Source organism: Lolium perenne, chromosome 6 (genome assembly GCF_019359855.2).
Source record: "Lolium perenne isolate Kyuss_39 chromosome 6, Kyuss_2.0, whole genome shotgun sequence".
NCBI lineage: Eukaryota > Viridiplantae > Streptophyta > Magnoliopsida > Poales > Poaceae > Lolium > Lolium perenne.
Window position 1 is genome coordinate 213,742,308 of NC_067249.2, and position 72,089 is coordinate 213,814,396.

Here is a 72,089-nt window from a genome sequence, read left to right on the forward strand (position 1 = left end):
TTAAGCCCTCATTACCGACGAGGACCAAGAAATCATCCAGCAACCCTGCATTACTCAAAAAGTTATAACATGGAAAAGATGAAGCGTTAGGGACTCCATTGTCCTCTTCGGCTTCGAAGCTCGGTGCGATGACATCCTCATTATAGGATCGTCTGAATCGAGTGGCGGTCCTTGAGGGCCTCCCCGTGCTTGTCGTCTCTCTTTCAAACACTTCTCCAAAGTTATAGTTATCCATCTTCCTTTTCTGAAATTTTTCAACAAACATTATAAAATTTGATTTGGTGACATATAATTGAGGGAAACTACCATAGGAACTTGCTAGAGTACTAATCATGCATCAAAACTAATTTTTACAACTTAGAACAAGCATGCAAGCTCACTAAACATGTTACCTACAGCAGCAAAATATTCAAGATATACTCAACCAAACAAAATTCTATTTGGATAATCGGAGGAGTCACATACCGGAGAGCAAATGTGCCAAATTTCAGACAGAAATCTGGGCTGAGAAAAGAGATCGAGAAATCCCGAGTTCTTGAGCAAAAACGCGAGTGAGAGAAAGCTGGTTCGAGTTTTTTCGGGAGAGAGAGTGAGATGGGAGAAAGAGATGGATAAGTGGGGCAAGGAGGGGCCCACACAACAGGGTGGCGTGCCCCCCTTGCTGGCCGCGCCGGCTAGTGGGGTGCAGCCCTGGGGTGCCCCACTGGTCATCCCCAGGTGCTCCCAGATGCCTCTTCGAAAAATAAGACCAACGGTATAATTTTTGTAAATTTTTGAAAACTTTGAAAAATGCACATTTCTGGGTGTTAAATTTATTATTACTGGGCAGAAAAAAATTCAAATCTCTAATTGACTAAAGAACTTTGCAAACAAAAAGTGCTACAGCAAGTAGAACAAGTGGATGAAGAAAGAGATGTTGTTTAGTTCCTCCATGCATATAAAATGAATTTGTTAACAAGGTTGATCAGGTCTTGCCACCAAATAAATTTTACATAGCATAAGAAGAAATTAACCTCAAATCAATCATGTTACCTTGAATTGTATTGATATGGATCCAATCATAATATTTTGATATCCTTCTTTAGGCTCATATATAGGACAATCAATAGTTCCCACTTTGATAGTTCTCACATTAGAAATTGTATTAACTCCACATACTTTATCAATCCTCTTGGGGAAATAAACAGTATGCTCCTTGTCATCAACATTGAAAGTAACTTTTCCTTTATTGCAATCAATAACAGCACCTGCGGTGTTAACAAAAGATCTCCCAAGAATAATAGACATATTATCATCTTCAGGCATTTCCAACACAACAAAATCAGTTAATATCAAGCAGTTATTAGTAACTTGAACAGAAACATCCTCACATATACCAACAGGAATAGCAGTTGATTTATCAGCCATTTGCAAAGATATATCAGTTGGTATCAACTTATCCAAATAAAGTCTCTTGTAAAGAGAAAAAGGCATAACACTAACACCTGCTCCCAAATCACATAGAGCAGTTCTAACATAATTATTCTTGATGGAACAAGGAATAGTCTGTATACCTGGGCCGCCCAACTTCTTTGGAACTTTGCCATTGAAAGAGTAATTAGCAAGCATAGTGGAAATCTCCTCATTAGGAATTTTCCTTTTATTAGAGACAATATCTTTCATATACTTTGAATAAGGAGGCAATTTAATAGCATCAGTCAAAGGGATTTGCAAGAACAAAGGTTTCATCCAATCACAAAATTTATTATAGTGTTCTTCTTCCTTTGATTTTCGTTTCTTAGCAGGAAAAGGCATTTGCTTTTGAACCCAAGGTTCTCTTTCATTACCATGTTTCTTAGCAATAAAATCTTCTTTAGTGTACCTTTTATTTTTCGCATGCTTTTCAAGCTCATCTTCAATCTCTTCTTTATCAGAAGCATCATTCTTATCATTATCTTTATCATGTTCATTACCACTTTCAGTTTCAGCATCAGAAATAGAAATACTATTAGGATCATTAACAGGTTCAGAGGATTCTACAACATTTTTATGTTTCTTCTTCTTTTTCTTAGAAGGAGCACTAGGTTCAATTCGTTGAGAATCTTGTTCAACTCTTTTGGGATGCCCCTCAGGATATAGAGGATCCTGAGTAGAAACACCGCCTCTAGTTGTTACTTCATAAGCATGTCTTTCTTTAGAACTATTTTTTAACAAGTCATTTTGCATTTTAGTGAGTTGATCAATTTGAGTTTGAACCATATGAAAATGTTTAACAAGCATCTTAACATCATTGGAGGTTCTCTCCACAATATCATGCAAATTACTAATAGCTTGAGAATTTTCCATTAAATGATTCTCTACTCTCATATTAAAATTTTCTTGCTTAACAATATAATTATCAAACTCATCTAAGCATTGAGCAGGAGGTTTCGAATACGGAATATCTTCCCTAGTAAAGCGTTGAAGAGAGTTTACCTCAATCATGGATGAAGGGGGAGTAATCTTGCATAAATCTTCTATGGGAGGTAAATTCTTCACATCTTCAGATTTCATACCTTTCTCCTTAAGAGATTTCTTGGCTTCCCTCATATCTTCATCATTTAATTTAATCAAAACCCTCTTCTTCAATATCGGCGTCGGAGTTGGTTCAGGTGTAGTCCACTCATCATGATTCCGGCCTATTCTAGCCAATAATTCTTCAGCTTCGTCTGGAGTTCTTTTCCTGAAAACACAACCAGCACAACTATCCAAATATGCTCTAGATTCAATGGTTAGTCCACTATAAAATATATCAAGTAAATCATGCTTTTCCAATTCATGTCCAGGTCGAGCTCTGATAAGAGAGCAAAATCTTGCCCAAGCTTCAGGCAATTTCTCTCCATCTCCCTGGTCAAAGCTATAAATTTTCTGCAAAGCAACATGTTGAGCACTAGCAGGAAAGTATTTCCGAAAGAAAACATCAAGCAAGCCACTTGGGCTATCAATAGAATTAGGAGGCAAACTATCATATCAAGTTTTAGCATCACCCTTTAATGAGAAAGGAAAAAATTTAGCAACAAAATAAGTACGCATCTTGATATCATCAGAAAACAAGCTACTCAAAGTAGAAAGTTCATTCATGTGTTCTACAGCACTTTCTTTTTCAGTATCACAAAAAGGTGTTTTCTCAACAATAGATATATGAGATAGATCAAGAGAAAAATCATAATCCTTATCCTTAATGTTTATAGGAGATGTGGCAAATTTCGGATCAGGAGACAGTTTATATCTAACAGTATGTTGTGCAAGAAACTTTTTAATTTTACTTGCATCAGTAGTAGCATAGCATTTATCAATAAAATCATCATCAAGTTCCACATAATCTTCATCAGGATCATCAGTAGAGTATTCAACAGATTCAGGTGAATTAACAGGTGTAGCAGCATTTTCTTTAGGAGTTTCCGTATTTTCAATTTGTCTAGACCTAGCAATTGTAGCATCTAGAAAAGATCCCAATGAACCAATATCATCAAGCACAGCAGAAGCATCATCAAAAGTATAAGAATTTTCAGATTGAGCAGAAGTACCAGCATGTGAAGCTTGTGGTGGTGAAACAAGTTGACTTATCACAGATGGTGAATCAAGAGCAGCAGAGGTACTCAGAGTTGTACCTTTTCTTGTAGTAGATGGTAATATGGCGACTTTAGGATCGCGAGATTTACCCATGATGGAGAATTTGCAGCGAGCAATATCAATCCAAGTGAACTTCCAAATAAAGCTATGCTCCCCGGCAACGGCGCCAGAAAATAGTCTTGATGACCCACAAGTATAGGGGATCGCAACAGTCTTCGAGGGAAGTAAAACCCAATTTATTGATTCGACACAAGGGGAGCCAAAGAATACTTGAAAGCCTTAACAGCGGAGTTGTCAATTCAGCTGCACCTGGAAACAGACTTGCTCGCAAGAGTTTATCAGTAGTAACAGTTTTATAGCAGTAGCAGTAGTGAAATAACAGCAGCAGAGTAACAAAGACAGCAGTAGTGATTATAGTAAACAGCAGGATTAAAATACTGTAGGCACAGGGATGGATGGACGGGCGTTGCATGGATGAGAGAAACTCATGTAACAATCAAAGCAGGGCATTTGCAAATAGTAATAAAACGGTGTCCAAGTACTAATCAATCCATAGGCATGTGCTCCATATTTAGTCGTACGTGCTCGCAATGAGAAACTTGCACAACATCTTTTGTCCTACCAGCCGGTGGCAGCCGGGCCTCTAGGGAATCTACTGGAAATTAAGGTACTCCTTTTAATAGAGCACTGGAGCAAAGCATTAACACTCCGTGAACACATGTGATCCTCATATCACCGCCTTCCCCTTCGGTTGTCCCAATTTCTGTCACTTTGGGGCCTCGGGTTCCGGTCAACAATACGTGTATACAACTTGCAAGTAAGATCATAAAACAATGAATATCATCATGAAACAATAACATGTTCAGATCTGAGATCATGGCACTCGGGCCCTAGTGACAAGCATTAATCATAACAAGTTGCAACAATATCATAAAAATACCAATTACGGACACTAGGCACTATACCCTAACAATCTTATGCTATTACATGACCAATCTCATCCAATCCCTACCATCCCCTTCAGCCTACAGCGGGGGAATTACTCACACATGGATGGGGGAAACATGGCTGGTCGATGGAGAGGTGTCGGTGGTGATGATGGCGATGATCTCCTCCAATTCCCTGTCCCGGCGGAGTGCCATAACGGAGTTTCTGGTCCCGAGACAGAGTTTCACGATGGTGGCGGCGTACTGGATGTCTTCTGGCGATTTCGACTTCTCTCCGTGTATTTTTAGATCGAAACCCTTAAATAGTCCAGAGGGGGGCGTCAGAGGCTGGCCGAGGCGGCCTCACCATTTGGCGGCGCGCCCCCCTCCTAGGCCGCGCCGGCCCATGGTGTGGGGGCCGTGGGCCCCCCTGGCCTGCCCTTCTGGCTCCGTGAATCTTCTGGGAAAATAAGCCCTTTGACATTAATTCCGGGGATTTACCTGAAAGTTGAATTTCTGCACAAAAACGAGACACCAGAGCAATTCTGCTGAAAACAGCGTTAGTCCGTGTTAGTTGTATCCAAAATACACAAATTAGAGGCAAAACCCGTTCAAAAAAAAATTTAGAGGCAAAACAATAGCAAAAGTGTTCGGGAAAGTAGATACGTTTTGGACGTATCAAGCCTCAACCGTCATCCTCTTGCCACGCATCCCCTGACCAAATGGGGCTCGGATGCATTTTCTTACGCCCGCAAATGCTCTATTAACCATATCTATCACTGCAACTTCCATCGAGTCGCAGTTGGAGAAATCCACCTCACCAAATTCATCACATACGACTTCCCCATAGAACACTACCAAATATTCCATCGTATCTACCGTCGAACCAGATTTTTAAAATAATATTGGTAACATCCTACCTTAAATCGTATTCATGTTTTAATAATTTCATTACATCAGATATTTAAACATGCCATTATGATTTTTTTTAAATAATTACTCATTTATTTTTAACAAAAAAACAACACACTAATTCTTAAAAAATACTTCAAAAATATTATAAGACCACATATCATAAGACATCATATATATACCTCAATTTGCAGATAGATGTTCTTCCAAAAATAATTTACGCGCCGGAATATTCCAAGTAATAATACCAATCAGCAACAACACAAACGCTCCACTTCTATACCAATAGTCTGAGAGCAGGTGTCTTCTCGAATCCACCTAAAATATACATTCAAAAATCTAGTTATAACATGTGGGTTTTGTCAACATAATTAATAAAATCCACCTAACATACAAGGTCATCACTTAATAAAATCCACCTAAGGTGTGCAATCATTTTTTCAATAAATTAGACCATTTGCTCATATGTTAAAAGTTCACTCGTACATGCAATAATACTAAATACACTACAACATGCTGCTCAGATGTTAAAAATCTCACTTCACTCTACAAATCTCACTTCACTCTACATGCTAACCTAATATTACTTGCCTAATTACAGAGTAAGATACACTACACTACACCAAAATTAGAAAGTGAAAACAACATGCATGCACCTAAAGAGAGAAGAGAGAGTCAGCTCACCTTGATGTACTAATCAAAAAGCATGCATGCACTTAACCATCAGCAAGCATGCAGCTATATCGATGATCACTCATGGATTGAATTATGCTTCTCTTCTGCTTCTAGTCAGCTCACGAGAGGAGAGAGTACCTGCGCTCGTCTGAGAAGAGAGATTGCTGCTTTAAATCATGAAGAGACACAAGCTGTGAGGAGTGAGCAGCTGTTGCTTTAAAGCATGCAGAGACAAAAGCTCTTTCGGTGGTCTAGTTCCTGTATCAGCGGCGGACGTTGTTTCATGTCTCACAATCACACTGTACAAAATACTATTGATAGCAGTTCACACCAAATGCCTGCGAATCTGGTGAGTTACACCCATACACTGTAATCCAGCAGCTCCATTCACGCGCCAAAGCCAAAAACATAGGGAATCATCACACGCCAAAGCCAAATTCGTGGAAATCAATCACGCGCACAACGAGGCGCATGCCTGCTGCGTTTGTCGGCCAGGCAGCGACCTGCCGCCACCGCCGGTGGAGGCAAGCTCCACGTCAGCGTGCCGCCCCCTACCACGGCGGCAGGGCCCACCACACGACGTCGATGTTAACGGCGGTGGAACGGCGCCCGCTGCTCCTGAACGTGCTGCCACACGCCACGGCGGCAGCGCGTGCCGCCACAGCCGGCGGCAGCACCCTCCACGTGTTGGCTTGCGAGCGTGCCGCCACATCACGTTTGCTAATTTCACTGGGGCAGGTGGTCCTTTTTGACAAAATATCGCGTGCGGGAGGTGGTTCCACTCGGCAAAGTCTTGGCAGGAATTTTTCCTCACGCGGGTGAATGTAGTCAAGAATATTTCTTTGTTGAGTGTACGTTAGAAAACATTCGGCAAAAGATAGATTCTGTGTCACAGGGCCGTCAGCTCCGCGGACGAAGCCACATGTCCTCGTGGATGTGTCGAGTCAATTTTCTTGCCGAGTATATTTGACTCTGTTTGCCGAGTGTGATTTTTGTATTTTGGTGAGTACTTTTCTTTGCAGAGTGTATTTTTAGAATTTTGCTGACTACGTTTTCTTTGCCAAGTGCCTTGGTAAAATTTGCCGTGTGGCCAAATTTTTGATGTTTTTTTTTGTTGAAAACACACTAGTAAAGTCGTCGTTTGAAACACAAGTTAATTGAGCTGATAGATTTTTGGAGGAGTTCCGTAACGGCTCGGGCTTTCCTTTCCTTGTATCCAGGGCTGTTAGTTAATCTCCAGCTCCAGCGCACTCGTGGGAGGTTCAATAGAAGGGTTCCAAACAATTTGGGGACGGAGATCCTGGGGCAGGGTTTTGGCGAAATCTTCGGAAGGGTTTTTGGTCGTTCGGGGTGATGAGCCGAGAAACACGGGGTGAGCTGGGAGGGCGTTGGATAAAGATCGCTCTTGGATAAATAAACTGTTCCACAGAACGTTCCTGATCTGTTATAATCTTCGGAAGGCGTTGGAGTAGATTAGATACAGTAGATTAGAATCCAAATCCAAACACGGGCGGATAAGTCTAATTACCCCTCGGCCAAGCCATGAACCCTCCCGCGGGAGCCTTTATAAGCAAAGCCCTCCCCTCGCATCTCCACATCGATCCACCCAGCGTCTCTTCCATCTTCCTAGCTTGATTCCTATATTCCAGTCGCGTTTCGTTTAGTTCCGTTCACCTAGCTAGTTTCGATGGCTCCCCTCGGTGACGGAGTTTCCCCGGCAGCTGTTGCCGCCCCTGGCCTTGTTGTCTCCTTCGGCGAGATGCTGATCGATTTCGTGCCGAATGTGGCCGGCGTCTCGCTCGCCGAGTCCGGTGGATTCGTCAAGGCGCCCGGCGGCGCGCCCGCCAACGTCGCATGCGCTGTCTCCAAGCTCGGCGGCTCCTCCGCCTTCGTCGGCAAGGTAACTAAAGCACTCAGCGCCACACTTCTATGATTCTCGGTCCCGTTGGTAGATGTTTTTGAGGCCGTATAATTGTTGTTGAGCGCGTTGGATCAGGTGTTTCTTAGGCTCGGATATGCTTTGTTCTATGTTCGGATCTGAATATCTGATCATGGATGTGTCGGGTAGCGTGATCGTTTCGGCGTTACCGTCCATCAGATCGTCGAGTTTTTTCCTTTCACTAGAATCAAATAGCAATAGTTAACCTTAATTGGATTTCTCCATCATCGTCATTTGTTAACTGTGTAATGTCGTGGCATCGACCGAGATTGTCTGTCTGAATTTCATATCGATCGATGATGCATGTTTTTTCTACAGTTTGGCGACGACGAGTTTGGTCACATGCTGGTGGGGATCCTGAAGCAGAACGGCGTCAACGCGGAGGGCTGCCTGTTCGACCAGGACGCCCGCACTGCCCTTGCCTTCGTCACCCTCAAGTCCAACGGCGAGCGCGAGTTTATGTTCTACCGCAACCCGTCGGCCGACATGCTCCTCACAGAGGCTGAGCTCAACCTCGACTTGATCCGCCGCGCTCGCATCTTCCACTACGGATCCATCTCGCTCATCACCGAACCCTGCCGCTCGGCACACGTCGCCGCCATGCGCGCCGCAAAGGCTGGTGGCATCCTCTGCTCGTACGACCCCAACGTGCGCCTCCCGCTGTGGCCCTCGGCTCAGGCCGCCCGCGACGGCATCATGAGCATCTGGAAGGAGGCCGACTTCATCAAGGTGAGCGACGACGAGGTGGCCTTCCTCACCCAGGGAGATGCCAACGACGAGAAGAACGTCCTTTCCCTGTGGTTCGAGGGCCTCAAGCTGCTCGTCGTCACGGACGGCGAGAAGGGATGCAGGTACTTCACCAAGGATTTCAAGGGATCTTTGCCCGGCTATGCTGTCAATACCGTCGACACCACTGGCGCAGGGGACGCCTTCGTTGGATCGCTCCTCGACAACGTCGCGAAGGACGACTCCATCTTCTACGTAAGCATACTATAAATCACCAGCTGGTCAATTTCATCATGAAATAAATGTTTCTAATCGATGTATTCATTCTCTTTTGATCAGAACGAGGAGAAGCTTAGGGAGGTGCTGCAGTTCTCGAACGCGTGCGGGGCCATCTGCACCACGCAGAAGGGAGCCATCCCGGCGCTCCCCACAACCGCCGCCGCCCTGGAGCTCATCAGCAAGGGCAGCAACTAGAGCGAGCGCCAGCCGTTGTCGCATCAGGCCTCCAGCCAGGATTGAATTTAGTGGGATTTAGCTGCATTTTATTTAGGGATTGTTAGTGCGTGCGTTGGGTTTATTTGGATTTGTGTGACTGAACCGATGTGTGATTGATTATTTTTAGCATGGAGAATTCCATATCATAGATGATAATTTATAGCTGTGGAAGCCCAGCGCACAAATTAATATGCCTTCTTCAGTATGTCTCTGTGATCTTTGCTCTTATTTTCATGCTGCATGCTGAATTGCTGATAAACCACTTGATCAGCTTGAATTGTGAAATCTTATTCCCAGAGCATATTCAATATCATCCTGAAGGAGTTCAAAAAGAAAAATCATCCTGAACAAAATTAAGGCGCGCTCAAACTACTTTGTTGGGCACAGTACGCTCATGAGAAAAGAAGCTCAAATGTCAAATCTCACGGCCTTGCTCGTAGTTCAGCTTATCTGAACCATGGTTGTCACCTCTTGTTGTTACAATTGCCAGACTCTCTATGTATCCCAATATTTTTAAACAATCAATAAAGTGGCGGCGGGTTCCTGAAAAAAAAATCGGCACAAACCAGCTACTCCTGATGCACATGCATCATGGTACACAAAATTTTGCTACTATTTGTGAGCTCAATGAGGGGTAGTGCATCAGGTTAGGCAGAAAAACGTGCATCAGGAGGCAGAAAAATAAGTAGCGAAGGCTCCAAGCTTAGTCGTGCATCAGCGAAATATTCTCTCCAGCTCACGGAAAACTGTAGAATAACACTATCTAAAACAACACTAATGAACTTGATTTGCATGCACAACAGTACCTCTCTCCATGATTCAAATGTGTTTCTCTGTCATTCCACATAAGGTTTTAGAAAACGCACCGAAGTTTTTTTAGGCGACCATTTTTATTCAAAGGCCACGCCATTTGAAATTTTTATTTGAATTTGACTATAGTAAGTAGACAAAAGGGTGCGTCCTTTCTATGATTCTATTGCATCTCCATCGATCTGCGAAAGGTGAACTCTGAAACCAGTGGATGAACACATAAACAATCTCAAATGGACATAGGGTTTTGGGACGCGATCCTTTTATTCAACAGAAAGAAACTTGGACTGAATCCTACGGCATGATCCACTTTCATCGTGCCATCCAAGATCGAGATCACCACCCGGTCTGAAACTAGACGCACCTCCACGTGAACAATGCACGTGTCAGGTTCAGTTTATTCAAACACAAAATGGTAACAGGGCAAGCACAGATTCAGTAAAAAAAACTGTCGTGCCAACAGACTCATAAACTTACGAAATAAAGTAGGATGGCGACGAGCTTGACTACCTTTCAATGAAGGGAAACCATGCATGATTTAAATTAGATGCTGCTAAATCCATCCGAAACGAGCTGCCTGAAGTTGATGGGCGCGGCGAATCCCCAGTCCACCGGGGCGTCGAAGATGAGGGCGGCGCCCTTGTGGGCGGCGGCGTCAGTACTGTGCGCCAAGTCCCAGTACAGATGGTCGGTACGGTTGTTGCAGACGGCGCCGCCGGGGTGGCACCATGGATTCACGCCCAGCCTTCCATCGCCGCAGCACGCGCTGGCCACTTCGCTGAACCCGGCGGCCTCGGGGTCCGCCGTGAAGTTGGTGATCATATTGTAGGAGTTCCCCACGGAGTAGGTAATCCCGGGCCGCTCGGGGTCGGCTGCGAAGTTCTTCATCACCACGCTCAGCCAGTTGTTGTTGAAATTCCTGGAGAGGTTGTTGGCGAACTCCATGCACGCGCCGGTGTCCGACCTGTTGCGCAACGCCGGGACGCAACCGATGGGCGGCACGTTGACGATCCCAAAGCGGCGGGCGCCGTGGTCGTAGAGGGTGTTGAGGTGTTTCCTGTAGTTGGTGGCGAGCTGGATGTAGAACAGCAGCACAGGCGACTTGAGGAATTCGAACATGTCGTTGCCGCCGGAGCTGATGAGGAAGAGGGACTCGGACACCCGCCTCTCGATTTCGTCTACGGAGCCCTGGTCGCCGGCGTGCTCAATCATCTTTGACTTGGTGGCCGCGAAGAACCCCACCTGCTGGGCCAGTGGCATGCTCTTGTTCAACCCCTGATCCATGCAAACATGAAAAACAAATTAGTAACAAGGATCGGACAAATTATAGATGGACAAAAAACATGCAGTACTCACGGTTTTGTCGAGAATGCCGGAATCACCGGAACCGTAGTTAACCCCTCCGAAGCCTCTGAGGATCTCGTCGCTCATTTCTGGTGCCAGCGACAGGTACGCCGGCGGGCTCATGTTGAAACCCATCAGCCTCGCTGCACCATTTCAGTTTTGCATCATGGGGTTAGCTAGTTTTCCTCTGAACAAATGAAATGAAATGAAAAAAATGCATGCGCCGATGCGCGCACGGGCACCGCACAGATGGCGTCCGCGACGTTGTAGCCGTTGCTGGCCCTCCCGGTGGGCCTGAGCTCGTGCGGCAAGTCCATGCCGTAGGGGAGCGGCAGCGGGTACAGGAGGTTCCCCGGCAGGTACTGGTTGTTCCCGACGTCCACCGTCGAGTCGCCGAACACGTACACCGCCGGCACCAGGGTCTCCGCCGCTGCCGGTGTGACAAACAACCCGCCGCCGCACATAACAAGCACCGCAACCACCAGTGCCATCAGGCCCTTGTCACTTGCCACTCCCACCCCCGCCATGCGCGCGATGCCTACTCCACTAAGCGGAATGGTAGCAGGGCAATCTACCTGTGAGTTGTTGGAGCAAAGCGAGGCCTCTCCTGCCTATTTATACACGATACGATATCTATACCCGCACGTGGTATCAAATCGGTATTAATAAGTAGGACGCGGCTAATTCTCGGTTAATCTAGAATTAGCTTAATTCCAGGTCACCTGATTTCCATGTAATTTGCGTGTAACTGAGGCAAAAGATATGTAATTATACATATATGTACAATTACACATCCATGTGTAATTCTTGTATGTACGAATCACGATACAAATCTAACGGTTATCGAGTTCATCTGGAACTAGCTTAATTCTCAGTCAACCTGGAATTAGCAAAAGGGTAATAAGTACTACTCCTAATTTGAGGTGATATCGAACCCGTGCATCAGCTAGCTATAAAGATTAAAATAATATAGTATTGCCTAATTTGAGGTGATATAGAAGGAGAGAGAAGATGAGTGAGCTCTCCTGCAGCAGTCATCGCACGTGGTGTGAAAGTGATCTTGGTAATATAATTTATAGCTCACTACTGTACATTTTAGCTTTAGATTGACTACAAATAAAATAGCAGTGAGCTTATAGCCAACAGTTGACTCTACTATTAAACTTACTCCGAAGCGATCAGTCCAGAAATAGCTAGAACCCTGCATCATGGAGATGTATGATGTATCACACCATAATCTTACTTATAGCTTATTTTATGGTTTTTAGCGCAAAATATATTTTAGACTAAAAATCACAAAATGAATTTGAAGTGAAATTTTTGTGCGATCCCACCCCCACAGAACACCTTATTGCCTTATCTCTTATCGTTTGAGTTCTTTAACCTTATAGGTAAGAGCATCTCCACTCGCCCTCCCCTAAGATCTAGACCTTTGAGAGTGCCGGCGCTCAAATTTTTGCCTAGACGCGGCCTTTAAAATTGTTTTTTAGCCGACGCGGCCTAACTTTGCATCTGGCACCCCAGGTCTAACCCAGTGGAGCCTAGCGGGGGCGCTGATGCGCCGCATGTTGGCGGAAAAGACGTGGGAAGAAGCCGCAGGAAACGTCTGCATCGTCTTCCTCATCGCCTTCCGCACCCGTCAAAGGCGTGTCGGTGTTAATGCGACTCCTCATCTTCAGCCGCCTGCTCGTCTTTAGCGGCGGTCAAAGGTTGATCGCCTTCCACGTCGAGTCGTGTTGGTGTTAATGCACCTGCTCATCTTCAGCGCCGCCTGCTCGTTTTCAGCAGCGGCGTTGATGCCCGCCAATGGACTTCCTCGGCGGTATATAAACCGCCGTGCACCTCCCTTGCCGCGCATTCCACCTCGCCTCTCCTCCTCCAAACCTCCAAACCTCCACCGCATCGTCATCCACGAGCACCTAGCCGCCATGGACCACCAAGACCGAGAGAGGGCAGGCACCGCCGCCAACGGCTTCGGCCGACGGTCCCTCCACGTCAACGAGGTGCGTGCCCTCTGGGACGCTCGCTATCCCGTCCCGCCGGACATACGCTGTCCAGCGGGGGGGCTCAACAGCGGCGGCCTGCCGGTCCCCCTCCCCCGTGCCGACAGGGACCGAGCGGACGATCGCCATCTACAATCATTTCATGGACCACCTCACCACGGAGGAGCGGAACGACCCCCAGTGGTCGCCGGACAACGACGACGCCTGGGACGTCTTCTTCGTCCGGCAGCGCGCGGAACGCTCGCCGCCTACGACAGAAACGGCAACCCGTCGCCCAACTACAATATCAGGGGACAACAACGCTGGTGGAGCGCGCCAGGGAGGAGCCTCACGTGGGTCCTCCACTACATCGTTGACGGGAACAACCCACCGCTGCAGATGCCACCACGGCACCTGAAGCTGGGCAACGGCGGCGCACCGATCGTCCACCTCGTCCTCGCGCTCCTCCTCCTCCTCCTCCTCGTGCGGGTCCTCGGGGCGTGGGTCTCGTCGGGGTACTCTCCCTACAATACACTGATACGTCCATTTTACATCACTATTTTATATCAAAATTTACTGTTATTCATTGATATATTTCATATTTAGAGATGATACTTATGTTATTTCACCTATTTTGCATGTTTCATGATTATTGGAGAATTACTCACCGGAGTCAGGATTCTGCTGGAAAAAGCACCGTCAGGATGCAATATTTCTGAAGATCAACAATTGACGGAAAATACACCGAAAGTCTTATTTCTCCAGAAGAAGGAGCCAGCCAAAAGGAGGGGCCGAGGAGGGCCGCCATGGGCCCCCCCATAGGCCGGCGCGGGCTCCACCCTGGCCGCGCCGCCTTGTGGGGAGGGGGCCCACAGCCCCCCTCGGCCGTCTCTCCATCGCGTACTTCATCTACCCGAAAACTTAAGGTGCTGGGAGGCATCGCGAATAGACACAGCCGCCTTTGCGGGGCGGAAAACACCAGAGAGAAAAGAGCTCTCCGGCAGGCTGAAATCCGCCGGGGAAATTCCCTCCCGGAGGGGGAAATCGTCGCCATCGTCACCGTCATCGAGCTGGACTTCATTGGGATCATCATCATCATCATCTTCGCCACCGTCACCGTCATCTCCACCGCTGCACCTCGTCTCCACTGTAACATCTAGGGTTGAATCTTGATTATTTCATAGGGGAAACTCTCCCGGTATTGATTACTCCTTGTTATTGATGCTATTGAGTGAAACCGTTGAATTAAGGTTTATGTTCAGATTGTTATCCATCATCATATCACCTCTGATCATGTTCCATATGATTTCTTGTGAGTAGTTCGTTTAGTTCTTGAGGACATTGGTGAAGTCTAAATGTTAGTAGTGAACTATGTTGAGTAATATTTAATGGTTTGATATTTAAGTTATGGTGTTATTCTTCTAGTGGTGTCATGTGAACGTCGACTACATGATACTTCACCTTCATGGGCCTAGGGGAATGCATCTTGTATTCGTTTGCTAATTGTGGGGTTGCCGGAGTGACAGCAACTTGAACCCCCGTTGGTATATCGATGCAGGAGGGATAACAGGATCTCGGAGTTTAAGGCTGTGGTTAGATTTATCTTAATTACTTTCTTGTATTTGCGGATGCTTGCAAGGGGTTTAATCACAAGTATGTATTAGTCCTAGGAAGGGTGGTGCATTAGCATAGGTTCACCCACACAACACTTATCAAAACAATGAAGATTAATCAACTATATGAAGCGAAAGTACTAGACTAAATTCCCGTGTGTCCTCAAGAACGTTTGGTCATCATAAGTAAACAAACCGGCTTGTCATTTGTGCTAAAACGGATTGGACCACTCGCTGCAATTATTAATCTCGCATTTTATTTACTTGTATTTTATTTATCTGCTATATCAAAACCCCCTGAATACTTGTCTGTGAGCATTTACAGTGAATCCTTCATCGAAACTGCTTGTCAACACCTTCTGCTCCTTGTTGGGTTCGACACTCTTATTTATCGAAAGTACTACAATACACCCCCTATACTTGTGGGTCATCAAGCCTATTTTCAGGCGCCGTTGCCGGGGAGTGAAGCGCTATTGGTAAGTGGAATTGGTAAGGGAAACTTTTACTGTACGTGCTGATTTTATTTCTGTCTGCTGCTATAATTCATTATGGAGAGATCTTCTCTTGATTTCCTATCTGGAAAATCTACTACTACTGCAAAAGTAGTGGATGAGGCGCCAGGTGAGAAAGAGGTTCCATACAAAATACATATGAAAATTATTGAACGTGTTGTGGATAACCGCTATGAAGGGGATGGAACTGTCCATCCTGGAGATCATTTACTGTTTTTACATGAATTATACGGGTTATTCAAGTGTGCAGATATTGCTATGGATGAAGTTAGGAAGAAACTATTCTCTATATCGCTGTCTGGTAAAGCGGCATATTGGTACAAATTGCTGAAGAATGGGGATTCTCTTGATTGGAAGGATATTGTGCCTCTATTTTATTCTAAATTCTATCCTCCAAGTGAAATTCACAAAGACCGAAACCGCATATATAATTTCTGGCCTCATGATGGAGAGAGTATTGCCCAAGCATGGGGGAGATTGAAGTATTTAATGCTCAAATGCCCCATTCATGAGCTTCCTGGTAATATCATCATTGATAATTTCTATGCAAGACTTTCTTTTCAAGATAAAACCTTGCTGAATACTACTTGTTCTGGATCATTTACACGCAACAAAGAAGAGTTTAAATGGGACCTTCTTGATCGGATTCAGGAGAATACTGAAGGATGGGAGAATGACAAAGATAGAGAGTCGGGTATAAATTATGATTATGAATGCATTGAAACTTTTATGGATACTGATAAATTTCATAATATGAGTGCTACTTATGGTCTTGACTCTCAAGTTGTTGCAAATTTTTATAAAGCTTTTGCCTCTCATTTTGAATTGCCTAGGAAGAATTTTAATAAGTATCATGAACCTTACAAAGATAAAACTGATTCACCTATAGGTAAATGTGTTGAAATTAAAACTGTTGATCATATTCTTCCTGAAGCTTATATTGAAAAAACTCCTTTTCCTGCTAAAATGAAGGAGTATTCTGTTATAAGTAGTTTGGTTAATAAAAGTGCAAAGAAATCTATAGAACCTGAAGAGCAAATAAAGGTTGAACCTGCTATTGCAATAGTTAAAGATCTTGTGACTGAAAATGTAGAAGATGGTCATATCATTTTCTGTGAAGATGCTTCTAATATTGTTTCACATCCTAATAAGTCTAGGAAAGCCAGTGTTCCTATGCTCTCTGTTAGAATTGGTGATCATTGCTATTATGGTTTATGCGATATTGGTGCAAGTATTAGTGCCATTCCTTATGAGCTTTACACAGAAATCATGCATGAAATTGGTTCTTGTGAACTTGAAGATATTGATGTGGTTATTCGGCTAGCTAATAGAGATGTGGAAGTTCTATGTGGTAAGATTAAATATCCTGCTGACTTTTTGGTACTTGGTTCTGCTGCTAGTAAGTCCTGTCCTATCATTTTTGGTAGACCTTTTCTAAATACTTGTGGAGCTGTTATAGATTGCAAGAAGGATAAAATTGTAACTAAATTTGCTGGTGAATCTTATGAGTTTAATTTCTCTAAATTTGCCAAGGCTCCTTATAAAGCTGAATTGCCTAATAATGATTTTAGAGTTGAACCGTGTGCATCTATTTCTCTTGCTCCTAATGATCCTTTGCAGCAACATTTGGAGGATAGTGAGAGTGAATTCTTTAGGGAAGAAAGGAATGAGCTTGATGAAATTTTCCTTCGTCAACCTATTCTTAAACATGACTTACCGGTTGAAGATCTAGGTACAACACCACCACCAAAGGAAGATCCAGTTTTTGATTTAAAACCGTTTCCTGATAATCTTAAATATGCTCATATTGATGATAAGAAAATATATCATGTTATTATTAGTTCTAAGCTTTCAGATTTTGAGGAAGAAAGATTATTGGAAATATTGAAGAAACACCGAGGAGCTATTGGCTACACTCTAGATGACTTGAAGGGGATTTCTCCTTCTATTTGCCAACATGCCATCAACATGGAAGATGATGCAAAGCCTGTTGTTGAACATCAGCATCGTCTAATTCCTAAGATGAAGGATGTGGTAAGGAATGAGGTATTAAAACTTCTTGAAGCTGGTATTATATATCCTACTGCTGATAGTAGATGGGTTAGTCTTGTGCATTGTGTTCCTAAGAAAGGAGGAATAACTGTTGTACCTAATGATAATGATGAGCTCATCCCTCAAAGAGTAGTTGTAGGGTATATAATGTGCATTGATTATCGAAAAGTTAATAAAGTTACTAAGAAATATCATTACCCTTTACCTTTTATTGATCAAATGTTAGAAAGGTTATCTAAAAATACTCATTTTTGCTTTCTTGATGGTTATTCTGGGTTTTCACAAATTGCTGTTAAAACTAAAGATCAAGAGAAACCCACTTTCACTTGTCCCTATGGAACTTATGCTTATAGGCGTATGCCTTTTTGTTTATGTAATGATCCTGCTACTTTTCAAAGATGCATGTCTGCTATTTTTCATGGCTTTTGTGAAAATATTGTAGAGGTATTCATGGATGATTTTTCTGTCTATGGGAATTCTTTTGATAATTGTCTGCGAAACCTTGATAAAATTTTGCAGAGATGTGAAGAAACTAACCTTGTTCTTAATTGGGAGAAATGCCACTTTATGGTTAATGAAGGAATTGTATTGGGACATAAAATTTTTGAGAGAGGTATTGAAGTTGATAGAGCTAAAGTTGAAGCAATTGAGAAGATGCCCTATCCTAGGGATGTTAAAGGTATTCGTAGTGTTCTTGGTCATGCTGGGTTTTATAGGAGATTTATTAAAGATTTCTCTAAGATTTCAAAGCCTCTTACTAATCTTCTTCAAAAAGATGTACCTTTTGTTTTTAATGATGATTGTAAGGAAGCTTTTGAAACTCTAAAGAAAGCCTTGACAACTGCTCCTGTAGTTGAACCTCCTGATTGGAATTTACCTTTTGAAATTATGTGTGATGCTAGTGATTTTGCTGTAGGTGCTGTTCTTGGACAACGAGTAGATAAAAAATTGAATGTTATTCATTATGCTAGTAAAACTATTGATGCTGCTCAAAGAAATTATGCTACAACTGAAAAAGAATTATTAGCTGTAGTTTTTGCTAGTGACAAGTTTAGACCTTATATTGTTGATTCAAAAGTCACGATTCATACTGATCATGCTGCAATTAGGTATCTTATGGAAAAGAAAGATGCTAAGCCAAGGCTTATTAGATGGGTGCTTCTTTTCCAAGAATTTGATTTGCATATTATAGATAGGAAAGGTGCTGATAATCCTGTTGCTGATAATTTATCTAGATTGGAAAATATTGCTTATGATCCTATTCCTGTTAATGATAGTTTTCCAAATGAACAATTGGCTGTAATAAAGGTAAGCTCGCGAGATAGTCCTTGGTATGCTGATTATGCTAACTTTATTGTTTCCAAATACTTGCCTCCAACCTTTTCAGCTCAGCAAAGGAGGAAATTCTTTTATGACTTGAGGCATTATTTTTGGGATGACCCACACTTATATAAAGAAGGAGTGGATGGTATTATGCGAAGATGTGTTCCCGAATATGAACAACAAGAGATATTGAGTAAGTATCATGGTAGTGTTTATGGAGGACATCACGCCGGAGATAGAACCGCACAAAAGGTTCTACAGTCAGGTTTTTATTGGCCAACTCTCTTTAAAGATGCAAGAAAGATTATTTTATCTTGTGATGAATGTCAAAGGGTTGGTAATATCTCCAGACGCAATGAAATGCCTATGAATTATACTCTTGTTATTGAGCCATTTGATTGTTGGGGATTTGACTTCATGGGTCCTTTCCCTTCTTCAGAAGGTAACACTCATATACTTGTCGCTGTTGATTATGTTACTAAATGGGTGGAAGCCATACCCACAAAAAGTGCTGATGGTGAGACCTCTTTAAGAATGCTTTTAGATATTATTTTCCCTAGATTTGGAGTTCCTAGATATCTTATGACTGATGGAGGTTCTCATTTTATTCATGGTGGTTTTAGAAAAACTCTTGCTAAATATGGTATTAATCATAGGATTGCTTCCGCTTATCATCCTCAAACTAGTGGACAAGTAGAAGTATCAAATAGAGAAATTAAATCTATTTTGCAAAAGACTGTTAATAAATCTAGAAAAAATTGGGCTAGTAAGTTGAAGGAAGCACTATGGGCTTATAGAACTTCTTATAAAAATCCTATGGGTATGTCTCCTTATAAAGTGGTTTATGGAAAAGCTTGTCATTTACCTTTAGAACTAGAGCACAAAGCTTATTGGGCTGTAAGAGAACTTAATAAAGATCCTAAACTTGCCGGTAAGAAAAGATTGCTACAATTGAGTTCTCTAGATGAATGGAGAAGTGAAGCTTATGAAAATGCTAAACTTTTTAAGGAGAAAGTTAAGAAATGGCACGATAGAAGAATTATCAAAAGAGAATTTAATGTTGGAGATAAAGTCCTATTGTATCGGTCTCGTCTCAGATTTTTTGCAGGGAAATTACTCTCAAAATGGTAAGGACCATATGTCATTGTGGAGGTGTATCGTTCAGGGGCAATTAAAATTAGTTCTCTGAAAAGTGATGCCACACAAGTGGTGAATGGACAAAGACTCAAGCATTATATTTCTGGAGATTCTTATAATGAATATGTTGATGTTATTCAAGTGGTGACTCTGGAAGCTTTCATCAAAGATCAAATTGATAGTTCTGCAGAGTTCGATTTCGAATAGGTAACAGTTCTGGTAATAAAAGTCCGCGTTTAACTTTTCGAACAATGTTTTTGCTATTTTTGGAAAATATGAAAAATTACGAGATCGAAACGGAGCGAAGGAGACGCACGAGGGCGTGCCCCCATAGGCCGGCGCGGGCCCCACCTTGGCCGCGCCGCCATACGGGGACACCCCCTCGGAGTCCCTCTCCCACTCCGGTTCGACCTGGTACTTTCCTTTTGTCCTGAAAATTTTTGCTATATAATCCCCCGGACCCCTGGAGGTCCGTATATCATTTTCTCGTCGTGTTTTGTTTCGAGTTGTTTTCTGCCAGATACTGTTTTCGGATCTAGAGCCACCATGTCTTCATCGGGAACTCCGAAGGACAGCTTCTTTGAGGACGTCGTCAACCCGTACTTGAACGAGCTGAAGATGCACCCCAAGGAATTGCTGCTCGTAGATGGAGAGTTGCAGATTGAAGATGTCCGGGGTCCTAAAGGAGAAGGAAGTTTGGAGGACAGGATGGAGAAACTAGAACAAGAGGTCTTCAACTACAAGAAGATGGCTGAGCGTGAAGTGGACATCTTCCACAAAAATTGTGTCTGAACTTATTGATGGACACAAGAAGGAGACTGCAAAGCTGTGGGACGATATCCTCTCGCTTCACGACACTACCAACAAACTCCAAGCTCAACTCTATGATGTTCAGAATCAAAACTGTGAGTATGAAAACAGGTTAAACACATAAGCTATGCTGCTAGTTTCAGGATTCCTGAGACCAAGATGTCGTTTGTTGATGGAGAGCCTCTTCCTTGGAAATCTGATGATGGGAAGAAATCACCACCACCACCGAAGGAGTAATTCATCATTAGTATTGGCACCCCCTTGGTTTGTTCCAAGCTTGGGGGGAGTGCCGCGGTATCACATCATCACTATCTTTTACCTTTTTACTATTAAGTAGTGTCATATCATGAGTAGGGAAGTTGTCATATAAGATGGTTCCAGTGTGGAAGTATCTCTCTTTTAGTTGGTTATCTATGTATCCCTTGGTGTGAGTTATCGTTATGGAATATTAATGAGAAGTTTTATCATTTACATATTGCACACCTTATTTTAGTTTGCAGTTTCTGTTATATGATTGATCTTGTTGTTAGTATTGGTATCACTTTGGGATCATTGAGCAAATCTATTTGGTTTTGGCAAACTTAGCATTGGTCAATAGCAACAACACTTTGAGGTTTAAGTATAAAGAGGAAATACATGTAGATATGTTATTTCATTATCTTTCTTTCTTGTTAGCTAATGAGCTTAGTATTCTGAAGTTAAAATTATTTGTGCTTACAAGAAAGATGCATGATTGTTTCTATCACACATATATTTGTTTGTTTCCCTCAACTCTTATGCTTGCTAACCAACCTTGCTAGCCAAAGACCTGTACTGAGAGGGAATGCTTCTCGTGAATCCGAACCCTTAAACCAAACCTATGCCATCAGTGTCCACCATAACTACCTACTATGTGGTATTTCCCTGCCATTCCAAGTAAATACTTCATGTGCTACCCTTAAACAATTCAAAAGTTATTATCCCTTATTTGTGTCAATGTTTTATAACTCATGAGGAAGTATGTGGTGTTGTATCTTTCAATCTTGTTGGGCAGATTTTCACCAATGGACTAGTGGCACATCCGCTTATCCAATAATTTTGCAAAAAGAGCTGGCAACGGGGTTCCCAGCCCCAATTAATTAACTTTCATTAATAATTCTCTTCACATGTTTTGCCCAGATTCATCAGTAAGCAACTTAATTTTGCAATAGACACTCCTCCATGGTATGTGAAATGTTGGAAGGCACCCGAGGATTCGGTTAGCCATGGCTTGTGAAAGCAAAGGTTGGGAGGAGTGTCATCCCTAAATAAACTAAAGTACATGTGTAAACAAAAGAGAAGAGGGATGATCTACCTTGCTGGTAGAGATAACGTCCTTCATGGGAGCCGCTCTTTGAAAGTTTGTTTGGCAAGGGGGTTAGAGTACCCACTACCATTCGTTGACAACAACAAACACCTCTCAAAACTTTACTTTTATGCTCTCTATATGATTTCAAACTTAAAAAGCTCTAGCACACGATTTAATCCCTGCTTCCCTCTGCGAAGGGCATATCTTTTACTTTATGTTGAGTCAGTAAACCTATTTCCCTCTATCTTAAGCAAGCAATTGAGTTGTTGTGATCCAACCATTTATATTGTGATCTACTTAATCATGCCTTTTATTCTTCCTTGTTTAGTACAAGTTTTATCCGAATGAATATGGCTTTGAAGGTTATCAATGATTATGAGGAGATTATTATGATTGAGCATGTAAGTTTTGCCATATAAGCTCTAATATAAAGGCTTTACCCGAAAGATAAGTACAATCTGTTAATTGTTCTTTGACCAAGAACGAAGTTTTCCATCACCAATTATGATTTCCTATGCACCTTTATTTGTGATTTCCCTCTACTTGTCTCAAGTTGAATTATATGAGGAAGTTGTTCACTAGAATGTCTTGTGTGAATTAATGTGATGCTTCTTGTCCGTATTTTATTTATCGACTCTTCACTCCATAAACATGTGGTATTGTTTACTGAGCTCAGTTTCGCTTGGGGACAAGCGAGGTCTAAGCTTGGGGGGAGTTGATACGTCCATTTTGCATCACGATTTTATATCATAATTTACTGTTATTCATTGATATATTTCATATTTAGAGATGATACTTATGTTATTTCACCTATTTTGCATGTTTCATGATTATTGGAGAATTACTCACCGGAGTCAGGATTCTGCTGGAAAAAGCACCGTCAGGATGCAATATTTCTGAAGATCAACAATTGACGGAAAATACAATGAAAGTCTTATTTCTCCAGAAGAAGGAGCCAGCCAAAATGAGGGGCCGAGGAGGGCCGCCATGGCCCCCCCATAGGCCGGCGCGGGCTCTACCCTGGCCGCGTGATGTCTACGGGAGCTTCTATTCTTGTAGACAGTGTTGGGCCTCCAAGAGCAGAGGTTTGTAGAACAGCAGCAAGTTTCCCTTAAGTGGATCACCCAAGGTTTATCGAACTCAGGGAGGAAGAGGTCAAAGATATCCCTCTCATGCAACCCTGCAACCACAAAGCAAGAAGTCTCTTGTGTCCCCAACACACCTAATAGGTGCACTAGTTCGGCGAAGAGATAGTGAAATACAGGTGGTATGAATAAGTATGAGCAGTAGTAACGGCACCAGAAAAGTGCTTGCTGGCGTGTAGTTGATGGTGGTAATATTGCAGGCAGTAGAAATACAAGAAACAAAGAACAAGCAGCGATAGCAGTATTTAGGAACAAGGCCTAGGGATCATACTTTCACTAGTGGACACTCTCAACATTGATCACATAACAGAATAAATAAATAGATGCTAGACTCTACACTCTCTTGTTGGATGATGAACACCACTAACTGTGTAGGATTACACGAACCCTCAATGCCGGAGTTAACAAGCTACACAATATTCGATGTTCATATTTAAATAACCTTAGAGTGCATGACAGATCAACATAACCAAACCAAGTACTAACATAGCATGCACACTGTCACCTTCACGCTACGAAAGGAGGCATAGATCACATCAATACCATCATAGCAATAGTTAACTTCATAATCTACAAGAGATCACAATCATAGCCTACGCCAAGTACTACACGATGCACACACTGTCACCATTACACCGTGCAGGAGGAATAAACTACTTTAATAACATCACTAGAGTAGCACATAGATGAATAGTGATACAAAACACATTGCAATCATAAAGAGATATAAATAAGCACTTCACTATGCCATTCATAACAGTGAATAAGTATTCTGTGAAATATAGCCTAAGAGACCCACACGGTGCACACACTGTCACCTTTACACACGTGGGACAAGGAGTCTCCGGAGATCACATAAGTAAAACCCACTTGACTAGCACAATGACATCTAGATTACAAGCATCATCATCTGAATCTCAATCATGTAAGGCAGCTCATGAGATTATTGTATTGAAGCACATAGGAGAGAGATTAACCACATAGCTACCGGTACAGCCCCGAGCCTCGATGGAGAACTACTCCCTCCTCATGGGAGACAGCAGCGTTGACGAAGATGGCGGTGGTGATGATGGAGAAGCCTTCCGGGGGCACTTCCCCGTCCCGGCGGCGTGCCGGAATAGAGACTCCTGTCCCCCTGATCTTGGCTTCGCGATGGCGGCGGCTCTGGAAGGTTTCTCGTACCGTGGCTTTTCCGTCTCGAGGTTTTAGGTCGAGGACCTTTATATAGGCGAAGAGGCGGCGTCAGAGGGTCGAGGAGGCGGCGAGGAGATAGGGGGCGCAGGCCACCCCCAGGCCGCGCCGGCCACCCTCCTGGGGCCCCTGTGGCCCAACTCTGGTCCTTCCCGGGTGTTCTGGAAGCTTCGTGGAAAAATAGGATGCTGGGCGTTGATTTCGTCCGATTCCGAGAATATTTCCTTACTAGGATTTCCGAAACCAAAAACAGCAGAAAACGGGAACTGGCACTGCGGCATCTCATCAATAGGTTAGTTCCGGAAAACGCATAATAATGACATAAAGTATACATAAAACATGTAGATATCATCAATAATGTGGCATGGAACATAAGAAATTATCGATACGTCGGAGACGTATCAGCATCCCCAAGCTTAGTTTCTGCTCGTCCCGAGCAGGTAAACGATAATAAAGATAATTTTTGGAGTGACATGCCATCATAACCTTGATCATACTATTGTAAGCACGTGTAATGAATGCAGCGATCAAAACAATGGTAAATGACATGAGTAAACAAATGAATCATAAAGCAAAGACTTTTCATGAATAGTACTTCAAGACAAGCATCAATAAGTCTTGCATAAGAGTTAACTCATAAAGCAATAATTCAAAGTAAAGGTATTGAAGCATCACAAAGGAAGATGAAATTTCAGCGGTTGCTTTCAACTTGTAACATGTATATCTCATGGATAGTTGTCAATGCAAAGCAATATAACAAGTGCAATATGCAAGTATGTAAGAATCAATGCACAGTTCACACAAGTGTTTGCTTCTTGAGGTGGAGAGAAATAGGTGAACTGACTCAACAATAAAAGTAAAAGAATGGCCCTTCGCAGAGGGAAGCAGGGATTAAATCATGTGCTAGAGCTTTTCAAGTTTTGAAATCATATAGAGAGCATAAAAGTAAAATTTTGAGAGGTGTTTGTTGTTGTCAACGAATGGTAGTGGGCACTCTAACTACCTTGCCAACCAGACTTTCAAGAGCGGCTCCCATGAAGGACGTTATCTCTACCAGCAAGGTAGATCATCCCTCTTCTCTTTTGTTTACACATGTACTTTAGTTTTTATTATGGGTGACACTCCCCCCAACCTTTGCTTACACAAGCCATGGCTAACCGAATCCTCGGGTGCCTACCATCAATCTCATACCATGGAGGAGTGTCTATTTGCAAAATTAAGTTGCTTACTGATGAATCAGAGCAAAACATGTGAAGAGAATTATTAATGAAGTTTGATTAATCGGGACTGGGAACCCCATTGCCAGCTCTTTTTGCAGAATTATTGGATAAGCGGATGTGCCACTAGTCCATTATGAAAGTCTGTCAAGAGTAAATGACAAGGTTGAAAGATAAACACCACATACTTCCTCATGAGCTATAAAACATTAACACAAATTGAGAAGCATTTTGAAGGTTTAAAGGTAGCACATGAAGCAATTTACTTGGAATGGCAGAAAAATACCATGTAGTAGGTAGGTATGATGGACACAAATGGCATAGTGGTTGGCTCAAGGATTTGGATGCATGAGAAGTATTCCCTCTCGATACAAGGTTTAGGCTAGCAAGGTTATTTGAAACAAACACAAGGATGAACCGGTGCAGCAAAACTCACATAAAAGACATATTGTAAACATTATAAGACTCTACACCATCTTCCTTGTTGTTCAAACTCAATACTAGAAATTATCTAGACCTTAGAGAGACCAATTATGCAAACCAAATTTTAGCAAGCTCTATGTATTTCTTCATTAATAGGTGCAAAGTATATGATGCAAGAGCTTAAACATGAGCACAACAATTGCCAAGTATCACATTATCCAGAACATTTTACCAATTACTACATGTAGCATTTCCCGTTTCCAACCATATAACAATTAACGAAGCAGTTTCAACCTTCGCCATGAACATTAAAAGCTAAGAACACATGTGTTCATACGAACCAGCGGAGCGTGTCTCTCTCCCACACAAGCATGCATTTATTCAAACAAAAACAAAAACAAAAACAAACAGACGCTCCAAGTAAAGTACATAAGATGTGACCGAATAAAAATATAGTTTCAAGGGAGGAACCTGATAATTTGTCGATGAAGAAGGGGATGCCTTGGGCATCCCCAAGCTTAGATGCTTGAGTATTCTTGAAATATGCAGGGATGAACCACTGGGGCATCCCCAAGCTTAGACTTTTCACCCTTCTTGATCGTAGTATATCATCCTCCTCTCTTGATCCTTGAAAACTTCCTCCACACCAAACTCAAAACAAACTCATTAGAGGGTTAGTGCACAATCAAAATTAACATATTCAGAGGTGACACAATCATTGTTTATACTTCTGGACATTGCACAAAGCTACTGAAAGTCAATGGAATCGAAAAATCCATCAAGCATGACAAAACAGGCAATGCAAAATAAAAGGCAGAATCTGTTAAAACAGAACAGTTCGTAAAGACGTATTTTTAACAGGCACCAGACTTTCTCAAATGAAAATGCTCAAATTGAATGAAAGTTGCGTACATATCTGAGGATCACTCACGTAAATTGGCATAATTTTCTGAGTTACCTACAGAGAATTTTGCCCAGATTCGTGACAGCAAGAAATCTGTTTCTGCGCAGTAATCCAAATCTAGTATGAACCTTACTATCAAAGACTTTACTTGGCACAACAATGCGATAAAACTAAGATAAGGAGAGGTTGCTACAGTAGTTACAACTTCCAAGACACAAATATAAAATAGAGGTACTGTAGCAAAATAAACACATGGGTTATCTCCCAAGAAGTTCTTTCTTTATAGCCATTAAGATGGGCTCAGCAGTTTTAATGATGCAGTCGCAAGAAATAGTATTTGAAGCAAAAGAGAGCATCAAGAGGCAAATTCAAAACAAATTTAAGTCTAACATGCTTACTATGAAAAGGAATCTTGTAAATAAACAAGTTCATGAAGAGCAAAGTAACAAGCATAGGAAGATAAAACAAGTGTAGCTTCAAAAATTTCAGCACATAGAGAGGTGTTTTAGTAACATGAAAATTTCTACAACCATATTTTCCTCTCTCATAATAATGTCCAGTAGCATCATGAGAAAACTCAACAATATAACTATCACATAAAGCATTCTTATCATGAGTCTCATGCATAAAATTATTACTCTCCACATAAGCATAATCAATTTTATTAGTAATAGTGGGAGCAAATTCAACAAAGTAGCTATCATTATTATTCTCATCATCAAATATAGGAGGCATATTGTAATCATAATCAAATTTATCCTCCATAACAGGCGGTACTAAAAGACTACTATCATTATAATCATCATAAATAGGAGGCAAAGTATCATCAAAGTAAATTTTCTCCTCAATGCTTGGGGGACTAAAAAGATCATGCTCATCAAAACCAGCTTCCCCAAGCTTAGAATTTTCCATATCATTAGCAACAACGGTGTTCAAAGTATTCATACTAATATGTTCCATGGGTTTTTTAATTTTCGGATCAAACCATCCATGTCTTAAATCAGGAAATAGAATAAGAAGCTCATTGTTGTCCATTATGCCTAACTAGTGTAAACAAGAAACAAAAAGATGCAATTGCAGGATCTAAAGGAAATAGCTTCGAGCACAAACACAATGGCGCCAGAAAAGTACTGTTACCTGGAACCGGAGTATGAGTGCCTTTTACCTTTCCTCCCCGGCAACGGCGCCAGAAAAGTGCTTAGTTGCCGGGGTTGCCAGTGTGTGAGTGCCGTTTACCTTTCCTCCCCGGCAACGGCGCCAGAAAAGTGCTTGATGTCTACGGGAGCTTCTATTCTTGTAGACAGTGTTGGGCCTCCAAGATCAGAGGTTTGTAGAACAGCAGCAAGTTTCCCTTAAGTGGATCACCCAAGGTTTATCGAACTCAGGGAGGAAGAGGTCAAAGATATCCCTCTCATGCAACCCTGCAACCACAAAGCAAGAAGTCTCTTGTGTCCCCAACACACCTAATAGGTGCACTAGTTCGGCGAAGAGATAGTGAAATACAGGTGGTATGAATAAATAAATAGATGCTAGACTCTACACTCTCTTGTTGGATGATGAACACCACTAACTGTGTAGGATTACACGAACCCTCAATGCCGGAGTTAACAAGCTCCACAATATTCGATGTTCATATTTAAATAACCTTAGAGTGCATGACAGATCAACATAACCAAACCAAGTACTAACATAGCATGCACACTGTCACCTTCACGCTACGAAAGGAGGCATAGATCACATCAATACCATCATAGCAATAGTTAACTTCATAATCTACAAGAGATCACAATCATAGCCTACGCCAAGTACTACACGATGCACACACTGTCACCATTACACCGTGCAGGAGGAATAAACTACTTTAATAACATCACTAGAGTAGCACATAGATGAATAGTGATACAAAACACATTGCAATCATAAAGAGATATAAATAAGCACTTCACTATGTCATTCATAACAGTGAATAAGTATTATGTGAAATATAGCCTAAGAGACCCACACGGTGCACACACTGTCACCTTTACACACGTGGGACAAGGAGTCTCCGGAGATCACATAAGTAAAACCCACTTGACTAGCACAATGACATCTAGATTACAAGCATCATCATATGAATCTCAATCATGTAAGGCAGCTCATGAGATTATTGTATTGAAGCACATAGGAGAGAGATTAACCACATAGCTACCGGTACAGCCCCGAGCCTCGATGGAGAACTACTCCCTCCTCATGGGAGACAGCAGCGTTGATGAAGATGGCGGTGGTGATGATGGAGAAGCCTTCCGGGGGCACTTCCCCGTCCCGGCGGCGTGCCGGAACAGAGACTCCTGTCCCCCAGATCTTGGCTTCGCGATGGCGGCGGCTCTGGAAGGTTTCTCGTACCGTGGCTTTTCCGTCTCGAGGTTTTAGGTCGAGGACCTTTATATAGGCGAAGAGGCGGCGTCAGAGGGTCGAAGAGGCGGCGACGAGATAGGGGGGCGCGGGCCACCCCCAGGCCACGTCGGCCACCCTCCTGGGGCCCCTGTGGCCCAACTCTGGTCCTTCCCGGGTGTTCTGGAAGCTTCGTGGAAAAATAGGATGCTGGGCGTTGATTTCGTCCGATTCCGAGAATATTTCCTTACTAGGATTTCTGAAACCAAAAACAGCAGAAAACAGGAACTGGCACTGCGGCATCTCGTCAATAGGTTAGTTCCGGAAAACGCATAATAATGACATAAAGTATACATAAAACATGTAGATATCATCAATAATGTGGCATGGAACATAAGAAATTATCGATACGTCGGAGACGTATCACCGCGCCGCCTTGTGGGGAGGGGGCCCACAGCCCCCCTCGGCCGTCTCTCCTTCGCGTACTTCATCTACCCGAAAACCTAAGGTGCTGGGAGGCATCTCGAATAGACATAGCCGCTGACATAGGCATCCCCAATGGGCCTGCCAAAGATAGTACCCGGGATTTACTGAAGGCCCACTACCCGAAGAATAAGAAGATTCGGAAGCCCAAGATATTATTAAGGAAAGCTAGAGTTGTAATAGGAAGTGTTATTTGTAATCTTGCGGGATGAGTTAGAAACCTTCCCGGACTCTGTAACTTGTACAAACACGAATCCCTCGGCTCCGCCTCCTATATAAGGGGGAGTTGAGGGATGAAGAAAGGATCGAATCATTGTTTTAGCAAACCCTAGTTTTTACTTCGTCGAGTACTTTTCGGCTGAAACCTTCGAGATCTACTTGCCCTCTACATCCAACGAAACCCTAGTCTACTACTTGTAGGCATTGACAAGTTAATACCTTGTCAATTGGTGCCGTCTGTGGGATCTAGAGGCGACAAGGAGCTGATCTCGATGGCACGTTCAGGATCGTCGACTTCATCGGCAGCAAGCAACATCATGGACAAAGGTAAACAGATCGAAACTGGTCTCGTTGATTTTATACCTCACCCGCCCTCCCGTGTGGATGCATATACGTATCTGGAGGAGCCCATGGAGATGACGTTCGGAAGGTTCCACTATCGCGTCGGGAAGGAAGGAACGTATCGTCTCGAAATTCCGACCTTCTCGAGGTTTTCTGTGGAACATACTGAATCTTCAAGCTCGGCATCATCGGTCGATTCTGGCGACGAAGGAACCTCTTCGCCACGCTTCATCAGCACCAGGGCAAGCGAAAAACTCGCCAAGATCTTCAGCGACATGTCTTTCGAGTCGTCTGCGGACTCCTATATAAGCAGCGATTCCGAGAGTGTCGATAGCTTCGATTTCATCGACAAGTCCATCACCATTGGAAAGGTCTTCACCAATCTCTATGATGGTGTCACCGAATCCAGCAAGGCGCAGAATTCAAAATATCATCAAATCTACGCCATTGGAGAAGCAAGTCGCGATCAGGAGGAAACATCGGAGGCTTTCGACGATTTGGGAAATCCATACGTCGATCCCTCTGACCTAAGGCGAGGTTTAGGCACCAAATACGTCAGGCCTACACCACGTGTGAGAGTTCAACTGCCACAAGCAGCGTGGGATAGAGCCGCAAGAGCCATGGATGGTTCAGAACCAATGGCGACAACTGCCACGACTGAAGAATTGCAGGCATACCAATATAGACTCGCTCGAGCTGGAAGGGAATTGGAAAAACAGACAGCCGCTTTGAACAGAAGAAGGGAGGCAGCTTCCGCGTCAAGCAGGCGAAGGGCAGACCTAAGTCGACAATCAGGAACTTCGGGAAGCAATCACAGAGAAGCTCGCAACAGGGCAAGGTCTCGATTAAACAATATACCTGAAGCAGAGAGGGAGAACCTAGTTCAAAATCTCGACATGTCCTTTATGTCGATAGACACAAGGGGAAACATTATCCCAAAAACACCAGAAGCGGGGTACATGGCGACGCAAGCTTTCATCCTGGCGTCCAAACCACCTGCCGGAGATCCAAAAGAGGCACTATACAACATGGCTATAGCAGGAGTTGGAGCCATGGGAGCAGCATTTGTAAATTCACCTCCCGAAGGATCAGCGAGGCAGAACAGTCCACGTCCTGCTGTCGTAGAGACAGTTCCGGAGAGAACAGGTGAAGCAAAGGATACAGAAATCCAAGCAAGGGTAGACAGAGCACGACAACATAGAAGGGAGAATCGAAATTCTCCAGAGATAGCCGAAGAGGACATGTGTGGGCTACCATGTTTTACAAGGAGGGTCCGAAAAACTCGGGTGCCTTTAGGGTGCAAGTTGCCTGATAATTTCAAGAAATTTGACGGATTGCAGGATCCTGAGGATTGGTTGGTAGATTATCTCGAGACAGTAAAATTAATAGGCGGAACAAGGGCAACGGCGATGCAAAGTATTCAAGTGCACTTGAGTGGAGCTGCAAGATCTTGGATAAAGAAGCTTCCTTCAGGTTCCATCGACAGCTGGACTGACTTCGAGGACATATTCGTCAAGAACTTCCGGTCTACCTGCAAAAAGCCTGCGACACTCGAGGAATTGAGATCATGTCGACAAAAACATGATGAGTCAATGAGGAAGTACATCCAGAGGTGGAACATCATCAAAAACTCGGTAGAAAACATATCGGATGAGAGAGCAATAGATGCGTTTGTGGCAGGAGTTCGAAGAGGAGATTTTGTGGAGGACTTGGGAAGAACCAACCCAAGAACAGTATTAGCATTAATGGAAATAGCGAACAGATGGGCAGATGGCGAGGATGCTGTGCATAATAAACGACACAGGTCACCAGAGGAGGACCGTAGTCGAAATTTTCAAAATAGACGACGATTTTCTCGATTTTCGAGTTATGATCCACCAGGCCAAATATCGGCTGGGTTTCGAGCAAGCGCATGAGAAAGCAATAGAGATAATTATCAACGAAGCAACGAGCAACGAGGAGACAACAGAGATGATTCTCGAAACAACAGGCCAAATAATGGGCCTAGGTTCCAAAGGCCCTTCGTGTCCCCTGAGGATATGATGAACGGCCCGTGTCAGATGCATTTCTATGTCGACAATAATGGGAAGAGGCAGTCGGGACATTTACAGAAAGATTGCCGAAATTTTCAAGCAATGATGAGGTTCGCCGGGCAAGCCAATGCTCAGGTAGCAAGTCGAAATCCTCAGGGACCTAGGAGTGAGATCCACCTGCCACCTCCTCCCGCAATTACGGACGAAAATCGACATCAGCTCAGAATAGCGGTAGCAGCAGCGCCACCACCTTATGTTGATCCCAACTCCCATGGAGCGGTGTTGATGATTCAGAAAGGCAGACCGTCCAATAGAGCTCAGAAAGTAATCTCGCGACAGGCGTTCATGGCAGAAAAGATGCCTCCACCAACAGTTGAGTATCTCAATTGGTCGGGACAAGATATTGGCTTCACAATTGCGGATCACCCGCAGCAAGTTCCTCGACCAGGGCAATCAGCGCTTATTTTGCCAGCAGTAATCGCAGGATTCGATGTATCCCGAGTTTTCATCGACGGAGGAAGCAGTCTAAACCTTATGTATGCAGACACACTAAGGAAGATGAACATATTCTTGGCAAACCTCAAGCCAACGGATACGCGTTTTCACGGCATCACGCCAGAAAAGCCAAATTACCCATTGGGGAAGATCAATCTCGACATTCAGTTTGGCACTCGAGAAAACTACAGGATAGAGCGGCTGGAGTTTGAAGTCGTGGATTTCCCATCACAATACCACGCTCTGTTGGGGCGCCCAGCATATGCCAGGTTCATGGCAGTACCACATTACACATACTTGTTGTGGAGGATGCCTGGACCTAAGGGACCAATCACAGTTAAAGGAAGTTTTGCGTTAGCCGACAAATGTGATAAGGATTTTCATCGGCTCTCAGAAACCTTCGGGATGCAAGCAGAATACATGGAGTCGAGGCTCACGACTGACTACGATGTACTGCCAGACGTGGGGAGGCCTAATAAAGAATCAACTTTTAACACTGCAAAGGATTCCAAGGAAGTACAAATCCACCCGACAGATCCGAAGAAAACGACGTCCATTGCAACAAACATGGACCTCGCATAGGAAAGCGCGCTCGTCGAGTTCCTCCGTGAGCACTGGAGAATCTTCGCATGGTGTCCAGCTGACATGCCAGGAGTACCCAGGGAACTTGCCGAGCACCATCTAAACTTGGATCCAATTGCGAAACCAATCAAACAACCTCTGCGGCGTTTTTCGGAACCAAACCGCAAGGCTATGCTGTCGGAAATCGATAGACTCAGAGAAGCTGGTTTTATCAAGGAATTGCATACAGAAGCCACATGGGTAGCTAACCCAGTGCTGGTACCGAAGAAAAACACAAAAGTCCTTCGCATGTGCGTCGACTTCACGTGTCTCAACAAACATTGTCCAAAGGATCACTTTCCCCTCCCGAGGATCGATCAAATTATCGACTCCACGGCAGGATGTGAACGTCTTTCCTTCTTGGATGCTTATTCTGGTTATAACCAGATCAGATTGAAAGAAGATGATGAAGTGAAAACAGCGTTCATCACACCTTACGGCGTGTTCTGCTATCGAACAATGCCCTTCGGTTTGAAAAACGCGGGAGCTACATATTAGCGGATGATGCAGAAGTGCTTAGCAACACAGATTGGGAAAAATGTACAAGTATACATCGACGATGTCGTCATAACATCAAAAAAGGGCGACACGTTAATTGAGGATCTAAAGGAAACTTTCGACAACCTCGATAAGTTCTGTCTCAAACTGAACCCGACAAAGTGCTCTTTTGGCGTCCCTGCAGGAGAACTTCTCGGGTTCTTAGTTTCAGCAAGGGGGATTGAAGCAAACCCCGAGAAAATACAGGCCATCGTAACAATGAGAAAGCCAACAAAGTTGAAAGAAATACAGCAATTAACCGGGCGAGTCGCAGCTTTAAGCAGATTCGTCGCCAGGTTAGGAGAAAAGGCGTTACCATTTTACGCCTTGATCAAGCAGGGAGAGAAGTTCCAGTGGAACGAAGAGGCAGACAGAGCCTTCGAGGATCTCAAGCGAAAAATTTCGACACCTCCAATCTTGGTGGCGCCGAAAGAGAAGGAACCTTTGTTACTATATATTGCGGCCACACCTCAGGTGGTAAGTACAGTTCTCGTCGTGGAAAGAGAGGAAGAAGGAAAACTTCATGGAGTGCAGAGGCCAGTATACTTCATCAACGAAGTTTTATCACCTTCAAAACAGAGGTATCCTCAGTATCAAAAGCTAGCATATGGAGTGCTTACAACAGCAAGAAAATTGCGACACTATTTTTCGGCGCACCCGATAATAGTGGTCAATGAGGCACCCTTGTCCAATATACTTAACAATCCAGAAGCTACGGGTCGTGTCTCCCTTTGGGGAATCGAACTTTCCCCTCGGGACATCACGTATGAAAAAAGAAAGGCAATAAAGTCACAGATTCTGCCAGACTTCATTGCAGAGTGGATGGAGCTACAAACCACAAGACTACCAGATTTATCGAGAACTTGGACTATGAACTTTGACGGGTCCAAGAGATTAGAAGTAGCTGGAGCAGGCGTGATACTAATATCACCTGAAGGCGACAAGTTGAAGTACGTTCTGAGGATGACGTTCCCAAACGCGTCTAACAACGAGGCAGAATACGAAGCCCTCATACACGGGATGAAGATGGCGAAAGCTTGCGGTGCAACTCGACTAAAAATCTTTGGCGACCCGCAGTTGGTGGCTCAACAAGTCATGAACCAATGCGACGCAGTCAATGACAGTATGATAGCATACAAGGAAGTTTACAATGAGCTCGAGAAGTTGTTCGATGGATGCGAAGTAAATCACATCAGTAGACTGAGCAATGATGAAGCCGATGTTCTCGCAAACATCGGGTCGCAATGCCTTGCAGTTCCGCCAGGCGTGTTCTGGGAAGAGATAGCAGAAAAATCTACAAAGTCGACAAAACCAAAAAAGAAGGACAAGAAACCCTCGGGGGCTACCAAAGAAGCATCGGAGGAAGCAGAAGAAGAAGATCAGGACCTGGTTATGATAATACAGATACCATGGATGCAGGTGTACATATCATACATCCTAAAGAAAGAAATACCCGACGATCCAGTTGAAGCAAGGCGATTTATTCGACGATCAAAAGCTTTTACCGTGATCAAAGGGGAGTTATACAAACGAAGTATTTCGGGAGTATTACAAAGGTGCGTCACACCCGAGGAAGGGAGGATGATCTTGAAAGACGTACATGAGGGAATCTGCGGTCACCACGCGAGCAGTAGAGCCATTGCGGCAAAGGTCTTTCGAGCTGGATTTTACTGGTTGATAGCAATAGAAGATGCAAAGGAGATAGTACGGACTTATGACGCATGCCAGAGGTTTGCCGCAAAACCTCACTCTCCGGCAGCAGAGCTGATGCCAATAACATTGTCTTGGCCCTTTGCTCAATGGGGCCTCGATATGGTGGGTAAATTACACAAGTCCTGGCCAGGAGGAAAGGAGTATATGCTCGTAGCTGTCGATAAATTCACAAAATGGATAGAAGCGAAGCCGATAAACTCACCAGATGGGGCATCTGCCGTCAAATTCATAAAAAGCATCGTCTTCAGGTTTGGAGTGCCTCATAGCATCGTCACGGACAATGGTAGTAACTTCACATCCCATGAATTCAAGGATTATTGTGAAGAAGTGGGTATCAAGCTACACTTTGCGTCGGTTGCGCACCCACAAACTAACGGTCAAGTCGAGAAAGCCAATGGCATCATTTGCAATGGCATCAAGAAGCGCTTGTTAGCACCACTGGAGAAAGCTCGACACACCTGGCTAGAGGAGCTGCCCAGTGTGTTATGGAGTATACGAACAACACCAAATACAGCGACACAAGAAACGCCGTTTTTCTTGGTCCATGGAGCGGAAGCGGTGTTGCCAATCGAAATAGAACACGATTCTCCACGAGTCGTGGAGTACGATGAAGAAGCGTCGAGAAAAGCACTAGAGGATGACGTCGATGCACTCGACGAAGCTCGAGATGAAGTACTTTCACGAGTAACCAAATATCAGCAGGACCTAAAGAATTATCACAGTCGACGTTTACGGCCAAGATCCTTTCAGGTGGGAGACCTAGTCCTTCGGCTCACATAAAAAAGTCATGAAAAGCTCGAGTCACCATGGCTTGGCCCTTACATCGTCACGGAAGTAATCGGAGGAGGAGCATATAGGATAAAGGACAAGAAGACAGGGGTGGAGGAGCAAAACCCCTGGAACGTGGCGCAACTCAGGCGGTTCTATGCCTAGAGTCGAAATATAGTCCTTGAAAAACTACAATGTACTGAAACGCCCGCAAGTTTTCAGACGCACTCTTTTCCTTTTTCGGGGCACCGAGTGGGGCCGGGAAAGGTTTTTAATGAGGCGGGCTCGCGGTGCTGCAATATAATAAAGATAGTTGAGATATACATTTCTTCGGCAGGCTCGGGGGCTTACGCCTCAGACTTGCAAAATATACTCCCGACAATATTTCGCCTTGGTGCATAAACACCTCGCAAAATAAAGATACAAGATCGCAATCAACAAAAATAAGGCACGGGGGCTCGTACCTGCAAATATAGTATGCTCAATACAATCTAGACGCTTTGGTTCGAAAACCTCGCGCATACAAAAAATAAAGTCGACGCCAACACACTTGAGGTTTCAACGAGGAAAAAATAGTTTATCGATTGTACAATATAAAACATGACTACAATATACAAGAGACAATTCTTGAGAAAAATTCAAAGAAAAAGAGAAGTTAGTGATGGCCTAGTATGTTATCTATGGTCATCCGATTTGAAGAACGAGTGCTATGATCAGCATAGCTGCCTTTCTCGAAGAACTTAGATTCAATCCGAAGAAGTTCGTCCATCATAGCTTCGGCTACAGGGGTTACATAATCATCAATTTTGCTAACATCCCTTTTCTTTCTCGCCACCTTCGCCAAGCACTTGGGGACAATTTGGCTCATATCAAACTTAGGATGGCAGATTTTGATCATGATCATAGCAAACCTAGCACCAGCACAGAGCTGTGCCCGAATAAAGTCATGGATCTTCGGGGCATCTTTAAACTTCTCCATCAAGCCAAGAAGAGTATCGGGTGTTTCGTTCCGAGGAAACAATGTTTTATAAACCAACGACAAGGTTCTGGTACAGGAATCCAGGAAATCGCGAACCTGACAGGCGCGGTCTTGAAATCTGACAATCTGTCGGGTCCTTTCTAGAGTAGCCAAGAACAAATAGCCATGATCAAGGGAAAGATTGACGAGCAAGTTGGTCCTCGTGTTTACCCTATCATCTTCAGCAGCAGCATCGAGAAAGGAACCTATTTAACGACAACATGAAGATCTCAAAAAAAAAGGATACAGCACACAGATAGAAGGAGCTTTGGTTCAAAGTGAAATACCAGATATATCGGCAGCGGCCTCATTCATCAACTCAAGCATGGAATTCTCTCGAGAAGCTGCTTTTTCAGCTTCAGAAACGGCAGCGTCCTTGGCAGCTATGGCCTCTTTGGCTTGTTGGAGAGCAATTTTCTCTCTTTCAGATGCTTTTCGAGATTGTTCCATCATTGCTAGAGTTTGTTTTTTCATGGATTGAAGTTGTTGTCGAAGTTCTTGCAAATCTTGCGATAAATGTTTGCTTGAAGAACCTTCGATGAGGTTATCATTAACTAGTGCTTTCTTGGAGAATGAAGAAGCAGGCGAAGTTTCGGCAGAAGAAGGATTGGTGGAGTAGTTATCAAATATTAACTGGAAAAGAAAGTCTCAGTATCAATGAGGGTGCAAGGTAGAATTTCATTGATCTTCAAAGAAATTTACATAGTACAGAAGGAGTTCTCCAAAAGGACTACTAAGGTAATTGTCGCCAAAGCTAACATGGCGACAATTGCAAAAGAAACAGAAAAAACAAAGAAAGAAAAAGAAGAGGCATTCAACTAGACCTCCGGCCTTGATGAGCTAGGAGTTGAAGATGGCTTGATCCCGAGATAGGCCAGGATTTTCTTCGTATTGGGCTTGGCTGCCTTGATCAAGGATCGCCATTTTGCTTGCTCTATCTGTTCGGTGTCGCCAACTTTCATCCAGTCAACAGTTTGTTGGCTATCCGCGACCAAGGCAACAGTGCTTTCGACAGCAATCTTCATATTCTCCTGGCGCATCTTCAGTCCAAGATCTTCTGGTGGATTGAAGTCCTTGGCAAGAGCAAGGAAAGTCTTAGGCTCCTCTTTCTTCGGGAAGAAGTACGGGAACAGCCTTGATAATCCTGCGTCAGCATGCTCCATGCCTTCGCGAACTTCGGTTCCATGGAACTCCAGGAAAGAGAGTGCGTCAAGGAGAGGATCATTATCGGGATCTTCAAGCTCAAAATCTTGGTTTGTTTTACCTACCGCAGAAAATATATGTTGGTCGACAGCAAGCAAGGAAAATCAAGTCTAAAAAAAAAGATAGAAGGGATCGACAAAATTACCAAGGAAGCGCCGATTCTGCGTGTTCAAGCGCTTGATGATCGCCTTTTCACGAGTAGCTTGGGCGGCCTTGTGCTCATTCAAAGCAGTTTCGGCGTCATCAAGTCTTTTTTGCAGATCTTCGACACCAGCAGCTTTTGCCTTGGCCTCCTCAGCCTCTGCTTTGGCTTGGCTCGCGTCAAGTTCAGCTTTCTTGCGAGCCGTTTCACTTTGCTCCAGTTTCTGAGCAAGAGTGTCGGCAAGCTTGTTGGCTTCTGCAAGTTTTTCTGCCAAAATAGTAAAGAATCGTCAAAATTGCGACAAAACAGGAGCAAGAAGTTATAAACAAGGGTCATTAAAAAGTTATTACCTTCAGTTTTGCTAGCATATTCACGATACCCAACGAATTGGGCACCGATACGAACAAGCTCTTGGATCATAGGCTGTCAAAGAAGGACAAAGAAAGAAAACGTCGGTATGGGAAAATATGAAGGCATAAAGAGGCAAACAGAGGAAATATAGATAGTAACAAGAAAATTAAGAACTTACATCATCCAAGAGAGGATTGGAAGAGCTACCCAATTGGAGGGTAGGCTCCACGATCGTTTCCACCCTTGTCCTTTTTGGTGAAGGGACAAGAGGGCTTGAAGGAGGAGTAGGAGCGCCAACATTCAGTTGAGGAGGCGAGGATTCCTCTCCTTCAATTGGCGTCTCTGAAACAATTAAAGTATGTGACGTACTCGTTCGAGCAGCTACATCGAGAGTTGGTACTTCTCCCTCATCGTCACTGCGATTAAAAGACGACGGCATAAAAAGCAAGACAGACAAAAATCTTCGAGTACAAAAATAAAGGGGACATAAAGGTGACTTACGAGCTGATGAGGGATTCAAGATATGGATCATAAGTTGCCTTCTGACGTGAAGGACCAACTTCTTCGGCTTTGGAGGTGCCGGAATCTTCGACATCATTCCTCTTCCTTTTGTTCCTTGGAGAAACAGCAGGAGGAGGAGATTGTGCCGAGACAGTGCCTTCGGAAGGCAGCTTCCTTTTCAGAAGATCCCGCAGATTTTAGAGAATCTACGGGTTCATTCACAAAAGAGGGAGCATCTTGGTTGTCGTCGGTGACAATGGTCCTTTCCTCGACTTCTCCACCTTCAGGAAGGGGAGGAAGCGAGACAAGATTTGGATGGTTCTATACAAAAAGCAGGGGAAGATGTCAAAAAGCAGGGAAATAATAGAGAAAAAAAAGGAAAAATAGCAGAGCAATAGCAAATCAAGCGACAAAGTTTACCTTGGGAAGTGGATTGGTGGCGCTGAATGGTTTTACACGGCAAGAAGAAGGGACAGGATCTTTTTTGCTGAGAGACGAGATTTTTCGGACAAGTTTTTCTAAATCCTTGACCTCTAAATCCGCTGACAACCGATCTTCGTCCTTGTCGCCAGCATATTCCCAGAGAGGGTGTTTGCGAGCCTGAAGCGGCTGCACTCTGGTTCTAAGAAAGTATGCCGTGATTTGGATACCTGATAACTCTTTGCCGCGAGTATTTTGCAACTCATGGATGCGAGTCATTAGGGCTTCTGTCGCTATTTTTTCTTCTTCGGTAGCCTCTGCATCCCAGGAGCGGCGGCGAAGAATTTTCTCGGCACCATCAAAAGGAGGGATGTTATCTTCAGCACATCCATGGTTCTCCTCCTGAATGTACAACCACTTCTTGCGCCACCCTTGAACTGAGCCAGGGAGTTTGACGTCGAAGTAATCGACGGTGGGGCGAACGGAAATTACAACGCCGCCTATATTATAGGCGACATTTGGAGAGCCATTGCGGCGACAGAAGAAAATGCGCTTCCAGAGCGCCCAGTTAGGCTGGACGCCAAGGAAGGCTTCACAGAGGGAGATGAAAATAGAAATATGGAGGATGGAATTGGGCGTCAGGTGGTGAAGTTGCAGACCATAAACAAAAAGTAGTCCGCGGAGAAAAGGATGAATGGGGGCGGAAAGACCGCGGATGAGGTGGTCGATAAAACTTACCCGATACCCCATTGGAGGGGTTGGGTAGCTTTCTTCACTAGGGAAGCACAGAGCTTTGGGCTTCTTGTTGATCCCCAGCTTCTTCAGGAGATTGATGTCCTGAGTGGAAATTTTGGACCTTTCCCACTCCGCGGTTCCCAGATCCACGGCAGCCATTGAGGATTCCGGCGTGCTGTGCCTGATCAAACGGCGCGGTGGCATCAGCAATGGCGCAGGAGTGCAGCTTGGAGAAGATGAGTTTAGGGAATTGTGGAGCGCAGGAGGTTTTTGCAGAGGAGAGCACAAGAACAGCGCGAGCGGAAGTGCTCGAGGAAGAAGAAGGAGATCTTATATAGAGGTGCGGCGAAACGACGGACCGTTGGATGGAAAAAGTGTGCGGCAGATGATAACCACATGGAAACAAGGGTAAAAAAGTAATTTTACATTGGAGGAGTTACGGTACGTGCGCCAGGAAAAGCGGAGGACGTGTGTCCCCCACCTGCACGACGTGTCAAGATAATGGGTAAATTGGGCCCGCAAGCCAGCGGGAGAAGATTTCTCGTGATTTTTGACCCATAATCGTGGCTATCGTCAACAATAACGTCACCTTGGCAGAAGAAAAAATTCGCCTCAATAGCTTCATAAAAGGCGACATAAAAAAATATTGGTGAGCCTTTGATCAAATACAAGTTTTTGCCCAAATGCTCGGGGGCTACTTTGAAAGAAGTAAATTTCGAGTATGACAATATAGAATTTGTGGGAGCCTATGATCAAACGCAAGCGTTTGTTCATAGCCTCGGGGGCTACTCCCATCGGGAGCGCTGTTCGCGCACCCGATATATATAAAAAGAGAAGAAGAAGAAGAAAAATTCGAGAAGAAATGACAATATAGCGACACAATGCAATAAAGTGTTGAGCCTACAACCAAGCACAAGTCCTTGGCTGTAGCCTCGGGGGCTACTCCCATCGGGAGCACTGTTCGCGCACCCGAGAAATTATGAAAACTTCGGGAGATAAAAGAAAATATAGCGGCATAAGGCGTGGAGCCTACAACCAAGCACAAGTCCTTGGCTGTAGCCTCGGGGGCTACTCCCATCGGGAACGCTGCTCGCGTACCCGATGAAATCATAAAAAAGAAAGAAAGAAAGAGAAAAAGAAAGATAGCAGGGCAAAAGAGTATATTTCGAGTTATAAATAACTCTGCATATACTCCCATCGGGAGAGCAATATAAGTCATCTTTGACTCAATAAAATGTGCCATTCCAACAGCCGAATAAGCACTCGACAATATATTCTCAGAACGCCAAAAGTTGCGATCAATTTCTGAATGCCGAAAATTTGCGAAGGTAAGACCCCAGATCCATTCTGTGTGGCGTGGCGCCGTCTCTGACGTCGGTTTGCTACTTTTATCCGTATCAACAGATACGAAGAAAAATCCTAACGGACGCGTTAGGTACCCGATAAATTTGACTGGGACTCGACAGAATGGTAAGACCTTAAGCGGCACCTGTCGAAGTTTACACCAGTATCCCGAGATCATGTCCAGGGACGTGATCTTGAAGTAGGTTTTTGCGGATTGCCACTAGAGCAGTTAACTAGTACCTGATCCGTCAGATGAACTAGCCCCAACTACCATTATCCCTGTACAATATAGAAATTTATGTGAAGAAATATAGAAAAGTTAAAGTTGTCGAATAAAAATAAACAGTGGAGATTTTCCATGACTCTACGATTCAAGCAAAATCTCGGGGGCTACTGACATAGGCATCCCCAATGGGCCTGCCAAAGATAGTACCCGGGATTTACTGAAGGCCCACTACCCGAAGAATAAGAAGATTCGGAAGCCCAAGATATTATTAAGGAAAGCTAGAGTTGTAATAGGAAGTGTTATTTGTAATCTTGCGGGATGAGTTAGAAACCTTCCCGGACTCGCCAGAACTTATTACAAACACGAATCCCTCGGCTCCGCCTCCTATATAAGGGGGAGTCGAGGGACGAAGAAAGGATCGAATCATTGTTTTAGCAAACCCTAGTTTTTACTTCGTCGAGTACTTTTCGGCTGAAACCTTCGAGATCTACTTGCCCTCTACATCCAACGAAACCCTAGTCTACTACTTGTAGGCATTGACAAGTTAATACCTTGTCAGCCGCCTCTGCGGGGCGGAAAACACCAGAGAGAAAAGAGCTCTCCGGCAGGCTGAAATCCGTCGGGGAAATTCCCTCCCGGAGGGGGAAATCGTCGCCATCGTCACCGTCATCGAGCTGGACTTCATTGGGATCATCATCATCATCTCCGCCACCGTCACCGTCATCTCCACCGCTGCACCTCGTCTCCACTGTAACATCTAGGGTTCAATCTTGATTATTTCATAGGGGAAACTCTCCCGGTATTGATTACTCCTTGTTATTGATGCTATTGAGTGAAACCGTTGAATTAAGGTTTATGTTCAGATTGTTATCCATCATCATATCACCGCTGATCATGTTCCATATGATGTTTTGTGAGTAGTTCGTTTAGTTCTTGAGGACATGGGTGAAGTCTAAATGTTAGTAGTGAACTATGTTGAGTAATATTTAATGGTTTGATATTTAAGTTGTGGTGTTATTCTTCTAGTGGTGTCATGTGAACGTCGACTACATGATACTTCACCTTTATGGGCCTAGGGAAATGCATCTTGTATTCGTTTGCTAATTGTGGGGTTGCCGGAGTGACAGCAACCTGAACCCCCGTTGGTATATCGATGCAGGAGGGATAACAGGATCTCGGAGTATAAGGCTGTGGTTAGATTTATCTTAATTACTTTCTTGTATTTGCGGATGCTTGCAAGGGGTTTAATCACAAGTATGTATTAGTCCTAGGAAGGGCGGTGCATTAGCATAGGTTCACCCACACAACACTTATCAAAACAATGAAGATTAATCAACTATATGAAGCGAAAGCACTAGACTAAATTCCCGTGTGTACTCAAGAACGTTTGGTCATCATAAGTAAACAAACCGGCTTGTCCTTTGTGCTAAAAAGGATTGGGTCACTCGCTGCAATTATTACGCTCGCATTTTATTTACTTGTATTTTATTTATCTGCTATATCAAAACCCCCTGAATACTTGTCTGTGAGCATTTACAGTGAATCCTTCATCGAAACTGCTTGTCAACACCTTCTGCTCCTCGTTGGGTTCGACACTCTTATTTATCGAAAGTACTACGATACACCCCCTATACTTGTGGGTCATCATACACCGTCGCTGGATTCCTGGCGACGGTGAAGGATGAGCTGGTGGAGGCCGCTCCATCTCGCAGCCGCCACCATGGCAGTCGCGGCGGCGCCCTCGTCATCCACATGGCCTCTCCGCCGCGCCAGCGCGAGTGGACGCCACCGCCGGAATACAAGGCGGCGGCCTCCATCGTCAGGGCGGAGGACGACCCGGAGGAGTTCCCTAGGCTGCGCCAAGCCTAGCTGGAGTCCTTCGCGGCGACGGACACGTTCACCGAGGAGTTGAGGAGGAGTGCCACCGTCGCCTCGGCCTCGTCATCAACCTCAATGATGGCGATGAGAAACCTGGCCCGTCCAACAGGCCGCGTGGGAGGCGCGGCGACGCTGACCAGGGCTGCAACAACTACTTCCCGCAGCTGAAGGAGGAGGGCCCCGACGATGGCGATGATTACGCGGCGGCGATGTACCGCTGCCTAGGGCTAGGGCGCGGCAATGGTGGCGGCAGTAGCTAGTTTTTTTTCAATCTATGTTTTTAAATTAGTACAAATATTGGTCAAATATAGCCAAAGTATCAACGATTTTACTTTTTCGTCGAATTTTGTTATATTTTAAAATTTTACATTTTTTTGTATAAGGATCGCGACTGGCAGCCCGCTCGGCTCCTATTTTAATTTTACCGCCGGTGTCCTTCATATGGACCCTAAAACACAGCTGCGTCGGATCTCATATAGGGAAGCGAGTGGAGATGCTCTAATGCCCCACCTTTTTAAGAAGAAAAACCGAGTCCACTTCTCTCGGCCTTTTCAACGACTTTTTTTTTGTAGTAACACAGTACAAACGTAGATGCTCACATACCCCTATAAGCATATATTAATATCGCGAAGATATAAATTATACCTAGCCTCTCCAATAACGCATTGTCCTATTGTTATTACAAATACATACAACCAAAAAAAAAATCTAACCAAACGACTGCTACCACTTCGAAATATTTGGATCTTTCGCACCCAAGAAACAAGTAATTTCCTCATAAATATTTTATGGTTATGGAGATTCCACAATAACCCTCACACGAATCTTGAATATGTGTTTCAAATGGAAACCAAAAGTACCGCCAGACCTTTTCTATACTTTTACTGTACTCTTCTATCCTGTTTTTTTCTCGAACGGTTGTGGAAAGCTTGTCATTGCACTAGTAAGATGAATAAGGTGATAAGATAGCTCAAACAACCAAGCTTAAAAAGAAATACAATTACAATAAGAGCATTGCAGTGGCAACGTTGAGGCCGAGAGCCCATATGGACCCTCGCATGAACGGTAAATATAAAATAAATAGTACTAGTAAAGATATTTAAAAATCTGTTTTTTTGCAACAAATATGTTCTTCTGATGCATATGAACTAGGGGGGTGAGATGAATTTCCGAATATACAATGATTATCTTTATGACGCAAGTGGAACCTTCGTCGTTCGGCCTTCACCTTAACTATAAACTTTGTATAGTAGTTTTTTCCGGAAAGTATTGGCATGAAGTTACACATCCCTTCGATTTCATGAAACATGTTTAATTTTATTAAAAATGGAGTTATGGGCACATCTTGATTTGCTCGGCTTAGAGCAAGTACAATAAGTCACAGTCAGCTGGCTATAAGAATTAAAATAATATATTATTGTTTAGTTGGATGAGAGAGAGGAGCAGAGAGAAGGAGAGTACGCTCTTATGCAAGAGTCAGCTCTAGCACGTGCTACTAGGCACTTTGTGAGAGTGAAATGTGAGCTATACATTGATAAAGTACTATACTTTTATAGCTTACTACTGTATTGTTGAGTCTAAGTTAGCTATAGATGACATTTAGTTTATAGCTAGCAGCTGGCTACACTATTGAAATTGCTCTTAGTTGCATCTGAACATGTGGATCGTCTTGTGGTTTGTGCTTCGTGCTTGCAGCTGCAAGAGGGTTGACTCCATCGATCGTGGAGACCTTTAAAATGCAATGTGCATAAAACCACGTGTGTAAACTTTAAAGTAGTACAATAACGATCATTGGTTTTTGTAATTAGTTCTTATCCATACTCCCTCCTTCTCAGTTTACTAGTCCTCCCCGTATCCCTAGGTCGCCAATTTGACCTATATAATTTAAATTATATAATACAAAAATTATATCATTAGAAAATAGAACATCTAAACTTTCTAATGATATAATTTTTATAATATATAACTAATGCTAAGTTGATCAAATTTACGACCTAGATGTACGTGCACGCCTTATAAACTGTGAGAGAGGGAGTACTACATACAGTAGTACCCGAGTGGTTGCTTAAATAGATTATTATCATGTGACCCAATAGGAAACTTTGCTCGTGGTGACGCATGTTGGTGAACGGTGGAGATGGGTAGTGCTGCTCCTTACACCATGGTTTTTTCTGGATGGGAGCAGAAGAAATCCTTGTCAGCTTGTTTGACCCACACGTGGTGTCGCTTAGTGAACGGCGGAGATGGATGGTGGTGCTCCCTTCCGCCCGAATTTTTTGTGGATGTGATCGAAAGAAATCCTTGTAAGCTCATCTGACCCTGACGTGGTACCGCGCCCTTGAGCGGCACCATTGCTTTCTGGATGGCATCATGGAAATATCTTGCCCAATATACTCTGCGTGCCAGAAAAAACCCTAGGACCCTTTAATCCAAGCAGCAGCGCCGTGCTTCCTTTTTGAAGAGGCTGCTTTGCACGGGGCGTTTCGGGGTCCTTAGAGCATGGTGGGACAAAGACGGAAGGAGCAGCAATTGCGGATCATCGTCATTTTGTCAGGTCGTCGTAACTTCCTGTTTTTTTCGGGTGTGTTTGTGATATTGCTCCAGTATTTTCTTTGTTAAGAACTTTTATATCGTCATGATTGTTAATTAATACAGCGGGGCGAAAATCAGTTTTAAGAAGTAAGGAACCTTCGCGTGAAGGGACAATGCTCTAGAGCTAGTTGAAAATGGCTGCATGTGGATACAATTAAGGGCTCGAACCCGTCACTTGACATGGAGTTATAATGTTATATATACAGTACAAATCAACTGTAAGCGCAAATGGCTGGATTTGCTCTGCTTAGTTGCATCTGAACATGTGGATCGTCTCGTGGTTCGTAGTTGCATCTGAACATGTGGATCGTCTCGTGGTTTGTACGTACTTTGCGCTGCAGGAGGTTGACTCCATCGATCACGGAGATATTTAAAATGCAGCATACATGACACGACGTGAGTAAACTACAAGGCACGTACTGCAGTATCATTCATCTTGTAGTTAGTGCTTCATCTGACTAAATAGATTAACTTGTGATCCGATTGGAACTTTATCTCGACCTTTGTGTGAAGCGACAAATGGCGGCATCAGAAGTTCAGAACTGCACGTGGAGCTCTGATCGGGTTGGTTTAGAGCATCTCCAGTCCCGTCTCTCAAAAAGCGTCCGGCACAAATGATTTTGGCCACGTTTGGGACCGTGCCGGACAAAAAGAGACCAAACATCTGTAAAAAAAGAGGTCATTTCCAGCCGCGTCCCTCAAACAGCGTCCGGATGCATGCATTTTAATAGAGGGGACCACCCCATGTGGGAAAAGTAGGTGAGAGAAAGTGCGGGAAAAGAGACTAGCATGTGGGGACTAGGGGCTGCATGCATGTGGATGCCTCATTTTGTGTCCGGCGTCCCCGGTAGAGACTCTACGCCGCACACAAAATGAGGCGCTAATTAGCTTTGGGGGACGCGACTGGACAGTTTTTTTCCCCATTTCTTGTCCGCAGTCTCCCAAACCTCATTTGGGGGACGCGACTGGAGATGCTCTTAATCTGCTTAGTTGCATCCGAACATGTGGATCATCTCGTGCAAGGGGTTGACTACACCGCGGCGGGTCTCAACATGCGCAGCATGCTGCCACGCGAGGCAGTATCGTCGGTCTCCCTAATTAGTTCTGGTTGTGCTAATTTCCTGTCGATTAAGAATTAACTTAGGTACTGGAATATATTATTATCTTAGCAAGCGTAAACAAAATTAGCAGGCTTGCATTTGATCAAGCAGTGTGGGGAACAAAGCATCATCTGTCAAGAAACCATAAGAAATACATTCATGATAGGAAAATGGAATTTTCTTTCTGCAAAAGCTCACACATTTGCTAGAAGAAGGAAACAATGCAAGGTTTCAATAACTCAAGCAAAAGAGCAGTTCAATCTATGGACAGAAATAAAATAAACAATCATCATGCCGTATAATGGTAGATACCTAGATGAACCCATCTAAGCCAATCCCTAGCATGTTGAATCATATGACTGTACTTAAGTAGGTGATACAATAGTCACTGAAACCTTCAATTTCTGTAGGAGGCGCAGTAGATATCTATAATCTCTAAATAGTAGAGCCCCACTACCTATTTCTCTAACCATGCAGGCTGTCCACGTCACTACTATCCCCCGTCAGCAGTCTCCCTTTCCGTTCGGTGCCATTTTTTCCAGTTCGGTGTTATCGGTCTGTACCGAATCAGCCCAACCAAATCTTCAGCCCAGATGCAGCCCAGTCCCCTCCATCGGCCTTAATGCTCATGTGATGAATCAGCCGAAACTGTTAATCTTCTTCATCGGATTTCGAGAGACACCGAACGGATCTCGGAACGCTTGCAGTTGGCGACGCCTCGTCCTCTCTCTTCGCCATGCATGGCGCTTCATTTTCACATTCAATTACGTCACGGCGCGTTCGCTTCCTCTCCCCCGCGGTATCCGCAATAAACGGAAACGAGTTCGCGCAGATTTCTCGCCTTTTAACTCCGAGCTCCACCTTGCCTGTCATCGTCCTCCATTGCTCCTCCCCGACTTCTGTTGCGCACATGCCATGCATTTGCGCTACTGTTCCGGCTGATAGCTGATCCCGTCCCCGAGCCCTGTACATATCGTGGTGCATATTTGCGAACCCCTCTCCATTAGTTGTCTCGCGTTGAGATCAGTGTATCACCGTCCTGCCCCTACTCTCTCTTTCTATCTCCACCATCTTCTAAATTGCAGGAGCTGGCGATCTCGCAAACTCCAATGCGCATGAGTTTCCACGATATTGATGTCTCTGTGCTTTTGTTTAAAGTCCTTGCAGGTTCCCACCCTTTTCTCATCTTGTATTTTTTGTTTTGTTATAGATCGAGATACATTATGCACACGAAGCCTAGATCCTTCTCCTCGGAAAATAATGAAGCATAGAAACTTGCCATTTCCTTGCGTTTTTTGCAGCATTTCCCCCCTTTGTTGCAGATTTACCATTCCCTCGCATGCAGAATTGCAGATTGTCTTGATTTTCCTCACCATGCTGCTGGATAACAATCAATAATTCAGATTTTCTCATCATCGGTAAGGTCAATGATAGTTATCTAATTAGTTTCATGCTGTTTTGTGAATCTTTGTGATTCTCATAGCCACTGTTTACCGATTGTAATCTCTTATCATACATACAGTAAGTTTTGTCGTCCTTTCCATATTCGGCTACCAATTGTAGTTACAGTGGATTATGAATTTATGATTATGATCCTTTTAAATCTCAGTTGGATACCCGCAGAGAAAATTTAAGTTGGATGATTGAAGAGATACCATATTTGATATCATAGGGCAATTTGCTCATCTGTTTTCTGTCATGAGAAGGTAATTTCTGATCCCCCAATTTGCTTCTTTACATATCAGTTATTTTTATTCTTTCCAAGACGGCAGTCTGTATTTTCCATATTCTAATGTAGATTGACTATTGCCAGTATTATTTGATTGATCTACTTACTTCATTGTTGTTTTTATTATTTTCTTTGTTCCGGTGGGATAACAGTTTCTGATTTATTAACGGATCAGTAAAATACATATAATGACCATTTTTCCTATGTCTTTAATAATTTCCTACCATTTAAGCATCGGATAACCAATGGATCTAATCTTATATATCTTGAATTCTCAATCGTACATAGATTTGTTCACTATCCCTGACCATGCATGAAAACAAAAAGATGAAGAACATGTTTGGTCAAATTATAACTTGCAGGTTTTGCGTTGTTTGGATTCTTTTTTCGAATGATTATTTTACTATTCCACGTGAGTTATTAGATATAGAAGACACCACTCCAGTCAGTTTTAAATATTTTATCACTAATAATGCAGGTCCAGGAGGCTCGAGAGTCCACCTATACATGAAGTTCAAGTTCAGGATAAAGTGACGTCAAGTATTTCCCTCAAAAAAGGGGTTAAGGGACGTGTAATCATTTTCTCCTGATATTTATATGTTCAAAAAACATTGGTGCCTGCCACCTATCAATGTGTGACGTAATAGAAGTTATAAATTATGTGAAAAAATTATTTTATTAATTCATCTTTAATTTTCCTTTTTTTGATGTCAAATAAACATGATTTTCCGCAGCAACGCGCGGGGTATCAGCTAGTTTTTTTAAAGATAATCCATAACATATGTGGAAGTTGTTCGTAGTTGCACGCTAGGTAACAATTTGCACTGCATCCTAAGGAGAGAATTAGAGAATGATAAAAAAAAACTTTGAAATGGATCAGAATTCATACGATGCCTAGACATATGTGGGACATATTTTTAATAATAAAATAATGATAGCAGGAGACACAATTGATTCTACATGTCCAAGCTGCAAATTGACCTTACCTAATAACAGAAAACCAAACAAGCTTTTTATCGCGATCATTATGTGCATAATTAATCAACAAATGCCACAACCAGAATCAGCGATATGATCTACATGAAAGATTTTGTTCACATCACACATGGCAATTTGAGCCATCCAATGATGTGTCAAGGCATATTACTCCTATCTGAACTTTTTGCAGTTGACAGTCGTTAATATATATTTTTACACCCAAAGCGTTGATATCTCTGCTAGGACTCTGCATTTTGTTGGGACCAAGAAAGAGAAGACTACGGCAATAAATCACTTTACTTCATTGCTTCTTTGAGACGTTAATCATAAATAGTACTGGATTCGTATATCACCAAAATCTGTAATGCAAACTGGAGTTTTGTTACAAAAACAAAAATAACATAAATGATTTCTCTATTAAAATAACTATATAAAGATGTGCCGTAAGCCCGGAAATGTTTTTGCAAGACAAACAAAATTGACCACGACAGTTGTACCAGAAAGATTCTAGAGAATATTAGTAGAGAGCACGAATATGAAGATTCTAGAGTAGCTATTTAAAGAACTGATTAATAAATGTAACGCAAGAATACACACACCACCACTGATCTTATGCTTTTTCAAGCTTTCCTTAAACATATAAATTTGCTTGTATTCTCTCTTTTCTGAATATAATTTACAATAGCTTAATACACTATTTGTAAAGATTATACTTAAAGATCATGCTGAGATGGAAGCAAGATAATCACCCTTCATTACATGCGTGCAATAGGTTAGAAAATCAAAGAATATACGAATTTCGATATCGTTTCATTTCTTAGTCTTAGGACCATTATTCAAAATATTCTAGTTCTTAAAATATGTATAGATACAATAGTGGAACATAACACGGAAATTTTGGTATAAAATCAGAATAAATGGTACAAACCTTCATGAATCAAAAGGAGGACTCGCCTAGGTTCTTCGTACACACAGACCAACCACTGTCGAAAGAAAAGAACTCAATCATACAATTTTCAAAGAAAGTATTGTATAAGAGACATACAACTACGTAAGATAAGACACCTGTGCCGTATAGATGAAAAGAGAAATCGTTTAAACTATTCGAGTAACCGTGTCCACGGTTATGGATGTGGGAATTGAAGTTGTTTGGCATTAAAGAAGATTTAGTTTATAAAAGAGTTTTCCAAACTGTTTTGAGAAGGACTAGTAGAAGGGTACCTGGGAGGTATGGTAGAGAAAGAATGTTTTGATCCTATCGAGATAGTCGGAAAGAAAAATGGGTCATCTCTATTAGTCTTCAAAAGATAACCTGTCTTTAAAATGTTTTTAAACAAATATATAGATATGCTATATATATCAACAAGAGAAACTATCGTTTCATTCGAACAAACCCTAGAATAGAGCATGTTCCTTGGGACATCCATACTGCATATCCTTTACTCTTATCTTAGGTGGTTTGCAAGTACATTCAATCGTACCCGTTGGTGTTATTGTTATGGTTATTTACTTGGTCAGATTTGGAAGAATTCGGGAAATGAAGAAGGATTCGACAACGTCTATGCAAGCTAGGAAAGTTCTCCTAGTCAGTCGCGAGTAGGGTTATGACATATGATTTAGACTCTACGCTACTTTTTGTGAAGTGATTTCGTTACTCTCATGTTAAGTTAGGCCCTTCGAGACTATTAAATAAGTAGTAGTAAATGTATCCGGGCGTTGGCGCGTTGCACTGGGAGAAAAAAAATCACATCTTAAAAATGCACAAAGTTATTGTTTTTTTAGATGAAGTAAGTTAATGTTGATACAACCGTGTCGTAGAAACCAGCTAGATTCAGTGTGTCTACGTCATGCTCACGATCAGGTGCGTGGTCACTAGTTCTGAAGTTCAAAGATTCATAGTGAATAATTTACTATGTCCTGAACTTCAAAGATTCATGCATGACATAATAACATGAGTCAAAACCTTGCAATGATTGACCGTGTTTGAGGGGACACTAAAAGAAGAACCTTGTAAGGATTAAACATGTTTGAGGAAACACTAAAAGAAACTATTTCTAGGCGTTCTGATGTTGTCTTTTCAAATCAAATGATTATAATTTCTGCTGACACGGGCATACCTCCAGGAAGAAACCTTTTGACAGTCAGATCTTTTTTTTTTTGCGAGAAAGGAGAAAAATCTATTCAACCGCAGTCCTTACAGAAAGATCCAGAACAAAGATAAAAATTACAACTACGTCCTCCTGGATCCCGTCGTTGTCAACGGCGAGCAAGACGTGCCGATGGCGCGCCGTCGCTACACCTCCCTTCAAGCCTTGGATCGGAGGTGCCCCTCTGCGGTCGGGAAGTCGTCGATCCTCGACTCCGGAGAGCCTCCACCTTGCTCCATCGACTCGGACGCCATTGTCAACAGAAAACGCACCTTGAGATTCAACACACAGCCGGATCCACCGCACCTCAGACTCCAGCGAGGGGACACCATGCACCGCAGGTCCGGACAGCCGCGGGCATGGGCAGGACGAACGATCCGCAGCGGAACTCCACCGAGGTCCACCGCGAGAGGGGAAGGTCGCCGCCCCAAAAGGCCACTCCGACATCGCCACCACCTCCTCAACGCCGTCGGCTGGCCACCTACTCGGGCCTACACTATGTACACGGCGAGATCCGGGGTTCCCCCACCCTCCCGCCGCCGAAGCGGCCGGCGGAGGGAGAGGGAACCGGCGAATCGCCGCCGGCGAGGTGGTCCGAACAGGGGATTTCAGAAATCGCCTCTCTGCTACAGTTGCGGGAGAGAGGAGACAGTCAGATCTTTACTAATTTTCTTTTCAAATATGATAAGTACCTAATCTGCTAGTGGCAAAAATCCCAATCTACAAATCGCATGACTCCACGTGAGGAAAATTGAATAATTAAAGAAAGAGGATTTTTTTATAATGGGCGCTTTTATTACTCAAAACAAGCAATTACATCCGGCCTCTGCATAACCAAAATGCACACAGCCGTCCAAGTATGATAGTCCACAAGTTCTAAAAAGATTTAAAAAAGGCGTTGTACATATTAACGCCTATGTAACCTTTGGTGGCCCGGTCCGTAGATTATGCTGCCACCCATGTTATGAAAAAGTATCCATCGCCGTAGCCTCCAACCGTGTATAGACCTCCATAAATAGGTTGCGATTCGCCACCTTCTGTAGCGCAGATCACGAACATAGAGTACCGGTATATCTGTAGATAACCTGCAAGAGAGAACAATTATTATCATTAAAAACTTTGTTATTTCTACACAGCCAAAGAGACCATATAACAGCAAGCGCTCCCACCCTAATAAGCATTCTAAATCTGTAATCGATACCATGAAGCCAATTTCCAAAGACATTGGCTTCACTAGTCGGAGGATACAGATCGGAAGCTACTTGGATGCATGACTATATAGACCTAGAAGCGATATTGGAAGATTAAGTGTTTGATTGTCTCATCTTGTTAACAGAACACACTATTTGTTTCCATGACAGTTACCTTTAATAAGATTATCTTTGGTTAGGATCACCCCTCGACATAAGTACCGACATAATACTTTAGTTTTAAGTGGTACTTTCATCTTCCAAATTTTCTTGTTATTATCGACTGGAATATCAGGATGTATAATCGCATTGTATAATGAACTTACTGAAAATTTCCCATTAGGATGTAAGTTCCAACTAAATTCATCGGTGCCTTCCGATAGGTGAATGAATTCCAAACGTAGAAGTAAGGCATTCCACGCAGCCAATCTCGGACCCAGTAAATCTCGTCTAAACGTCACAGAGGGAAGTGAGGTCACCATTACTGCCGCAATGGTATTACTTTTGCGACATACAATACTAAGAGGTCTATTCCCTAACCAAGAATCCTCCCCAGAACCGTATATGCGACCATCCTTTATCGAGAATGTACCATGTTGGAAGAAATATTTCTTTATAGCCATTAGACCGGCCTAGAAATGCGGGTCACCAGGTTTCCATATGACTTGGGACAACGCTTTTTCTCCAATATACTTTCTCTTAAGGAGAGTCTCTCATAGCCCATCTTCGGTAAGAAGCTTAAATAGTCATTTACCAAGTAAGGCTGAGTATTTGACCTCAAGGTCATGAACACCCAACCCCCCATGATCTTTGGGGAGGCAAACAACACTCCATTTAACCAGACGATATTTCTTTTTCCCGTTGTCCACTTTCCAAAAGAATCTCGATCGATAATAATCGAGCTTCTGTAAGACACCTTTCGGCAATAGGAAGAAAGATATCATATACAGTACCATATTAGTAAGTACCGAATTAATGAGTATCAATCTTTCACCAACTGACAGTAATTTGCCTTTCGAACTACTAAGTCCCTTCTGAAGTCTTTCCTCGACAATTTTCCATTCAGTTATTGTTAATTGTCGATAATGTATCGGGATCCCCAAATAACTAATAGGAAACTGGCATTTCCCACATCCAAACAAATCTACATAGGCAGCTGATGAATCTTGGGCGTCACCGAAACAGAACAATTCACTCTTATGGAAATTTATCTTAAGACCCAATAATTGCTCGAAAGCCGTCAAGACTAACTTGAGATTTTGGGCTTTTTCAAGGTCGTGTTCCATAAAAATAACATTATCATCGGCGTATTGAAGTATTGATAGTCCACCATCAACAAGATGTGGAATAACCCCTTCAATATGGCCATCAGCCTTGGCACGTTCGATCAAAATAGCGAGCATATCAGCCACAATGTTAAATAACAATGATGATAGAGGGTCGTCTTGGCGCAAGCCTTTTCGTGTTTGGAAGTATCTACCCGTATCATCGTTGACACGAATGGCTACACTACCTCCGGACACAAAATCATTGATCAACGCATACCACTCTGATGAAAAACCTTTCATCCTGAGTGTTTGCTGAAGAAAAGACCACTTGACTTTGTCATAAGATTTTTCGAAATCAAGTTTTAAATAACCCCATTCATGTTGTTGGTATGCAACTCATGGGTCGCCTCATGCAGAACGACCCCATCAAGGATAGTTTGGCCTTGCATAAAAGCGGATTGTGAAGGCAATACCACATGGTCAGCAACCGTATTCAGTTTAATGGTGGCCACTTCCGTGAATATGTTGAAACTTACGTTTAGTGGTATGTACTGGTGAATCCTTTCTGCCGCCTTAACCTTTGGCAACAAGATTACCTCACCAAAATTTATACGGAATAATTATAACTGTCCAGCGTGTAAAACACTGAATATCTGTAGAAGATCGACCTTTATTGCGTCCCAAAAAGTCTCATAAAACTCCGCGGGAAAACCATCTGGCCCCGGAGCTTTATTGTGTTCCATTTGGAAAATGGTTTTTTCGACTTCTTCATCGGAGTAAGGAGTCGTCAACAAGTCATTCTCCGCCATGGAAACTTGGGGAATATCAGCTACATGGGTTTCATCCAGGGAAAAAGAGCTCTCCTATGGTGCTCCAAATAGGCTTTTATAATAATTGGTAATATATGATTTGAGTTGTTCATGACCTTCGATCAACCCCTCCTCCTGGATTAGAGACTGGATACGTTTTTTCCTGTGATGGCCATTGGAAATCTCGTGAAAATACCGTGTGTTCGAATCCCCTTCCAGAATAAATTGAGCCTTTGATCGATGATACCATTTCAACTCCTCCTCCCAAAGAGGATAAGCGAGCTAGAGGAGCGGGTTTCCAATTCTGCTTCCGATTGAGATTCTGTAGCTCCATCTCAAGGCCACCGTTCAGTCATAGTCGTAGCCATCGCTCAACTACTTTTGTGCCTATTATAGTTGATAATTAAGTTCATGCTCAGTCGTCCTACACTATTAGATTTGCTTTGTGATTCATGTTAAGTATCAGTTGCAATAAGAGTTGCAATTGAGATTTCTTATGGCATCATCTGACGGAGAACGAAATTAGTTCTCAGACGAATTTTAGAAATAAAGATTAGCACTACGGGAAAATCAGGCGCTGCCGTGCAGCGTTTCATTGCCGTGAGGCACTGCACGGCAAAGATTTCTTTGCCGTGTGGCGCGAGAGGGACGCACGGCAAAGAAATAAAGCACGGCAAAGTTTTATGGTGGCGCATGGCAAAGTATCGCCGCACGGCAAAGTTAGAAGTGCCTCACGGCAACGCGTTGGCGCACGGCAAAGCCCTCAAGAAGCGCACGGCAAAGAAGCCAGGACGGCAAAGATCCTTTGCCGTGTGTTGCATTCTTTGCCATGCGTTGCATTCTTTGCCGTGGTGCTCCCTTTGCCGTGCGGCCAGGAATAGTGCACGGCAAAGCCTCCTTTGCCGTGCGTTGCATTCTTTGCCGTGCGCCAACAACCATTTAATTTGTTTTTCTAACTATTTTATTTCATCTAATACTTATATTTATTTTGTTAATTAGTTTTTCTTTTTGATGACTATTTATTAGACAATGTGCAATACAAAATTACTCTCCATGTTCATCCCCCCACATATATCAGGGTTCCGGTGCTCCGGCGGCCGTCCCCCTCCTTCCCCCCAAAACAGCGGGACGGCGGGTCTACCCCCGTAGATTTCTCCGCGCGAGGGTGCACAATGTACTTTTTCATTCTTTTAGGTTTGTTAGGGTTAGGTTTTAGGTCCAGTTGCAAGTTTTGGTGGCATTCGTGCTCCGGGGGTCATTCCCCCCTAAAAACGGCTGTCTGTGGGCCTCGGATGGTCTACCACCTAGATTTCTCCACGCGAGGTTCCACCAATATACCTTTTCATAGGTTTAGGTTTGTTTAGTCCATGGACATATTGAAAACCATGTGTGGCACCCTTTGGCACAGTCTAGCCCCCGATATACCCGTGGCGGGACACTTCACCGTACACGTCCAGGAATCTGTTAAGTGTTATCGCCCGAAGGTGAGGGATGTCAGACCGGGGATCCATGCCATGCACCATTTGGTGAATCACACCTTGCATCACACTTTGACACATAGAATAGGCCCACATGCAAGATTTGGTGGGGTTCCGGTGTTCCGGCGGTCGTTCTCCCCCTCCTCCCCCCAAAACAGCGAAACGTGTGCCCCGGCGGGTCTACCCCCTAGATTTCTTCGCGCGAGGGTGCACCAATGTATATTTTCATTCTTTTAGGTTTGTTTAGGACATATACACATGGAGAACCAAGATTGGGACCCTTTGGCACATACACCCGCAGCTCGAGCCATTATCACATGATCGACGGTGTGCCTGATCTACTGGTTAGGGTTCGGTGTAGGGTGAGAGCTAGGGTTTAGGGTTTAGGGGAGCTACTTTTGCACCATTACACCTTGCATCACACTTTGACACATATCATAGGTCCACATGTAAGGTTTGGTGGGGTTCCGGTGCTCCGACGGTCGTTATCCCCCTCCTCCCCCAAAACAATGTGAACGTGTGCCACTGAGAGTCTACCCCCCTAGATTTCTCCGCGCGAGGGTGCACCAATGTAACTTTTCATTCTTTTAGGTTTGTTTAGTACATATACACATGGAGAACCAAGATTGGGACCCTTTGGCACATATACCCGCAGCTAGAGCCATTATCACACGATCGAAGGTGTGCCTGATCTACTGGTTAGGGTTAGGTGTAGGGTTAGGGCTAGGGTTTAGGGGCTAGGGCTAGGGTTTAGGTTAAAGGGTAAGTATTTATGGTTATGTATAGGTTTAGGGTTTAGGGTTAGGGTTAGGGTTTATGATGCATGGTTCTGCAGCTCCGGCGTCGTGGTTTAGGGATTTAGAGGGGTTTAGGGCTCGAAGCCTCCCCAGTTTAGGGTTTAGGGTTTAGGGGAGCTACTTTTGCACCATTAGACCTTGCACCACACTTTGACACATATCATAGGTCCACATGCAAGGTTTGGTGGGGTTCCGGTGCTCCGACGGTCGTTATCCCCCTCCTCCCCCAAAACAGCGGAACGTGTGCCCCGGCGGGTCTACCCCCCTAGATTTCTCCGCGCAAGGGTGCACCAATGTAACTTTTCATTCTTTTAGGTTTGTTTAGTACATATACACATGGAGAACCAAGATTGGGACCCTTTGGCACATATATACCCGCAGCTAGAGCCATTATCACACGATCGACGGTGTGCCTGATCTACTGGTTAGGGTTAGGTGTAGGGTTAGGGCTAGGGTTTAGGGGCTAGGGCTAGGGTTTAGGTTAAAGGTAAGTATTTATGGTTAGGTATAGGTTTAGGGTTTAGGGTTAGGGTTAGGGTTTATGATGCATGGTTCTGCAGCTCCGGCATCGTGGTTTAGGGATTTAGAGGGGTTTAGGGCTCGAAGCCTCCCCAGTTTAGGGTTTAGGGTTTAGGGGAGCTACTTTTGCACCATTAGACCTTGCACCACACTTTGACACATATCATAGGTCCACATGCAAGGTTTGGTGGGGTTCCGGTGCTCCGGCGGTCGTTATCCCCCTCCTCCCCAAAACAATGAGAACGTGTGCCCCGGCGGGTCTACCCCTAGATTTCTCCGCGAGGTGCACCAATGTAACTTTTCATTCTTTTAGGTTTGTTTAGTACATATACACATGGAGAACCAAGATTGGGACCCTTTGGCACATATACCCGCAGCTAGAGCCATTATCACGCGATCGACGGTGTGCCTGATCTACTGGTTAGGGTTAGGTGTAGGGTTAGGGCTAGGGTTTAGGGGCTAGGGCTAGGGTTTAGGTTAAAGGTAAGTATTTATGGTTAGGTATAGGTTTAGGGTTTAGGGTTTAGGGTTAGGGTTTATGACGCATGGTTCTGCAGCTCCGGCGTCGTGGTTTAGGGATTTAGAGGGGTTTAGGGCTCGAAGCCTCCCCAGTTTAGGGTTTAGGGTTTAGGGGAGCTACTTTTGCACCATTACACCTTGCATCACACTTTGACACATATCATAGGTCCACATGCAAGGTTTGGTGGGGTTCCGGTGCTCCGGCGGTCGTTATCCCCTCCTCCCCCAAAACAATGAACGTGTGCCCGGCGGGTCTACCCCTAGATTTCTCCGCGCGAGGGTGCACCAATGTAACTTTTCATTCTTTTAGGTTTGTTTAGTACATATACACATGGAGAACCAAGATTGGGACCCTTTGGCACATATACCCGCAACTAGAGCCATTATCACACGATCGACGGTGTGCCTGATCTACTGGTTAGGGTTAGGTGTAGGGTTAGGGCTAGGGTTTAGGGGCTAGGGCTAGGGTTTAGGTTAAAGGGTAAGTATTTATGGTTAGGTATAGGTTTAGGGTTTAGGGTTAGGGTTAGGGTTTATGATGCATGGTTCTGCAGCTCCGGCGTCGTGGTTTAGGGATTTAGAGGGGTTTAGGGCTCGAAGCCTCCCCAGTTTAGGGTTTAGGGTTTAGGGGAGCTACTTTTGTACCATTAGACCTTGCACCACACTTTGACACATATCATAGGTCCACATGCAAGGTTTGGAGGGGTTCCGGTGCTCGTGCGGTCGTTATCCCCTCCTCCCCCAAAACAATGAACGTGTGCCCGGCGGGTCTACCCCCTAGATTTCTCCGCGCGAGGGTGCACCAATGTAACTTTTCATTCTTTTAGGTTTGTTTAGTACATATACACATGGAGAACCAAGATTGGGACCCTTTGGCACATATACCCGCAGCTAGAGCCATTATCACACGATCGACGGTGTGCCTGATCTACTGGTTAGGGTTAGGTGTAGGGTTAGGGCTAGGGTTTAGGGGCTAGGGCTAGGGTTTAGGTTAAAGGTAAGTATTTATGGTTAGGTATAGGTTCAGGGTTTAGGGTTAGGGTTAGGGTTTATGATGCATGGTTCTGCAGCTCCGGCGTCGTGGTTTAGGGATTTAGAGGGGTTTAGGGCTCGAAGCCTCCCCAGTTTAGGGTTTAGGGTTTAGGGGAGCTACTTTTGCACCATTACACCTTGCATCACACTTTGACACATATCATAGGTCCACATGCAAGGTTTGGCTAGGGCTAGGGTTTAGGTTAAAGGTAAGTATTTATGGTTAGGTATAGGTTTAGGGTTTAGGTTTAGGGTTAGGGTTAGGGTTTAGGGTTAGGGTTAGGGTTTAGGCTACTTTTGCATGCTGAGTTTTTTTGAAACTGAAAGCATGATACATACTTTATTAAATGATACACATATTGAAAAAACAGGTTTAATGTAATGTGGATATAGAAATGAATGTTGTTGATAATTAAAGATGAACTAGATGATCCAGGTGATCAACTTGATCAAGTGTAGATGGACAATAGCTAGGGTTTTAGTATAGTTACTTGTATATTTATTTTCATATTTGATCCAGTTACACATTGTTGTAATATAAATGAATTATGTAAATGACAATGTATATGAATTATGTAATATAAATGAATTATGTAAATGACAATGTATAATTAAAATAAAAAAATAAAAAAACGTTGCCGTGCGCAGGCGCACGGCAAAGAAGCCTGCCGCACGGCAAAGACCTCCCTGCGCACGGCAAAGACCCGCCGCACAGCAAAGGTCCTTTGCCGCACGGCAAAGGTCTGCGCACGGCAAAGGGCTGCGGATAAGCTCCTGTTGGGCCGCTCCGAGCCACAAACACATCTCGCTCGCTCCTCTCTCGCTCGACGCCGAGCCGCCACCCTCCGCTCTCGCTCGACGCCACCGCGCCCTACCCCGCCGCCGCCTCCCTCCTCTCTCGCTCGACGCCGCCGCGCCCTACCCCGCCGCCGCGCCTGCCCCGCCGCCACCGCGCCCTACCCCCCCGCCGCCGCGCCCTACCCCGACGCCGCCGCGCCCTACCCCGCCGCCGCCTGCCTCCTCTCTCGCCGCTGCGTCGCGCTCGGACGCGGTGCACCCGGCGGCTCCTCCCTCCGCCACCCGTCCCAGGTCAGGCCCCCTCCCCCTCCTCCTTCCCCTCCACGCTCCAATGCCGCACCGCCGGCACAGCGAAGAGCTCGCCAGTGCGGGCCGTGGGGCACGGTGCTTATGTTCTCCGCCAGATCCGTCGTGGTCGTAAGAGCGGCTAGCCTGAGGTAGAGCCCCGGCCACGGGCTTCGGATCTAGCTGTCGAGCGGTTACGGGTATGTTCTTCCTCGGGTCTCTACATTTCCTTTACATGCTTTCCATTGAAATGTTAATGACATCGCGGCAACACAACGTAGGAGGAGATGGCAGCGAAGGAGCAGGCGGCCCAGGAGCAAAGGGCGCAGATGGAGCAGCAGATTCTGGAGTACCAGCAGCAGCAGACACAGATGATGCAGCAGATGCAACAGCAGCAAGCAGATGATGCAGCAGCGGCGAGCACGAATGAGCCGGGCTGATGAGCCAGACGGTTCTGACTTCTCCACCGGGGAGTCTTCCTGCTCCTCCACCTTACTCCATGCCGTGGATGCCGCCACCGCCCACTCAGACCCCGGGGACACCTATCACCGTCAACAACATGAACATCATCCGGAGCATGAACCGCGGTGAGTCCTCTTGTGCCCAACCCGCTACTTGTACTTGTTCAAGTGTTCAATATGCAAATGTTCATTCCATCAACCTGCTTATAGATTATCTGTCACAAGGCAATGATGATGAGGCCGGCGGAAGCGGAGGAGGACAAGGTTGATGGCATGGTCTTCGTGCACTTTGTCGGTTTGTATGCTTGTAATGGATTGTAAATAATGGACATTGCACTATGGACTCTATGTAACTTGTGTGGATGGACTATGGACTCTATGTAACGGATTGTATGCATGAACTATGTGTTGCTCGACGTATTTGTGGTGTTGTTCATGTGTTTGGTGATCATATGTTGATATATATGCTATATTTGTGAAATGCAATATTTGAACTGCAGGGATAAATGAAAAACAGAAAAAAAAATGAAAAAATCAGGCCCCTTTGCCGTGTGTGTGCACACGGCAAAGGACTTTTGGTCACTTTGCCGTGTGCACACGCACGGCAAAGGGGCCACGTGGCGCTCACCTGTGCACCTGGGAGCCCCTGGAGGCGTGCCTGTAGGGGACTTTGCCGTGCGGCCTTGCATGCTGGCGCACGGCAAAGAGTGTCGCACGGCACAGCTCGCACGCACGGCAAAGAATGCGCGCACGGCAAAGAGCAGGCCGCACGGCAATGGTAGCGCGCACGGCAGCCCAGCGCGCGCACGGCAAAGAGCCTGCCGCACGGCAGCCCAGCGCACGCACGGCAGCGTCCTTTGCCGTGCAAATTGTCGACGCGCACGGCAATGGTGTCGTTGCCGTCGGAAGGGTTGCCGGGCGGTCTTTGCCGTGCGTCCGAGCACGGCAACGTCTTTGCCGTGCAAACAAGGCCCTTTGCCGTGCGAATTGTCGCACGGCAGCGTCCTTCTTTCCCGTAGTGTAGCATATTTATTACTCCCTCCGTCAAGAATTAGGTGTCGGAGGGCTAGTGTAAATTACTTTTTGCAATTGAACCCTTTGTATTTCGAAATCATCACACGATCGAATCCCCAATCGTATCTCCCAGGTTTGCGTACGCGGGCTCGGTGTCGCTGGCTCCCGCCAGTGGATCGCGTGGCCCTTACGCCGCCGGAGCTCCGCGCCCCGCGCAGCCTGGCTCCGCCGGAGTTCCGCGCTCGATGTCGCTAGCTCCCGCCGACGGATCACGCACCCCTTACGCCACCGGAGTTCCGCGCCCCGCGCAGCCTGGTGCCGCCGGAGTTCCGCGCTCGATGACACAGGCTCCCACCAGCGGATCGCACCCCCCTGAAGCTGCCGGAGTTCCGCGCCCCGCGCAGCCTAACGCCACCGGAGTCCCGCGCGCCACGCAGCCTGGCGCCGGCGGATTCCCGCGCCCCTCACTGCCTGGCGTCGGTGGGGCTCCCGGTGGAGCTCACTAGCTCATGCCAGCGGGCAGCCTCCCATCCTTCGCGTCGGCAACCTCTCGCAGACTAGCGCCGCTGGAGCTCGAGGAGTGGAGGTGGAAGACCCTGGTGCAGTGGAGGCAGTCGATCTTGCCATCGAAGACCAGCTGCTGAAGCTGTTGGAGCCTGAAGCTGCTGGAGCTGAAGCTGTAGATCCCGAGATACTGTAATAACCTGCATATTGTACATGTATTGAAAAAGATACACATCATATGTTTCAGCAATAATGAACACCATTATCTAAAAGTACTCCTTACTTTATTATCTGAAAGTACTGTACTTTGTTAACAACAATGAACACCATTATCTGAAAGTGGTAATGCTGGAAACTATGTAAACTCTAGTGCCTCATGGTTCAGAACTTTGCCACCAGATTAACTAACAGGAAAGTGCTTCGGTTTCAGTATAATTTGTTTTGTTGCAACAATGATAAAGATCACAGTCTCGCTGCATTGACTTCAATCATTTTAGGTTGCATAACAATAGCTTGATAAAGCAGGATACAACATCAATGTTCAGAAGCTACACCTAGAAATTACAAGAGGGAAAGGCATTTTCATTAACCTGATGCTTGCAGTTGTCAGTAACATGTTGCTTGTAATTGTCAGTAACCTGATGCTTGTAGTTGTCAGTATATCATGCACGGTGTGACAGAGTACTCCTGTTTGTATTTCCAAGATGACAGTGAATTGATAGAGTACACAAATAAAACAGTTTGTATTTCCAAGAGACTCCAGTAGCATTGCATTGTGTTTCCAAGATACTCCAGTACACAAATAAACCAGTACACAAATAAATCAGTTTATATTTCCAAGATACTCCGGTGCACAAATAAATCAGTTTGTATTTCCAATGAACTAACAGTTGTTGAAGAGCAGGAAAAGAAAACGGGAGTAGGTAGTGAACTGGCAATATTTGTACTTGAACCGTGACCCACTGTTGAATATATAAGCAAATATCCATATGAAATAATCCGTATAAGTAATTGATAAATCATGACTATGAAAATAACAAATAAATTAATCGTGCAGACTAGTAAGGTAGATGAACAGATCACATCTAAACAAGACAAACCGACCGCATCTACCACAGAAACTAGAAAAAGAAACTCTAACATAAACTGAAAGAGAGACGACAAGATCACATACTTCACAATAGCGTCGTTGTCTCCCATGTTAAGGTTGTCGAAGAAGTCACTGAGGTCCGGGAAGTAGTTGTCGGTGTGGAGGAACTCGTCGTCCGATGACGCGTCGTGATGCCAGTAGTCGCGCCGGAACGCTCCCCAAAAACCTGATTGCCCCTCACCCGTACAGGTTCACGAGAGGAAGGGTTCCGGAGGCCTACTGTCCCGGCAGTCGGTGCACGCCGACGGACGGGATGAGGAAGACGAAGGCGGCGGCGCAATGAAATGGAAACAAGTAGTCGCGTATGCGTCTGGTTCTAGCGGCTAGGGTTGCATGTAGTAAGGTTTGGGAAGGTCGTGGGGCGCAGCCCACGTCCGAGTCGGCACAGCCACGATCCAGAAAAATCGGAAGGTAAAACGGCTGAGTAACGCGTCCGTTAATGACTCAAAATTGATTACACAATTAATTTCCCAAACATAAAAAAGATAAGCTCGGCTCGGCGAGATTCCCGCAACCCGCGTCGCGTCGCGTCGTGACGAGGCGAGGCGGGCGGCGGAGGAGGAGGAGGAGTGCGCGAGGGCTCTCTCTCTCTCTCTCTCTCTCTTCTCACTCACTTACTAGGACTATAACAGCCCACCTTATATACCACTACAACTCTCTCCCAACTAGCAATGTGGGACTAAACTTTAGCCCCCACTAGTGTTGCCACTGATTTGTTGAAATGGGTCATGTGAGTTTCAGAATTTGATAATGGGCCATGGGTCAAAGGCCAAATGCCCAAAAATTCCAGCAATCCTCCACAAACTCTCATTGGCACATATCATCAATAAGTTTCCAGAACATTGTTTTATATACCTGTATGTCGCGGAGACTGTTAAGTTGAACTTCCACTTAAAGCTTCATATTACACTAGATTGCAACTTGGATAGTGGACTATGCCTTGAACTACAAGTTTTCTGCGCACTAGCTTCATACAAAGCCTAAACCGATACTAGGCTGCCGCGAGACTTTCGCGCGGTTTGGAGCTTATACGTCATACTCCAGGGCCTTTCATGAGTTTACTAGAGAGCACCCAACTCTCATAGATTGTGACGTTTAACAATCAGACTCATATAGGTGTGTTCTTCAAAAGATGTTCTGCAGGACAACATCTCTGCTAAAATAAGTCACTTAGAACACATTAAGATAATTATCAACCTGCCATGCAGATTAGGAGAGTATTGCATCTTACGGAGTGGTAAAATTGCTATAGGGATATATACTCTCCTCCCAGCTGACCAACAACTTGTCTCCCAGCTCTAATTCACGGGATCTCCGATCACATAGAGTGGGTTACCACCGTGGGCAGCTCATAGTGTGGGTCTCATACCCATCTCCCTCGATGCATTTTCTATCACATTTCGTGATAGTCCCTTTGTGAAGGGGTCTACCAGGTTTCTAGACGTATGGATATAATCCAACGCTATAACTCTGGAGTTTCTCATTTTCCTGATAGTTTTCAGTTTCCTCTTCACATGCCTTGATTATCACAGTTCATAGGAATAGCGGGTATTGGTTTCTCAACCATATGTAAGTCGATCAAGAGCTCACGAAGCCACTCTGCTTCAACAGTGGCTGTGTCTAATGTTGTGAGTTCTGCTTCCATAGTTATAATGATGGTCTGCTTGGAGGACTTCCAGGAAACAGCGCCACCTCCAAGTGTAAACAAATAACCACTTGTGGCCTTACTCTCATCAGCATCAGATATCCAATTTGCATCACTATAACCCTCAAGTACCCTTGGATACCCAGTATAGTGAATGCCATAACTCGCAGTGCCTTTCAAATAGCACAAAACTCTCTCAAGAGCATGCCAATGAACATCTCCAGGTCTAGACAACAAACGGTTGAGTTTACTTACAGCAAAGGAGATGTTATGCCTCGTGGCGCTGGATAAATACATAAGCGAGCCAATGATTTGTGAATATCACAATTGATCTCTAGCAATTCTTTTATTCTTACGAATTATCACACTAGGATCTTAAGGCGTTGGAGAAGATTTGCAGTCGCTATACCCGAAGCGACTCGGGATCTTTTCCACATAGTGGGACTGAAGCAATGTAATCCTACCATCGCCATCCTTCAGCTGCTTGATGTTTAAGATCACATCAGCTACTCCCAAGTCCTTCATCTCAAATATCAATATGTCATCGACATAGATACAAAGAATAACTCCCTCGGCCCCACCATGGCGATAGTATACACACTTGTCAGCTTCGTTTACAACAAAGCCTTCGGCGGTTAAAGTTCTTTCAAACTTCTCATGCCACTGCTTAGGCGCTTGCTTAAGCCCATACAAAGACTTCAGTAATTTAAACACCTTTCCTTCTTGACCATCTACTACAAATCCGTCAGGCTGCTCCATATAAATTTCCTCTTCAAGCTCTCCATTTAGGAAAGCAGTTTTAACATCCATTTGATGAACGAGAAGACCATGTGAGGCAGCCAAGGATAATAGCACTCGAATGGTGGTCAATCTGGCAACAGGTGAGTATGTATCAAAGAAATCTTCACCTTCTTTCTGGGTATAATCCTTGGCCACAAGACGTGCCTTGTATTTTTCAATAGTACCATCGGGCCTAAGCTTTTTCTTGAACACCCATTCACATCCTACAGGTTTGCACCCATAAGAACGATCAATAATTTCCCAAGTTCCATTGGCTAAGATGGAATCCATCTCGCTACGGACAGCTTCCTTCCAGTAGTCAGCATCCAGAGATGCATAGGCTTCGGAAATAGAAGTGGGAGTGTCATCCACGAGGTACACAATGAAATCATGTCCAAAGGACTTTGCAGTCCTCTGCCTCTTGCTCCTTTTGGGAGCTTCATTGTCATCATCCACAGGATTATCAAAGTGTTCTATAGCCATGGCAGGTTCAGGAAATAATTCCTGAGTAGATGAACTGGGCATCTCCTGAATTAATGAGCTAGATGTTTCTTTCATAGGAAAGATATCCTCAAAGAAAGTCGCATCATTCGACTCCATAATTGTACCAACATGCATGTCGGATACCTCAGATTTTACTATCAAAAATCTGTAGCCAATGCTATGAAATGCATATCCCAGAACAACACAATCCACGGTTTTTGGTCCAAGCTTACGCTTCTTGGGTATTGGCACATTTACTTTCGCCATACAACCCCAAGTTCGTAGGTAAGAGAGTTTCAACCTTTTCCTTTCCCATTCCTCAAAAGGGGTAATGGTTTTGTTCTTTGTCGGGACACGGTTTAGGACATGACATGCAGTCAATATCGCCTCCCCCCACTATGCCTTGGATAGACCCCATGTATCTAACATGGCGTTAACCAAATCAGTTAGAGTACTGTTCTTTCTTTCGGCCACCCCATTTGACTGAGGTGAGTAGGGAGGCGTCCTCTCATGGATAATACCATGTTCCGCACAAAAAGAATCAAACTCGTTGGAAAAATACTCTCCACCACGATCAGACCTTAGCCGCTTGATCTTTCGATCAAGTTGGTTTTCTGCTTCAGCTTTAAAGATTTTGAAGTGATTAAGAGCTTCATCTTTAGATTTCAGGAGGTACACATAACAATATCGAGTAGAGTTATCAATTAATGTCATGAAGTATGTTTTTCCTCCTTTTGTCAATTCACCATGTATAAGCTCCAGCGGTGCCAAGTCTCTTGCCTCCGCAGTTTTATGAGACTTACGTGGTTGCTTAGCTTGCACACATACTTGGCACTTGGATTTCTTGACAATAGAAAAATTTGGAATTATATTCATATTCGCTAGCCGCGTCATGCACCCAAAATTAATATGACAAAGTCGTGAATGCCAAATATCGGACTCACTATCATTGCAAACATGATTAATAATTTGAGTACATAAGTCTAACAAAGATAAGCGGAACAAGCCTCCACACACATAACCCTTTCCAACAAATTGTCCACACTTGGAAATTAGAACTTTATTGGATTCAAAAACCAACTTAAAACCATCTCGACATAAAAGTGAAAGATCGAGATGTCGCCTAGAGGGGGGGGGGGGTGAATAGGCAATTACAAACTCTTGCGGATTTGTCTTGTAAGAATGCGGAATTAAACTATCGTTTAGTTTACAAGCACAAACCTTAAATATGCTAAGCTCAACTAAGTGTAACAATAGCAACTAGAGCTAAGCAAGATAGGCACAAGATATATGTAGCACAAGTGATAGCAAGATATATGTACTTCAAGCACGATGGCTATCACAAGGAAAGAGAGCTCGGGTATAGAAATGACCGAGGCACGCGGAGACGAGGATGTATTCCCGTGTTCCCTTGCTTTGCAACAAGGTACGTCACGTTTGGAGGAGTGGAGGTCCCACGAAGGATTCCCCGCACCACGAAGGCTCACCCTATTCTCCGAACCACACCCACGAAGGATTATGGCCCTTTCCTTATGGTTAGCTTTTCCTCCGCTCCGGAGATGGCAAGCTCCACAACCACTTCACAAGCTCCACGAAGGAGAAGCCCGGGCCCCTTCACAATCTTCCACGAAGAGATCACCGGGACACCAACCAAGCCAACTAGGAGGTCACCCTCCAAGAGTAACAAGCTCACGGTCTCTCACTCGAACAAATCGTGGTGGAGAGCTCAACACTATGCAATGATGCAAAGCAAGAACACCGGAGGTGTCCAAGTCCTTCACACTCAAATCCCACCAAAGCAACGAATGCTAGGATGAGATTGGAGAGGAAGAACAAGGGGGAAAGTCAACCAAAGACTCCAAGATCTAGATCCCAAGAGATTCCCTCACTTAGAGAAGAATTGGTTTGATGGAAGTGTAGATCTAGATCTCCTCTCTCAAATCCTCAAATATGAGCAAGAATCATGGGGGGAACAAGAGAGAGAGCAACTTCTTCAAATGCAACAATGGAGGTGAGAGAAAGGGAAGAAGTACTGAGCCCAAGGTGGAAGAAGGGCTATTTATAGCCCAAGAGCAAATATAACCGTTGGGGAAAAGTTGGGCTGAGTCAGCCGTCGAGGAGGCCGGTCAACCGGGCCTGGGACCGGGCCGTCCGGTTCAGGACCCGGTCAGACCGGGCCACAGACCGGGACATCCGGTCCATAGACCGGTCGACCGGGCTAGTGACCGGACCAAGCTGAAAAGCTTACTGGATAGTGCCCGGATGGCACCGGTCCAGGGGCCGGTTTGAACCGGGCCATCCGGTCAGACGGCCGGTCACGCCGGGCTAGAAACCGGACCAAGATTAAAAGCTTACTGGATAGTGCCCGGATGGCACCGGTCTAGGGGCCGGTTTGAACCGGGCCATCCGGTCAGACGGCCGGTCACGCCGGGCTAGAAACCGACGAGGAAATCATGTTATACAAAAACTGTGATAACTTTTGTGTCCGGACCCCGATTGACATGAAACCAATTTTGTTGGAAAGATAACAACGAATAGAACCCCAACAAAAACTGGAAATATGGAGACTCCTCACAGAACATTTTAGATGATTTTAGAGAGGGAGTCTCCCACCGTCAAGAAACGGTAAAGACGTCCAAACTCGAAAACGCAATAGAAGATGCATGCGGATTCCGTTTTCGATGAACTTGGGCTTGTTGTAAAGCTAGCAACAAGCTCAAGAACCTCACACAGAGAAACACCAAGAAGCAATAGGGATATGCAAAGTATGCAAAGGATTGAGCTCTCTAAGACGATGCGATCAAGTTACCCAACCGAAAGCCCCTCTTGATAGTGCGGCTATTTATCCTATAATCCGGTCTCCCAACAACCACCTTGAGACCGGTAAAAGGAAAACCTAGCAAGGCCATACCTTTGCCTTGCGCATCCCGCTTGATCTTGATGATAGCTCTTCAAGCTCCACTCAAGCCGGAATGCCTCACTTGATCATCATCGCTTCGTGAAGACTCACAAATGCTCCCCCATACACCATGATGGGAAAGCTCTATTGATGCACATCTTCACATGTCCATTATCACCAAATGGACGGCAAGCTTCAAGCATGTGATCCACTTGAGATGCTCATCTTGAACTTGCCCGACTTAACCTTGTACCTTCTCATACTCTCATAAGATAGAGCATGGCTAATATTGAGTTCCACATAAGAACTCCATCTTCATTTCTTCTTCTTGATCATATCACATATGTATCTTCAAACCGATGATCTTGATGCCAATACACAAGGTATACCTTTATCTTCATGGCATCCATACTTGAATCCAACACATGGAGAACAAGTAGTACCTATGGAATATTCCTTCATATAAACTCAATGAAAACATTAGTCCATAGGGGTTGTCATTAATTACCAAAACCACACATAGGGGCAATGTACCCTTACAATCTCCCCCATTTTGGTAATTGATGACAACCACAATAAGAGGGTTTATATAATGAATATTAGAAACAAGTACTCAACTTATCCGAGAATAAGTTGTATACAAGAGGTTGTATTTGATATGGTCAAGTAACACAAAGCTACTAGCCCATATCAAAACCGTCTCTACTCACACAACTACAACAAATGCAATGGATGTGAGTAGAACCAATATATATAGAGAAAACTCCCCCACAATGTATGCACGTGTGATGAACATGAATTCATTGCATATATTGTCAAGATTAACCTTTGGGATAGTTTCCACTATATATATACAACCATGCAAGACATATAAATATGGAATGCATGAGAGGCAAAATACTTAAGCACAAACCAAGCTTAAGTATAAAACCATTCCCTTAAACCCTCTAAACTTCTCCCCCATTGGCATCGATTGTCATAATGGGTGAAAAATTTAGAAGGCCAATATAATGTGAGTTCCTCCCCAAAGTGTGCACTTCTCATAATTTGAGTGGAATCAAGTGCACATATCCAATGATGAATACTTGAAGGAAATCAAACTATATTGAGGATCAAAGATTGCATAAAGATAATATGGTGAAGTGAGCTTCAACAAATAAAGGCAAGCAATCAAGGATCCAATTGGACAAACAAAGATATCATGATAAGAGAGATATGGTGCTCTAAAAATAAGAAAGCTCCCCAAGGTTAGAATTGCACAATTTATAATGTTTGCGTTTGAATACAATATGCACAAACATGGAATCCTCACTCCCTATATATCATTTAGAACACAACTAAGATAAAGAGAGTATGCTTATCAAGAACAACGTTAGTCCAACAATTACGAGATATGAGTGCATGAAGAAAATAAATAAACCAAGCACTCATAAATTTTCTTTACCAACCCACTAAA

General features: G+C 44.2%; 2 protein-coding genes and 1 long non-coding RNA gene across 3 annotated transcripts; 2 read left to right on the top strand and 1 right to left on the bottom strand.

The window, feature by feature from the left end:
• The first annotated feature begins 7,676 nt into the window (after positions 1–7,676).
• On the top strand, positions 7,677–9,456 carry LOC127306044 (fructokinase-2). The gene is made up of 3 exons (XM_051336644.2): positions 7,677–8,004; positions 8,362–9,024; positions 9,109–9,456. Exons 1-3 carry the CDS (start codon positions 7,792–7,794, stop codon positions 9,241–9,243), a joined length of 1,011 nt encoding a protein of 336 aa, XP_051192604.1. The 5' UTR covers positions 7,677–7,791; the 3' UTR covers positions 9,244–9,456.
• A 967-nt stretch (positions 9,457–10,423) lies between these two features.
• On the bottom strand, positions 10,424–11,995 carry LOC127306045 (GDSL esterase/lipase At5g55050). The gene is made up of 3 exons (XM_051336645.2): positions 11,666–11,995; positions 11,431–11,561; positions 10,424–11,349 (listed from the first exon to the last, which is right to left on the bottom strand). The coding sequence occupies exons 1-3, from the start codon at positions 11,943–11,945 to the stop codon at positions 10,618–10,620; spliced, it is 1,143 nt and encodes a 380-aa protein (XP_051192605.1). The 5' UTR covers positions 11,946–11,995; the 3' UTR covers positions 10,424–10,617.
• Positions 11,996–48,881: 36,886 nt separating this feature from the next.
• On the top strand, positions 48,882–50,580 carry LOC127309311 (uncharacterized). The gene is made up of 2 exons (XR_011746781.1): positions 48,882–49,854; positions 50,356–50,580. It is a non-coding gene; the product is annotated as an uncharacterized lncRNA (long non-coding RNA).
• Positions 50,581–72,089: the final 21,509 nt, after the last annotated feature.

Coding starts and splice junctions, on each gene's coding strand:
- LOC127306045 (XM_051336645.2), bottom strand. CDS start 11,945: ATGGCGGGGGTGGGAGTGGCAAGTGACAAGGGCCTGATGGCACTGGTG. Junction 11,562..11,665: donor CAACGTCGCGGACGCCATCT/GTGCGGTGCCCG, acceptor GAAATGGTGCAG/CGAGGCTGATGGGTTTCAAC. Junction 11,350..11,430: donor CCGGCATTCTCGACAAAACC/GTGAGTACTGCA, acceptor TGCATGGATCAG/GGGTTGAACAAGAGCATGCC.
- LOC127306044 (XM_051336644.2), top strand. CDS start 7,792: ATGGCTCCCCTCGGTGACGGAGTTTCCCCGGCAGCTGTTGCCGCCCCT. Junction 8,005..8,361: donor CCTCCGCCTTCGTCGGCAAG/GTAACTAAAGCA, acceptor TTTTTTCTACAG/TTTGGCGACGACGAGTTTGG. Junction 9,025..9,108: donor AGGACGACTCCATCTTCTAC/GTAAGCATACTA, acceptor TCTTTTGATCAG/AACGAGGAGAAGCTTAGGGA.